This window comes from Hirundo rustica, chromosome 3 (assembly GCF_015227805.2).
Source record: "Hirundo rustica isolate bHirRus1 chromosome 3, bHirRus1.pri.v3, whole genome shotgun sequence".
In the NCBI taxonomy this organism is placed as follows: Eukaryota; Metazoa; Chordata; class Aves; order Passeriformes; family Hirundinidae; genus Hirundo; species Hirundo rustica.
Window position 1 is genome coordinate 96,630,012 of NC_053452.1, and position 72,089 is coordinate 96,702,100.

At 39.2% G+C, this 72,089-nt stretch overlaps 1 protein-coding gene and 1 long non-coding RNA gene across 7 annotated transcripts; one reads left to right on the plus strand and one right to left on the minus strand.

Annotated features, from left to right (window-relative positions):
* Nucleotides 1-3,095: 3,095 nt before the first annotated feature.
* Nucleotides 3,096-34,429, minus strand: FBXO25 (F-box protein 25). Of its 5 annotated transcripts, none has more exons than XM_040059643.1 (11): nucleotides 34,339-34,429; nucleotides 31,303-31,446; nucleotides 25,110-25,219; nucleotides 23,789-23,838; nucleotides 20,156-20,248; nucleotides 16,484-16,577; nucleotides 15,585-15,769; nucleotides 13,527-13,709; nucleotides 11,630-11,773; nucleotides 6,898-6,924; nucleotides 3,096-4,341 (listed from the first exon to the last, which is right to left on the minus strand). In XM_040059643.1, exons 2-11 carry the CDS (start codon nucleotides 31,437-31,439, stop codon nucleotides 4,252-4,254), a joined length of 1,113 nt encoding a protein of 370 aa, XP_039915577.1. In that variant the 5' UTR covers nucleotides 31,440-31,446; nucleotides 34,339-34,429; the 3' UTR covers nucleotides 3,096-4,251. The 5 variants fall into 5 exon arrangements, with proteins under 5 accessions (XP_039915577.1, XP_039915575.1, XP_039915578.1 ...); XM_040059641.2 differs by lacking the exon at nucleotides 34,339-34,429 and adding an exon at nucleotides 33,932-34,132; XM_040059644.1 differs by lacking the exon at nucleotides 6,898-6,924.
* A 7,577-nt stretch (nucleotides 34,430-42,006) lies between these two features.
* Nucleotides 42,007-46,210, plus strand: LOC120751248 (uncharacterized). Of its 2 annotated transcripts, none has more exons than XR_005700336.2 (3): nucleotides 42,007-42,927; nucleotides 43,283-43,368; nucleotides 43,969-46,210. It is a non-coding gene; the product is annotated as an uncharacterized LOC120751248 (long non-coding RNA). The 2 variants fall into 2 exon arrangements; XR_005700335.2 differs by having other exon boundaries at nucleotides 42,007-43,198; nucleotides 43,969-46,163.
* Nucleotides 46,211-72,089: the final 25,879 nt, after the last annotated feature.

Here is a 72,089-nt window from a genome sequence, read left to right on the forward strand (position 1 = left end):
TGTAAATATGCTAATTTGTGCACCATGAAATCCAAAATGTTGTGCTACTGTTCCCCATTCCACCCTCTCCTTCCTGCTAGCCCTCATTGCTTCGGCCTTCTGGACTGCAAAAAGGCCACTGTCTTTTCATGCTAGTCTTAGTGGAGAACTCATGGTTTGAGCTTGGTGTTTTCTTGAAGTTCAGCTTCTTCCTTCTCCTAAAGCAACAGGGATTGGGGATCCCATCTCAGGGGTGGGGAATGGGGGGAAAGAAAGAGCAAGGTCCCACTCCTCTGTTTTTTGCAGATAAGAGCCTCAGTCCTGCTGGACATCCAAGGAGAAAGGCTCACACAGTGCTCTTGGAGAAGGACCATGGCAGAGTGTCTTTTCCCAGAAATAGGTGAACAAAATTGTTGGGAGAGAATGTAATAAAAAAGGCCATGAGTCTATCAGAGGCAGGTTTGGGAGGCAATGACTGGGGAGTGAGAAGGGAGACCTTGTTTTTCAAAACTGTGATTTCAAGCTCCTTGTAGACTATGGCAGAGAATGTCCGGATTGCCTTTGAACTGCTAGTCTCACGACTACCATTCACTAGAAGCCAAATCACCCAGGATTGGGAAGTGACCATGCAGGGGCCACAGTTAAAACATGATTTCCTGCCTTTGCCACTGCAGAATCTGTCTGTAAGGAGATCCAGGTTTGGGGACAAAAGCTGTGGAGCAAAAGAAACTGCTGCTGTAGAGATTTAGCACACATTTTAAGGCACCCCTTCTGCTGAAGGGGAGAGCACCTGCCTTTCCTCCTGGGACAGCAGTACACAGGAGGCCAAAGAGCAGAGGTTTCATGTTAAGGCACAACCCTTCTCATCCTTACAGTGTTTTAGGTTACAGGAAAATGCTGGAGTAAAAGAAAAGGAGATGAATTCAGGCTGCCAAAATATGTTCTGTGCTTCAGATGAGGTATGAACAAGATTGTTATCCTAAAGATAAAATCCTTTCCCTGCTCTTTATGTGATTTAAATTAAACTCAACAGACCAACACAAAAACCCCAACACCACCAGCACTATTACCAAAATCACAGCCTTAGCTTTTTTGCTTAAGTAAAACAATTGAAAGTTATTTTCTTATGCAGCTGATGACTTTACAACCCATAGTCACTCTTAACTTCTTACTTGCCTGGTCTAAGTAATGCCTTCACTAAATATTTGAGTTTGTGGAACTGTTCCCAAAGGTCAGTTTTGCCAGTGTTAAAAGCTTGCAACACTGCTTATGACAATGTGATTCCGCACTCAAGAGTTTTAGATTTTTTTTAAAAAGAGTCCTGAACTGAAATGCTTCTGAGTGCAGCTGTGCACATCCCTTCTCCTGCCTCTTTTTTTTTTTTTTTAATCCAGAAGAAATGTTCAAAAAGCCCCCGTACTGCCTTTGGGGCCTGGGAGGCCAAGTTGAACATGAGCCAAGCAATATGCCCTTGACACAAATAAGGTTAGCGGGGACCTACTGCAGGGAGTCAAGTGAAGGGTCATAAAGAGGATAAAGGTGTAAAGAAAAGAAGATGACTGGAGCATCTGTACTGTGAAAAAAGCTGAACTGGAACTGTTCAACCTGGAGAAGGTAAGGCTCAGGGGGATCTCATCATCTAGCAATACCTGAAGGGAGGGTGGAAGGAGGAGCAAGCCAGGCTCTTGTCCATGGGCACTGAAAGGACCAGAGGCAAGAGGCACAAATTTGAACAGAGGAGGTGTTATCTGAACAACAGGAAATGCTGTTAATGTGAGGGTAACCAAACATCAGCAGAGGTTGCCCAGAGAGGCTGTAGAGTCTTTGTCCTTGGAGACAGTCAAACGCCATTTGGACACAGTTTTGGACAAAGTCCTAGACAACCAGCTATAGCTAACTGTGCTTCAGCTGGGTCCCTTCCACCCTCAACCAACCTGTGAGAGTAGAATGAAGTCTCTTCAATACACGGCAGAGTCCTGCTTTTGTCACCTTAGCTCCTGCTCCACCCTGGTAATCCTAAATGGATATCCACATATCTCTAAACTTAACCTTCAGCCTGTCAAAGGCTTTTTTGCTACTGAAGAAAGAGCAAGACAAGAAAGGGAAAAGGAGAGTAAGCCTGACTGCTGTCACCTGACATTTCTAAGAACATCCTATTAGTTATTACAGATACTGGTTTTTTTCCAAACCTGTCTTAAAATGGCTCATAAGACCTTAAAGTAATTTCCTCCCTCAATTCAGTGGCTAGGAGAGAGGTTTCCTCTCAGATCTCTTAACACTTTTCCCCAGCTGTCACCTTGTTTGTCTTTTCAGCACTGGGCAGCTCTCAGGTCACAGTGTAAGAGCTTTGCCCTCTGTCTGCAGGAGAGATGGTTCTGCACAGTCCCTCAGCCGAGGCCTTCAGCACGAGGGGGAAGAGCTCACAGCAGCAGCATTAAACCAAATGCTGGCTTTAAAACCTTTCAAGCTGTCAGAGAAAGCATCCATATTTTTACAGGAACTTTTATGCAGGGTAGCAAAATTGTAACCATGGTAAAGGAGTGATTAGTGTACGTCAGCCATCACCAGCCACTCTCAGGGTTACTGAGGTCACAGAGACAGGAAAGCATCTGAGCTGTTACAGGAATTAAATAGATGGGCTGCTGGGTCCTTAACAAATTCAGTGGCTACAGCAGGGCTTGGCTGGGAAAGCATGGCTTGCAGCAATGCTCTGAATGAACAGGAATAAGAATGGAGGTCCTTGGATCCACACCTGACCGTTACTATTGCCACAGCCAACATCTGAATTGAAAGAAAGGAAAAAAAAAAAAAAAAATCCACAAAACCCTCTATTGAAAAATCCACAAAAGTCAGCAATTCAATTCAATCACCAAGATTTAAGTTAACATAAAACTATTTCCTAAGGACATAAATATTCTCCTCTTCTTGTGCAGCCTATTAACAGCCCAGCTCAGTTACTACAAAAAGGACTAATACAACAAAGTACTGTAAAGCAATAGCATTAGGACTGCTTGTATGCTTCTCATTCCATTACCAATTACTATAGACAACAGGTTACAGAAAGACCTTACAAAATCCAAATTGATGCATCTCTATGCACCAGAGGATTCTAGGAATAACAGATAAAAAACGTGATTTATTACACTGTACAAAACTGGATTCAGAACAGGCAAGTGCAGAATATGGAACATGATTTATTCTCTCTGTACATTACATATTGTTAAATTTAATTGAAAAATCCAAAACTTCCATAATTTTTCATTTACCTGCTTAAGCCAAGCAATTTATATTGTTCTACAGGATACAACAAAATAGCTTCCTGGAGAATATATCATCTGATTAACTTGGCAGAAGGTGCTCCAGCTCAGACTGATTTTCAGTGTTTTCCACAGTTTGTCAGGTTAGAACCTCAGTTGGTAGCATAGTGTTCTGCCGCTGTACCAGTCTAGAAACAAGAAACTCCGTCCTCATTAAATGTCAATAATGTCTTCTTCTTAGAAGATTAATTAATGCAGTTACACTTGTAGACATTCCAAACAGTATAAATGAAGGCTGTAGCTACCATCAGAAAGATTTCCAGTAGCCCCAGATTGGTCTCATGAGTTCTGCAAGATGTGCTAAGATAGGTTAAATGCTTAACAAAGTTCTTAGGAAAAATAAATATTTTTGCATAACGTATGTATAAAAATTGGTTGATTTCCTTCATTTGTATAGGTTCAACAGCAGATATAACCACAGTTATATTTTTCTCACTAGCTCATAGTAATTAATGCCACCTTCATAATGATGTACTAAGATTCTAAGAGAATACTGGCCTACTCTTTAAAATAGTACAAATTATATGGAAGTGTTTTGAAAACCATGGCTTATAGAAAGAAGGATTAACAAAGAAAAAAACCCTCCTTTGGTCCCTGCAAGAGTATTTAATTCTTCCATGAAATTTTCAAAACTCCCCTACATAATTTTAACCAACTATTAAGGCGTCAAAAGCATGGATTTAAAGTTGAGATTAAACTGGTCTTTCTTGGACTTGAAAAAAAAGTCCACTGGAGATTTCCTGACAACGAAATTTTCTTAATGTTTCTCCTTTCCTCCTCTCTATTCTGCACAAAAGCAATATGCCAAATGATCCTCTCTGATAATCCCCCCCATATATTTTTTTAAACTACAATAAAACATTACATTTAAATATATTGCACAAAAAGCGTAACATATCCTGCCTGACTCTTCACAAAAATGGCCACAAACACAGGAGAACAACTAATGAACATCTCAAAATTTGAAGAGATCAATGAAATGCTGAGGAGATACTGGCATGAGACAGGTGTTTGGATCACTGGCTGTGCAGGGGTGTCCTGTATCCTGAAAAATGAAGGAGAAAAATAAGTAAGTTCTCTTTCCATATTCAGTCTCCCTTCACCCCCAGTTTAGGGGAAAAACAACAACAACAACAACAAACCAACCAAACAACAACAACCAAAAAACCTAACAAGAAAAAAAAAATAAAAAACCCCACCAAACCAAAGAACAATTCTCTCCCTTCTACCAAAACCAGAACCTGAGTTGGAGTGCTTGAAAAAGTATCATCGTCCTTATTTTTTGATAAGCATGACAAAAAGACACCTGCTTTGTTTAACCTAAATTTTAATCGAAACCTGAAGTAATTTACTGCTTTGGGGAAAAGGAGTCCCTTGCTTTGAAAATGATGGGCAGAGATACTTCCTCAAAAAACCTGAACAGTGTGTATGAATTCCCAGTCTTAAAAGCTTTTCCACCCTCCTACATTTTCCCCCAATCTTTTTTTGTCTTTCACTCCCTACCTTTTCCCCAAGTGAAATGAAAGCACTGCCTTAAAACAAAAGTTGGCACCTAGGCAAGGTAGGGATAGAGAAGTTAGACAGGGTGGAAAGGCTCTGTCATTACAAATTCACTAAGCCTGAAGTGGTTTCTTTCCTCTTACAGAAATTTGACCTCAGGAGAACTGTCTGTCTATTTAAGATTCAAATTCTTCTTTAAAAAAAAATTCTGTTTTGCATCTTATTTAAACCCCATAAATGAGGGAAATGCAGAGGTGTAATGAGAAGTTTCCAGACAGTTCAATAGAGAAGTTATACAACTCATCAGTGTTGTTGTAAGGCTCACAAGTGTCCTCACAAGGCTTTAAGGAGTTTCTGTCCCTTTTCCACCAATGTTGGTGAATGCACCATGTGAGGCAAGAAAACTAGAGAAGTACGTGACAAATACATCACAGACTACTATGGACTTCATTGCTTTTGTTTCCATAGGAAATGAAATTACATACAATTCAGTTAATAGAAGGAAAGAGTCTCTAAGTTACTTTTTTCTCACTGCCACATTCTCACCCAAAGTCTTTGCAGCACCAAAGTGCACCAGGTGAAACACATTCTAAATACTGCTTAGCTTTTCCAGTGAAAATTGTTACTCAACAGATTTATTATTTCTGTTTTTCCACTAAGTCTATGGAGGACTACAAGAATACACCAGGTGGTATCTCCTCCTCCCACTCTTTTTGACAATTTCTTTAACATCACATGAAAAACAGCGGTTAGATTCATGACACAGAGGGAAAGACAAACACACATTAAAAAAAAAAAAAAGAGAGAGAATCAGGTAGAACTGCCTATTGGTGGAATCTGCAGATGAGAAAGAACAGATGACCAAGACCAAAATCAGAAGTGTTAACACCTTCATCTTGAGACATCTGCAAGGAAGAGCTGCACCACACCAAAAAACACTCTTAAAGGTAGTTGCTAACAGACTATTATCTTCTCTACCCATTGCCATGTCAATGTCATGTCATTACTTTCCTAGTTTCCAGGAAAAAAACACCACCAGAATTATAATTCTGGGAAACAAGGTAGGGTTTATCCTCTTTTAGTACTTATTTGCACTCCTGAATATTTTAGACTGAGTTTGCAACATGCTGCTTTCTCTGCACATCATTATAAAACCACTTTTGAAAGTTCTACCCAGTCGGGAATTACAGGTGCAATAAAAATCTCAGATCAGTTAATGGTGTTTTTAGTTATTGAAATCAACATAAATTTTGCAGAGAAAAAAGTGAAGAAAAATGACTGAAAAGAATCCCAACTTTCCTGTAATTATGAGCATTCCTCATTTTGAGAGAAATACATTTTCATTGGAATTACATTTAATAAAGTGTTAAAATAATTTAATTTCAATGTTTCAGAGCTAAAACCAGACTTCTTTCAAAGTAAGAAGAGAATTCCCCAGGAAGAGTGTTTACTGGCAAATGTAGCTGTTTTCCTCAAAATTTAGCATAACTAGACACTAAGAAGCTCTGTGTAAGTATTTTCACCATTTCTTCATCCAGAAGGCAATAATATAATTGCTTCCCTTGACTATCCCAAATCACATGAAGCCTGTTTTGGGGAATTTCTTTTCAGAGAAATTCTCCATAAAAGTAAACACAACTACAGCATTCCAAGTGCAATAAAATCAATTTTGGTACCTTTGTATGAAAGTTATCTGAGGTACATGTTACTGCTCTTCAGATTTAAGTACTGAATTAGATACATCAGGGAATGCAGAAGAAAGTTTATAATAACACTGAGTGCAGAGAAACCTATTTCTTAGCAAAATCTTTCTGATCTCACTGATACCTATGCTCATTAGAAAATGAATTATGGTGTCTAGTTTAAATGGCATTAAGGAGAATATGGCAATAACAAAAGACAAAATGATGAAAAGCTGAGATGGGAGGTCATCACTATCTTTATCCAAAAGGGAATAAAAAACAAACTATTCCTGCTGCTAAACTGATGTGCAGAAACAAAAATCAAAACCAAGAGCATCAAACCATTAGAAAGGAACACATTTTTCATTTTGATATTACAGAACAGTCAGCAATGAAAACAGATGAGACACAGGAAATACCTGGAGTAACAAAGCAAGGTGGTAGTCCTTTGAGATCGTGAAGAAGGAAGCAGGAAGGAGAGCCATAAGGTAAAAGAAGCAGAGTTAAGGTTTATTTAAGCAAAGGTTCATAAGCCATTTAGAAGAAGTCTTTTATTCCTGTGGCAAATCAGAAGCAGCTTTGTGAGAACCAAAATCAGCAGAAGTTGCAAGAAGACTAAAACCAAGTGTTATGCAAAGTGATTACACTGTTTTCATAAAGTCCTGGAAACTGAAAGAAGAAAAGGTATTTCAGGTGCTGTGGCCATGTCTGAGATAACTGAAAAATGCTGCTAAGCAAGCTTAGGAAAATAAAAGAACCTGCCACAATTGCAATGGTGCCTAGTGGAACAGAAGAATGAGTATACACAAAAGGACTCACAAAGGCATCACATAATAATTAGTCGTTACTTTTGCACTACTGAAATTATGTGGTTTTTCCAGTTTCATCATGGACGAATCCTGTAGCAAGAAGTAATTTTGAAAACAGACATTCAATATGAAAATTTTCTTATGACTCCCTCCTAACACAGAAGAGTACAAAAGTCACTGTCCTTCCAACAAAGAACTTAGGAGACTCCTAGACTCCTACATATAAATTTACTTTGGTTACAGATTTTAGACAAGTACAGGAATACAAATGCCTCTTCCTGAAAAGCTCTTAAAGACTTCTTAAAAACCCACTATGATTATTATAGCATACTGAAAAGGTGGAAAGTCATTTCTGTGCTTCAACAGTTCAATAGGTAATTCAATTCAGCGGCCATCAGTCCCTTCTTTGAAAAGAACACAAAACAGCTCCAAGAATTCCCTGTGTAGCCCTCTCACACTGTCAGCAATTATATTATATTATCGGTTTTCATAATTGATTATCACAATATCATATATTGCTGAAAATGCTTCTCATCACTAGCTAGGCCTGTGCTTTTGGGCTATTTCAGACCCTTGTGCCTTTGGTTCTTAGAAACTCCTAACTCTCAGCACACTTACTCAAAACTACAATTTACTTGTATCAAGGATGTCCCTTAGTGTAAATAACTTCCCTAAGTAGTCTCATGATTACGCACCACTTCTGTGTCTCCAAAAACATTTTATGGAGAGCAGTCACGCTACGTCTTAGCTTTAACACAGGTGAGTTAAGAGAAATTAATCATTCCCAGTCTTCTTCATGATCTGATCACTTCAGGACTTTTCTTCTCTGCACCTATTCCAATGTTTTGCTTTGATCTTTAATGAAGGAAGAAAAATAAAAATAGATGCCTGATGAAAAAGTGTTTGGTTCTGCCTGAAGTTCTTCTAAATGACTTTGTAAACAAAAGTTGCCTGACTTCTGAATTATACCATTAAAAGAAGAAACAAAATTTTTACATATTATCAGCTATCTGAAGAATACAGTGCTTTCATTTGTTTCAAGATTCAAACACTTGCTACTTTTCCTCTGTAAAGTAACTGATTTCTCTTTTAAAATTTGGATTTGGTGGTAGTGTTTTTGTTGGCTTTTTTGCTTTATTTTGGGTTTGTCTTGCTATGCATTACAGATATAATTATATGTCAAGCACTCATATACATATTTAATTTAACAACTTTTCTAGTCAAGTATGATACTGAAGCTTGAATAAATTGTCAAAGCCTGAAAAAAGTTTTTATTAAGGAATATTTTCACCTAGCAGAAGTTTTATCTAGAATTAATAAAGTATACCTCCTGCCCCTTTGCCCCTGCTTTACTTCTCACCTCTCTTTAGCAAGCTTGGGAAAGGATATAGACACAAGAATCTGAAAATAAGGTACCACTTTTTTCCCCATATAACTGAGTAACCAGCACTACTTGACCCACACTGCACTGTAAAAAGAGGGATAGTATTTCAGATGAACTTGTCCCGGCCAATAAGAGTGCCAATTATGCACAAATCAATTCATTTAATAATCTATTTCAGCCTCATCATCCATTTATTTTCAGACAGAGACAAGGCTTAGATGCCAAGACTAGAGAAGGAATAGTACAATGCAGGCTCACAGAACGATCAGGCCGGGAGGCACCTCCGGAGGTCTCTAGCCCAGCCTCCTGCCCCAAGCAGGCTAAGCTGTGAGATCAGAACAGGTTGCTCTGAGCTTTATTCAGTCAGCTCCTGATCATATCCAAAGATGGAAACTGCACCAGCTCTATGGTCAAACTGTTCCCTCGCTTGGCTGTCCTCATGGCAGGCTCTTATGTCCCCCTGAGGCAGCCATCCCCAGCCTCCCTGATTATGACCCTCACCTGAACTTCTCATCAGTATCTTCCTTGTGCTGGGTAACCCAGATGGTCTAATGAGTGCTGCACTGGGATGATAATGGCTTTCCTCAGCCTGCTGACTGTGCTCTTGTTAAAACAGCCAATCCCAAACATCTGCTCCAGTATTTTTGTGCAGAAGCATGCTAGAGTATGAATCCCACTGGGTGAAATCTACACAGGCCTAGGAGTGCTTAGGAAAGTGAGGATTGAATTAGAACCTTCAGAGAAACTAAAATACATAAATGCACACAGACATGAGGTAGAAATGCAAGTTTGGTTTTAAATAAATAGAGGATTCTTAGTAAATAAGAGACTGAATCTGTAAGTAAGAAAAAGACTTAGTTTCAAGTTCAGTAATATTGTCTTTTGCAAAGTTAAATTCTAGTCATAACAAAAATAATGTAGTCTTGCTAAAAATTCCTAGATAGAACAGATAGAGCTTTATGTGTAGAATTGGTGTAAGAGTTCACAAATATTGTCACACATTAATTTTAACTTAAAATTGGTCCAGCAAGACTGTAGAAAATTTGTGTAAGTACCTGATTGGCTAAAAATAGAATAAAAATGCACTAAGAATGATACACAGAGAGGCTCACAAAACATCACTAATGCCACTGTTGTTGTTGCTTCTGCAGCTGCTACTGATAAAGCGCTTATGGGGCCCAGATTAGGAGTGCTGTCGCTGCTGCTGCTTCTGCTTGGGACTTAGAAACTTTGTTAGAAAGCTTCTGCATACTGCTGCAGACTCTAATAACTTTGCTTTCATGGGACTGATTTAGCCTTTCGGTAATGGACTTTGCTTTTACAACTACCCAGCTTCTAGTCTTCAATGAAGATGTGCCAAAATCTTGACAGAAGCACACAACCAATCTATAACTGCACTGTCACTTTAAGACCTGCCCAAACCTGTAGGATGAGGCAGTCAGCACTGGAATGGTGATCTAGGAGGTACTGCTCATCCATCCAAAGCACCTTTAGAACTTCCTGTGCTATTTCAAAGAATTTAACAGTCCAAAACGAGCCAGCAGTCGATTGGAACAGGTGTCTTGTCACTTCGACAACTATAATCTACTACTGGAATACTACTGCAACCTGCACAGGTTCATTGCCTCTTACTGTCACACCATCTCCAATGCTGAACGTTTAATTCCAAACACATTTAAAGCAATTCATAATATCAGAGACTTGTACTTTCAATTATACTAAGATCAAAATGAGAGAAATTTAGTCTAGAAAGCATTAACTCTACACAGTGAAGGCAGACAACCCAGAGAAATCTGACACCACAAATCCCCATCTAAATGTACTTGTGTATTTACCTTTGAAATTCCCCCTTTCAAAGAGAGGCTTTACCCTACATATTGAGCTGGATGCTAAAGACTCACTCCACTGTAATGAAAGCTCTTAGTCATTCTTGACACAGATCCTTCAGTAAATGCCCAGGCTTTTCAAAGTAGAAGCCAATTCTGGTTCCCTGCTTTCCTACTATTAATTTTGCAAAACATTACTACCTGGAAGGGCTCCTGTGATATGAGAAATTCTCAACTTCAAGATAACATCATTAATGAACACACTATTTCTCGCAGCATTTAGCTTATCCTGCTAAATGGTCTAGGTTTTGTGAAGGAAAATTAAAAAGCCTCACACCAACATACAATTTCTCCTAAAAACCATAGAAAGGTGACACAAGAGCAACTAATTTATGTTAATTAGAATATGAGCAACATGAGTATTTTGCAAGATTTCTCAAACATTTCTTGCTCTTTGCTGTCCACATAACACTACCCATATCTGCTCTTTCAGCTGTAAAATTAAAGAAGTCTCACTAACTAGAAGGCTCTGTTACAGGGCAACACTGAGTAAAAGCAGGATTATGTAATCACACACATTAAAGAAGAGAATGCCCTACTCAAATGAAAATCATCCTGTAACACAATGTATGCCTCAAAATCAGGATAAAACACACTGTGGATGAAGTTTTAAACATTCCTTCAAGCTTCATATGGGACAGAAGCAAAAATATAAAAATACAGAGCTCTACACCTATGCGGTAGGAAAAATGTAGTAATGATTTCTCATTAGACATGTATTCATTATTATGGCATCCTTAAAAACACTAACTTCAGACTAGTCCCTCACAACTTTCCATAAGGTCAAATTAAGAAAAGTAGACAGAGTACCTCTTTCTACATGGCACCTTTCATTGCAATTCTAAGTATTAAGGTTATCAGATATCAAGAAATAAGAAGGCAAGAATAAGAACAACTTTAGAATTTAACACAGATTTTATACGGAAGTTTTATATATTATTTTAAAGTTAGGTATTAGTTATCCAATCACCTTTCACATGAGAAAGCTGATAAGATGACCTTACTATTTTTCCTTGCAGATGATCACCAGTTGTTTGAACTTACTTCTGATTATTTGTTTCAAAGCTCTTACCTTCCAAAACAGAATACTACAGTGTCGACAGAAATGCAAGGTGTCCCCGTACTGCTCCTTTATTGGGTAATATTTCTGAAGTGCAAAGTACATCAGCTTCCAGTCAATGTGACCTTTCTCCGATGGAATCAAATGCCTACAAAACTAGACATAAAATTAGTACCTTCCTTTAAAATTGTTGTCTTCAGTTCAGGCAAAGGACAGGGGAAGGAGGAGGGAAGGTAGTTAAACTGAAGTTTTGTAACTAAAATTCTTTGAAGTCAGTATTATGACATCATACATCTCTGCAAAGCAGATCTGGCCACAAAAAAGATGGAAGGGAAAGACTAAAAATAGGAGACAGAATATTCACCAAAAAAAACTAGGCCATACACAGCTGATCTTATTCGACTGTCTCAAAATTATTCTAATTATAGTCAAGAAGCTTTTAACAAAACAGTATTTAGAGCTGTAAGCAATTAATTTTATCCTTTAAAAAACCTAAACCACTCAGGAATGAGATTTAAAAACATGATTGTGCATTACAGATAGTGTTTTTCTGTTAAAGCATTATGAATTTCAATAACACTTTTTCTTTAATTTTAAAAGCATTTACATGTTTTACATTTGGTTGTGAAGTTTCTAGAAGGATAGCAATAATTAGTGATTGATGTACTTCTTGAGGACCTTATCTGCATGTGAAGATTAGCTGCTGCACAACAGCTATTCCTCCCCAGCTTGAGAGACAGACAAGGTTTATTAAGTATGTATAATAAAAGATTTCTGTTCCACTCAATGTGGATTAATGCTAATACATTGAGGGCTTTCTTCATTCAGAAGACAATTCCTGAATGGGGGGAGAATAGCACTGCCTTTCTGATTTCAGCTACACTTCACTTTGTTTCATAATGGCTCTCATTTTTTCCAAATTGCTCTACAGATATCAATTATGTTTTCACGGTTGTTTCAATGGCTCAACAAACACACTGCAGAGGACAGAAAAAAACAACCTAACATGATTCTGTGGCTTATTAAGGCAATATGCTTTTAAAGAGAAGAAGCAGAATTTGATATGGGAATATCATTAGATAATAACTTAGTGAGAAATGGAATGTGAACATTCAGGAACACATTGGAAACACTGTCTACAACAGTACTTTATGGGGCACAGCGACAGCTAATTTCTCTAAACCCTTAAGGATCTTTTTCCCTGCATTATCCTAGTATAAGAAGTTCTTCTCTAACCAGTTTTGTCACTGTTCAATAGAGCTTACCTCATCTACCCTCAAAATCCACTCAACTGCTTTGTTATCCTTGTAACTTCACCTTGAATTCTTCTGGGCTGCTTCTGAAGATGGGTTTTCAGTTTGCTTTTGTCTGTCTAGTTTTTCCACAGTTAATTCTAAAACCTTTCATCTCACAAAAACAAAAAAAATCTTATTTGGGTCAATGGTGCATGAGTTAATTGAGCTTCATTTCTGTCTTTCCCATTACAATAATATGTAATCTGGTGGTCACCAAGCAACTTCAACCTGCCAGATGTAAGAATGAGTACTTTGGCTTCCTCCAGTACAGAATGTACTAGGTTTCAAAAGTTCTTCCTCCAGCTCTGATTACGTACCGTCTACTTTCTTAGGTTTATTTTCACCTAGCCTGATTTTTTCCCAGCATTTAATAATGTCATAAAATCAAGACAGTTCTTGCATTCACCTTTAAATAATGCAAGGAAACAGCCCTGTAGTTATCCTAAACTCACAGACATGCTGAATGCAATATTTAGGAGGAATCAAGCCCCAAATACAGAGAATACTCACAATTACTGCACAATGATACATTTCTTATCAGGGCAAACTCATGCTCTATTCTTAGTACATGATATCAGAAAGGCTACATTTATACAAATAACAGAGTTTATTACCTGCTTTTCTGCAAAGTGGTACTGGCAGAGTTTTTTCCACAACTGTCTGTCTTCACTAAGCATGTACAAAGTTGGGGTCACTTGACCCAGAGTAATAATGTCCCAGCCATCAGAGAACCTGTATAAGATGTTATTCAGCATATGGAGAGGGAGATCGCTAAGCGTAAGTCCATTGTTGACTTGCTGGAAATAAGAGTTGAAGACTTTTAGCTACAGAAACATGACAGTGTAAAGTACAAATAAGATTCTTTACTTTGGAGGCACCTTAGGTCTTAGATTAATTTTTTTCAAATCACTGAGTAAAATCTATGGTTAATGCTTGCCTACAGTTATTCTCTAACTGCTGTTGAATAATGACTAATGGTACAGAAGAAGCAACAAACTGTAAGTTTTATAACTCATAGCCTTCCTACTTTTTTTTTTTAAAAAACATATCCTGAATTCATTATTTAAATTTGAAATAATTTTTAAACACTTCTGTTCTCTCAAAATAGTATTATGCAGTCTTGAAAACTGAATATTCCATCTCTAGTGTGATAAAGCCTTAACTATAAGAAAGGCATGAACCAATTATTTCTAACTTGCTGGATCACTAGTTTCTCAATTTTTATTAACAAATAAAACACATGTTGACTTGACTTAAGACAACTAGAGTACAGAAAAGAATACATAATACAGGACTGAAGACCAGAGGTACAAAATGAAAGCATTTTGGAAGACAGAGGCAGAAAAGAGTGGGATAATTTCTGAAGTCTAGAGAAAGTTTCCACTCATTTATAAGTGACAGGATCTGCAGCGGTGACAGATGAGAGCACCGAGAAAGTTTTCATTAAGACTATACACCTCTGTGAACTGTAGTGGGGTAAGCTACAGCACAGCTCCTACACGACTACAGCTGGAGCCCACAGTGCCACGTGGCAGAGGCCCAGCAGGCTGGAGACAGTGTCCAGTGGCAGGGAGGGAGCATGGGCAGCTGCCAGCCCCAGGGAGCAGAGCTGCCCTGTCACAGGGTGGTGCCAGCACAGCAGCCCTGCACCCACGGGCTCACACTTCTGTCTGCTTCCTTCCCAGACAGTCACCTTGCTGAGAGACCAGACTTCCCACAGAGTCATCTGGTACAAACACTGCTGGGGCTGTCCTCTGCTGAGGAATGAGTATGTGAGCACTGCAGATGCAAAATTTCTCAGGGGCTACTTCAGGCAGTATAAAACAGCTCCAAAGGAAGAGACACGCTGGAGGAAACGAGCGCAGCAGTAACTGCACTGTCTCAGAAGTGTCTGTGCTGTGGTTGCCTGGCACACGAAAACTGCTGAGACCAGGTTTCTCATTTCTCCTTTCTATTGCAAAAGTAGCTGGTTTATTCAGATTATCAGCTCACACAGATAGGACAATTTCAAAGTTTCATAGCTGAAAGTCAATAGATAAAAACTCTTGTATGGCTTTACAGTGAGCAGTATCTTATAACATTTCTTCCAGGAGCAACCCAGTCAGATTAAAAAAAAAAAAAAAGTCTGCTTATCATCAGAAGTTTCCACTATAAAACCCTGAAAGAGTGCATATCACATGCTTTGAACAGTCACATGAGGAGAATCCAGATACTGAAGTCATTATCTTTTTTTAACAAAAGCAACTGTGCTAATGCATAAATCTGTAAAACTGCTATTTGAGTATTTTCTCTCTTTCTTTCTTATTTTTATTTCTTCAGTTGTAGAAAATTCATTTTGGAACTAAAAACTGCGCTTTTTCTTCATGTCTATCTGACAAACTAGAGATAATATTTTTTTAGCTTATATGAGCAGGAAAACCAATCCTATCTATACATCTCTACTACAAAGCAGCGGTACAGACACTGCAGCCATTTTCAATAGAGAAAAGCTATTAAAACATTAGAAAATTAAGTTGATGACAATGCATTAATTTCCATTACTTCTTTGTAAAACAAAACAAGTAAAACTGTTTAAAATATAGTTGAAACTTAGTTCACTTACAAATCCTCATACAATATTCAACATAACACCCCACCCCCCAAATATTAATTAATACAGTTTAATAATATACCTTGTTCATCTGAAGGTTTTTTAATTGTTGTTGCCACAGAAGGATAGTTTCTAATCGGCAAATCCAAATATTGATGTTGCCTACCAGCACAGATTTTCCTACTCCCCTAATGAGTATACAGAGAGTAGAACTCAGATCCTGTAGAAGATCTTTGATCAATCGTGGATTATACTGGTCTTCCATAACTGGAAAACAAAACAAACCAAATACAATTTTGGTTGTCAGAGTTAACCAAGCCAACAGCTCAAGCTAATCAACATTTTTTTTAGATTAATTACTTATGAGTCAATCGTTTGTGTACAAATAACTCTCCTAATTCCCACCATGACATTTATTGGTGCTGTTCCTTACATGCAAGATCAATAATAAGCTATTTCACAGGCAAATTTGATGCATTTAATAAACTTAATGCTCAAGAGGTAGTTATAAATCAAATTTCTTCCATTCAAAGCAGACAGTGTAACATCTCCATTTAGTGTGGTTACCAGAAAAAAATAAAAATCAATACAATGTAATGGCTTTTTCTTAAAATAATCAAAACCTACTTTTTTTGAGTCTCAGTACATCATGCAAACTTAAACCCAAATATTTTATTAACCTAAAAGTTTTCACATTTTGTGAAGAATATATTTTAGCAGTAACCAGCAGTTTTTTAATAGAACCTAAATGTCACTTAATTTCACCAACCTGTTTCAACAGACTCTAATCAATAACCAAGAGAAAATAACTCACTACAATTATGGGATGGCAAGTATGAAACCTGGCACTAGTTAAGTATGCTATTGCTATGTCTTACAGTATAAAAATGGTAACAAAACTAATAAAAACAAAAATCAGTTTATAGCTTAGTTACAGCAATTAAATCTGAACAGTCAAGATTACAAATTCTTAGGTCTTACCCTTCTGCACAATTTTGTCCAAAATGTTAAAGTAGTTCTTCTGTGCTGCACCACTCAGTGAAGTTAACTGGGATTTTGCAATTAACTGCAAAAGCTATGACAAAAAATTAAAAGTCAGAAGAATTACAAAAGTAAAGGATGGTTTTAAATGCATACTTAGTGCATACAATCACCTACAACAGCCTGCATTGGCATTTTGTGAAAATATAACTACAGAGTTCAAAGGACAAAGTAAGACATGTGGAAAGCTTTAAGTATTCCCACAGCATCCCATAAGCAATTTCTGAAGGATGTACATTTTCAAAATACTGTACAAATATTTATCTTTGTTGCTTATCTCTGACAAAGCACATGACATACAGACTTTATGAGCAGTAGTGTAGCAACAGAGAGAGTCTCTTTTGGGGGCTCACAAATAAAAACATGAACTTGGACTGGGTCCTGAAATCCCTGACAGATCTGGTGGCCAGGAACATCACTGTGAACTGATACCAGCTACCAGAATTACAGCTTCTGAGTGAAAGTATCATGCTGGTCAAACTTAAGTGTGATGGATTCAGTGCACTACTTTCTATTCATGGAAAGGAAACACCCTATTTTGCCTAAACTAGGGAAAAAACAATTTCTGTATTAGACCTACATTCAGGTGCCTGGTAGAATAGAACACAGTGATCTAATAATGAGCAGTGTACAAACCATATAAGTAACTTTCCCTTAACTGTTATAGTAAGAATCTCCCAGCCACTCCTCTGTCTCTGAAACCATTGTGAGGAAAAAAGTGACAAGAATGGTGGCAATGGTTTAGGGCAAAATAATCAAAACAGCTAAAATTCTTGCCACACATGAATGCCAAGCTATAGCTACTACAGGCAGCCCTTGCTCTATTCTGGCACATTTGCTTTTACATTTCAGATTAAGTTTCGTAGCTGATAAGAACCATTAGCTCTCCAAGAAAAAACAGTCTCTCTTATTATGAGAGACTTTGATGTTGTGACATCATTGCAATGTTCAGAGGTGTGGCACTGAGCTCTGCAATTGCACTTTATAACAATGAGTTCAGAACAAGGGTTCTCAACACACTGGAAAGGGAAAGCACAAAGCAGAAAACAGTGCTCCCTACAGAGTGCTCTGGTGTAGGGTAGCATCAAGCATTGGCACAGAGGATGAAAAAGACTAAGCTTGGCAAAAATTATATTTTATCTTCATTTATAAAACACCAATTTGACACTTCACTCAACATTAATTTTCCTTGGGAGGAAGAAAGAATACACCTATTCTGTCCCTGATTTAATAATGCTACTTCTGGTTTCTCTGCACGATCTCTGACAAAACATTATGTACTACGAAAGAAAGAAATAACTGTCCTCATGTATTTAAATACAAGTAATCTAGTCTCAAAAATTGTATAAATAGATATCAGGATCTCTTTGTTGGATTTTTCAAAGCCTATTAGCTTGATTAATAATTTAGAACACACCTAGAGGTCTCTGGCAGTCTGCCAGTGCAAGCAAGTAGGTACATTTCTCTTGATTAATTTAAAAAAAAAAAAAAAATCAGTTATGTTGCTCAGTCTAAAGATCAAATCAAAGAAAAAAATTCCACCTGACTGGTTTTAATGAAGACTCCAATTTCAGTGAAAGTTAATATGCAAGGATTAAGACAATTCTAGCAAAAGCAAGGTAGCAGGGAGTACAAGGATCTCACACACTGATACATGTAGAGCCATGGCTTATGTTGTCTACTTGAGATTGGAACTTTGAATGGATCACCTGTTTACTTGGAAACATTTGGACAAAACCCACCCATATCAAATTCAATGTATCAAAATTTAACAGCTATGAAGTTATCAACACACTACAGAACCAACAAATAAAAAAATAAAAAAACCCCTGATTCTACCTTCTCCCTGTCACTGCCCATCCTAAAAGGGTCCTGGACAGACATCAATATTAACTTTTAATAATGAATGGCGTATTTTTAGTCAGTTGGAGAATCATCTTGATGGTTTGGGACCAAAGAAGAGCTAGAGTAAAGTTTGGTTTTTTAAAATAGTATTCTTGATTTAAACCTTGCTATCAACAAACAGCCACCACCTTGGGGAAACTGATGCAAAGACATGATTAAAGTCTTGTATTTGTAAAACAATTCCAAATTTTAAAAATTCCAAACAAACTCTAAAACATTTAAAGGATTTCCAAAGTCTATCTACTAATTTAAATTCACCCAGATTTCTTAGGGACTGCTATCAGCAGAATAATGGTTTGGACTGCAAAGCCAAATTTCTGAATTTTAAAGTACTGCTCCTTCTTCAACGATCTGAAACCTGGCTGACTAAACCAGATTTTATATTTCTTGGTAACCAGAAGAAAAACTCATCAATGTACTTATGCTGGATTTTGCACTTTGACTCAATCAAAGCAACCCAGTTTAGGCACTGCAGCATCTAAAACAAATGCAAAATTCTAGATCGGCATTCCTTTTACCTGCTTGCTGTTCAAGTGAGGCAACCAAGGCTGACACCATTTATACCAAATCACCTTTTATAAGTGCTTTTGTTTTTCTTCCTACTGTTCAAGGCTGAAAAGTATTGGGAAGGATCAAGGCTCTTGATTCTGCTCCCAAAACAGCATTAAAAAGACATATTCCAAACCACAACACATACATACACCAAAAAAACTCCAAACCCTTCAAGGGGAACAAAACAGGTACCCTAACCACTAGCCTGGAAGCAAATCCTTTTTGCTTTGTTTCACCTCTTGTTTTTCTGAAAGTAAAGCTTTCAGAAGTAAAGTAATTGCCTAAGCTTCACAGGGATGGAGATAGAATGTGTTTTCTCTCCAAACAGTCCACAGCCTAGTGGTAAGGGTGTTTTCCTGGACCGTTTATTTAATTTTTATTTGTGTCTTTTCAAGTTCTGGGTGCATTCCAAGAAATACAATACTTTTGAACAGCCTCACCACTGAACAGAACTCTAGTCCTGATATGATTCGCATTTTGAGCTTCTCTAGAAGTTGGGACAAGCACTCTACTGCCTCAGGTTAGATAATAAAATAAACCTGGGGCTAGAAAGAGATCAGTAACTGCAAAACAGGAATTTCCAAGCAGGCAGCTGGTGAGGCATTGAGGCAATTAAGGCTGGAGTCTCAAGTTCTAAGGAATGTTAAATTAATGCATAGATATCTTGTCCTTAATTAAAAAAAACAAACCTGTGCAGTGAATCATAGGAAGAGTAAGATGTTGCAGAATATGCAGAAACAGCAGAATATTTACACATCAAGTACTCTTCTGGAAATTGTTATTTGAAATATATTTGAGATGCAGCAAAGTATATTTAAGATTAGTAACACTTTGCTGGTTTTGGTTGTATAGAAATTATTTTACCTTTAAAGAGCGTTCATTACCCAAACTGATGAACAACAACTGAAGCTACCCTCTGAATAACACAGCACACTGGCCATCACCATCCTCCTCAAGCTCTAGGCTTTCAGACAGCCATATAATGAGTTTTTACCAAAGAAAATTTACTCAAAGCTGCTACTTGCATTATAAATTACGTATGATCAGGATATTTTTACAAATCATCATCTGTTCAGTGCAAAAATAATCCTTTTTTAGACACAGGCACATCTGCAAATGAATTTTTATAATATGCATGTAAAATAAAGAGCTCACTTTGACCACGTAATTGAACCTCCGGATGTCCTGAATCGCACTTGAAAAGTCTAAGCGGTTAAAGGCTTCTCCCAAGGTGCAATAGCCATGTCTCTGAGAAGGGGAAAAAATACACTTTAATTAGAAGGACACAGAGACAAAATTGAGTGAAACACTCAGAAAGGCACTCTGACATGCAGCTGATGCTAATGGATACCATGCTCCCTGGAAATATAGTGCCTCTGGACTGAAGAGTTATTTGTTCCACAAGAAATTAAATGAAACCAGATACATTATTTATAACTATCAGGTATGTAGGCAAAGCCTTTCAATTCATACTAAATGTGTAATCTGGCATCACAGGTATTCGATTTCCCTGGGAACCTACTCCACTCTTGCATGGCCACAATGCTGGCACTCCCTCATGGCTATCACAGTCCGCATTTGCCATGCACAAGGGAGAACTTGCTTGTACAGCTGTCTGAGCCTATGAGAATTATCTGACTCACACTCGAGGCTGAGAACATAGCTAGTTGCTCCTGGGATCAGAGGAACAAATGGTCTGAACATCTAGAATTTATTTGCTAGGTGCTAGAAGATTAGGCACTTTTTTTTTAATGCACCAAGAGCAACTGCACTTTCTTTTGGTACTTCTCCATATACTAACGTGAAAATGGAAGTTTCAGAGGCTGTTGAGAATAACTTACGGTGGTAGAAGCCCAAAATGATGTGGAATTATGTAAACTCAGTACATTTACAGCCACAAAGCCACACTGGAGCCCAGGATCAAATGGACTGAGGCTAGAATGTACTTTAACTAGTAAAAGAGAGTTTTGCAGAGCAGTGTGCTACTACGGTTTTATTAGCCCAGGAAGAAGGGGATAAATAATTATTTAAAGCTCATTCCTAGACAGACATCCTCAGTAAATTATGGGATGCTGACCAGTTTTGAAGTACAAATAATGCTCCTTTTTGCAACCCAGTGAACGCTTAGCCTGCATGTACCCCAGTGGGAAGGGACAATTAAGAATTCAGTGCAGAGTGGTGATAATTACTGCCTGTTGGTTAACGACCAAATTCAGGATTGTACTGCTTGCTCATTCAGCTGATACACCCAAACCCACTTCACAACATGCACATCTTGCTTAGATAAAAGAAGTGAATTAACACCTACAGTCAACAAAACATTGAAATTTAAATATTTGTGGCTGTTCTCTGGCTTATCATTAGGTCATGCTTAAAACATAAGAGACATTTCCCTAAACAGATTTCTATGAAACTACAGCTCTACCTTTCCTAGTGCACCATCATGACAAAATTATTCAAAAAACATCTCCAATTCCATTTCAGCCACACACATGCACTTGCTTTGTTTTTTTTCAATTTCAATTCTCTTCCATAGCACTTTTCACATGTTTCTTATCAAGACTTTCATATCTTGTCATTCTGCCCTAAAAAACAGTATGCACTTTGGGAAAAAAAGTTTCCTAGTTGTGAGACCAGTATTTCAAAATCAAGAAAGACTAGAACCTGTCAGAAAAACTAAAGCCTCTAAATTATGTTTTAGATTAGCTTAAATTGTTGCTCTGAATTTTTTGGTTCATGTATTCTTATTTCTTGCTACTTTTTCAAACTTCTACTGTAAGCTTTTAAATTTATACAAAGAATTGAAAGACTGGTGTTTAATTCTAACCATTCCTGGTTTGTTTTTTATACTAAAAAAACCCAAATAAACCTGAAAGATGAATGGTCATATGTTAGAAGGTAAACAAAATATTTTGTCCACTCTCTGAATGGACAAGGAACAAAATCAAATACTCACACATCACTAGTACACCAACTTCTGCACAAGTAGGGAAAAAAAACCTAACCCCTATATATATGGGTTATGAAGGACACCAGTGCATGATTTTAGGCTGTTTGTATTTTGGCCTCAATGTACTTTGAAACTTCAGCTTAACCTTATCATTCAAAGCACCACAATGACTGGTGACAGTCTGTTGTCCCCCTGCTCCTTCTCACCCTAATTTGAGACAGCACAAAGTGAAAAAGCATGCCTGAGACTTTTGCAGAGCTCTCTAAGTAACCTCATCTAGAAGATAAAGCAGGAAGAGGACTGAATCTAGTGAAAGGCTTCAGAGTACCCTTCGGATGCAGAGGGGCAGTCTCTGGGTCACAGGTCTATGAGGTCTGAAAAGTCTTGCAGTATGTCCTTTTATGTAAGCTCTCCTCAATAGCATGCCCTTCCTGAGTAAAAAGCTCTGTATTGTCCCAGCTCTAAAATGCAAGGCTACCTCTGCCTGCGTGAGTACAGTCATTAGTCTCACCACCTTCCCTCTCTCCTGGCCAGCATTATTATGTGGATGTAAAACCTCCTTACTGGTGTTCAAGTTCCACACTGTTGGAGTCCAGGGCATTCCTTTGGTTGCCCTGGAGGGTCAGGGACCTGGGCAGGGGGGTCTGGGACCCCAGCCCAGAGCCCAGGGCACAGAGAAACACTGGCTTTGATTTCAGTCCATGGGAGAGGCTTCTTGCACTGCAGGAAGCATTGCAGGCCACAAGAGTGTGAAAAATAGTAGTTTAGTATATCACAGGGTGAAAAAACAGTGACTTTGGGATTTTTGGCATTGAAGTGAACGGGGCAAGATGGAGAATTTAGGGCGTTGTCTCTTTCTTCTTCCTTCTTGTTCCCTCACTCCATTTCTGCAGTGACGTTGGCACAAAGTAGTTAGTGAGGATTGGGTCAGAGTAAAAATGACCTTTTTAGTAATAGTGATAGACATTGGTAAGAAATAGTAAATAAAGAATACGTAGCAATTAGTATAAAAGATAAGGACAGCCCAGAGACAGGAGGAGTCACCAGATGTCCGAGCCGCGGCAAACATCTTTTGGACACTGAGAAAATTGTAAGATAAGAACTAATAAAGGAAGCATGTAACCTTGAAGACTCCGCCTTTTCCTGCGTTTGGCACAGAGCTTTGCAGAGGGCCAGAACTCTAAAACCACCTGAATGCCGGGGAATTTAAGCTCCTGAAAAGGAGCCCCCGGCACCACACATCCCAGATAGCCATGGCAATCAGCACAGGGGTGAAACTCATACTTCAGGACAGTTTAATCTCCATGTACAATGGACATAGTTTAACTCTTGACTTTCCAAGAGGTCACTCAAAGAGCTTTCATATTCTCTTTCTAATTACATGATAGAGTTTATATCCCAAACTGAAAGCATGTGAACTTTGTTGAAAATAAAGTTTGTAAAGTTTGAAACTGATGTTTTACTTACTTCAATTCAAATTCACACCAAGATGCCAAAATATCAGGTGGCTGCCTGCAAGCAACTTCTTTGGAGATAAATCTCTGGTTTTACAAATACTTTTCATCTTAGTTCAAAGAGACAGTAGAAAGATAGACGGGCTTGGATAAGTAGCAGAGAACTGTTAAGTTTATCCTTGCAAGTTCCCACACCTCTGCCACAAAGGCCTACCTAGAAGTCACTCTGCCAGTTGCCTTTGCCTCAGCACGTGAAGATGTCCCATGTTGCCAATGAAGACAGTTAAGTATAGCCCCCTAAGACCACATGGCAAAAATAATTTTTTTAATATACTGTCTGTCAATTAAGAACCACAAAGATTGTAGGAATTGACCCATACTTACTTCCTTGGTGCTTTCTTTATGAACGTAAATCCACTTTTCACGATAAAAACCTAATATAAAATCAAAATACAACCATTTTAGGCTTCCACATTAGTTAATGTCTTCCAGAAAGAAACTCAGCTAAACATACAACTTTTATTAAAATGCTTCATAAGATAGCAGAACATTTTGAATGAAGGAAGTTTATAAAGGCTGGAAAAGATAACTAAAAATTTTCACAAGTCATAGACTTCATGAAAATAATAGAAAAGTTATAGATTTTTTTTTTTTTAAACTACAAGAGTTGGCACACAATTGGCAGATGAATAACAACTTTTGTCAGCTGAAACCAATCACTGGCATAACAGTGGTGCTACATAATTCCTGACTTTTTTTTTAATACAACAGGCTCCTTAGTACAGGAGATAGAGACAACGCTTTTGCTCCTGACCACTCCACATCTCTAATCCATTTTCTCCTGTACAGGTGCCTGTTCTACATTGACTTGGTTCAACAAACTGCAAAGGACTGCAGGGAAGTCAAGCATACAAGACTAACAAAGGCAACCAGGCTAACTTTCACAAGTCTCACATGCTGTCAAATGAGACATACAGCCCCTTGAATCTTCTGAAATACCTGAAACTCAGATAAGCCTGGAAAAGCTAGCAGCTTTCTGCAACACCATCTCTCTATCATTTCAAGATCAAAACATTAGCAATGCCAAGTAGTTGCTAACCAACTTACCTTTTTTTACCTACTCTACCAAATTCTCTGTTTCAATAAGTTACTTGCTGTCATATACATTTGCAGACCAAAGACCTTTTACAAATGAGAACTGATAAAATGGCTTTCGTATTTTAATTTTTTAAAAGGGACTTCTCGCCAAGAAATTCAGTACTGATAAAATCTTTATCAAGAGATACGATTATTATGGCAAAACATATTTATTTATGAACTGATTCTGGAGTTGTATGACTAATTAGAACTTAAATTAAACAAAAATAAACTATCTGCTTTGGGAAGCAGAAGCTCCCACAAGCATCCAGAAGAATTTAATCTAAAACTAGTCCATAAAACATAACAGTGGTTAGTATCACCTAATCCTCAGAATTACTATTCTTAAATTAATTACCTTTGAGTCTTTGAAAAAACATCCAACACAATAAACGACTGATAACACAGTTTCAATTAGACACATCAGTTTTGACACCAGAATTTGTTGCCAATACAGAAAGACATAATTTGGAAGGCTACTCGATAGGTGAATATAACATGGCTATTATAACATCTGAACCTACAGGAGTCTTCTAAAATAAATGAAAAAAAACCAAAACAGGCTTACATTGTGAATCTGTGTTATTCCTAAAATGATCTTTTTTCCTTTTCTTGGCTGCAAACTCACAGTCTTCAGTATTGTACACTTCTTCATTCTCATCATCCCCAGTTATGATACTGAAATAAAAACATCTAATTAGAATAGCAGTAATTAAATATTTAAGATGCATACATTTTACAATTTTCTGCATTTAAGTCTACCAGCTGAAAAAAGAAAGCAATCATTCTTAATTAAGATACTCTACCTCATTGTCTATAGCAACATGTATCTAGAGAGAAGTTGTCTTCTTCCCAGAGGGGTTGAATTTTGTGCCAAAGTGATTAAATATGCAAAAGTATCTTCCTAAGAGGTATCTTGTAAGTCATTACTGACAATCAGGAAGGACTACCAAGGAGACAGAACTTGTGGGACAACTGTAAAACTCTGCAAAGTTCGGATGTACAAAAATCCATTATTTGAAGTGGACCAAGCCTTAACTGCACACAGGTAAAAAGTCTGTGAAGAATTATTGCACATCCTTGCACAGGCAGAAAGCCAGCAAAGAATGATATCTCTCTTACTACTGTCACCTTTGAGGCAAAGAAAATCCTTCTTTTAAGAAACTTGATTCACAACTCCGCACATACTACAGGCGTTGTAGCACTGCTTTACCAATGATTTGTAGAGCATCAAGAGCCAAGGGTCCGCCTCTGCCAGACAGACTCAACCCTACCTATGTCACTTCTGACAGTTAACTATGTAACCCAACACTGAGGATTACACCAAACGCTTAGGCATGTTGAACATACAGTGTGAATATTAAAAAAAAAAAAAAACATATACGAATTATTGAAAATCTTTTTCAATAAGCTAATCTTTCTAAAATGTACATGCATTTAAGAACTGTCTATGCTACAGGAAATCTACATAGCTTCATAAAAAAAAAATTCTTTCCATTTTTGCAGATAACCATAAGGGCCAGCAACAAAGATAAGAATGGGTGTTCTCTTTTCTAGCACTGAGAAGGAAGACACTTCATATGAAGGCCACGGTCTTGCACAGATAAGAAGAATAATGAAGGATGCATGGTAATGAAGTTTAACTGGGGGACTTTTTTTATTTCAACATTACTGCTCTTTGGCAACAAAGCTGTATATGAAACTCCTCACATTCGTTACTATTTTTAATCTAAATTGCTTTTGATCACTGTCAGTTTGGACTTCGGATTTAAACAACTGAATGCTGTAAACAGAAGGACAGAAGTTTTTTCAAAAATAATCTGTATCTGGGCATTAAGTGACAAAAATCAAATTATTTTAGTCTATTGCTACTAGCTTACAGAGTTAAAATTTTCAGGTTTGAATCATCTGTTAAACAACATTGTAAAAAATGTTTGGCTTCCGCATTGTTCTAATCAGTACACACTAGCTCAGCTTAAAGATACACAGGTCAAGAAGATTTAGAAAAAGAAAGCTAGTTTCATCTTAGCTTTGTTTTTTCAGGATTTATACCTAACATACCTCTGCATTCAGACAGTGCTCAATCCAAGGTGATGGCCATAGTTCAGTCCTTAATATTTTTAAAGCAGAGGATAAAGACTCAACACTTTAAATATTCTATGCAGCAGTGCCAAATATCACATCTGGTCAAACAGCAGAAGAGTTCAGAAGGAAGAAATCAGCAAGAGACAAAAGCAAAGCAACTGACAAAAGCAAAACATCAATACAAGTTATTTGATTATGTAACATTCTAATCCATCAGTATGGGTTGTTCCTTTATTTTTTCCCCCCCCAAAGCTATCATATAGCTCACTAAACTCACTAAAAATAATTTAATTGGGATTTAACATATTGGCTGCATCACCACATTATATGAGAAGCTATGGCAGAATCTGAAGAGTTGCTACAGAACCAGAAACTGAGCCAAAGCTCCCAGAGCTTTATCATCCTAACAACAGATACAGGGAGATAGGTCTGATACTCTGCAACATAATCCAAGCAGCACAGAAACTCATTCCCCTTGACAAGGGCAAGCCATGGGGAGAGGATGAGAGGCCAAATTCCTGAAGGTCTGCTTAGAAGAAGAAGGTTAATATGTAATGATTCCTTCTTTTGTTCCTGGAGGAAGTGTCCCTAGAAAGTAATTTAGATCAGTAATATACCTGAACTGATTTGAAGCCCACTCCTGACACCCCATAATATACACTTGCTCATGCATCATATAAATAACTAAGGTGGCTTAAGTAGTCATTAAACATAAGGAATTGTGAAGATGGAGATGGTTATTTCAAACACCTTTGTTTAGCATTCAAATTTGTCTGTGACATTCCTGGAATTCCTCAAGTCTCTTTAGAGACAAGACAAATTGGACTGTTACCTCTATTTCCTCATGTTCTGTCCCACTTCACATAGAGAGTCTTTCCCTATTCATCTGTAAACAACACCACTCTTCTTGACAAACCTTTAGTCTGAAAGCAATGACTGAAAGTAAGGGTTCCACAGACATCAGAAGAATGGGATAGAAACACAGAGTTACTCAGTGACTACTAGCACTCCTTCCAGAAATCTGCAGAGCTGCTTGACAAGTAATGAAGCTGCTCTACTGTTCCAAAAGCAACCCCTGCCCCCTCAAACACCAAGCTAAGATACAAGAAACCAAAGCAAGTGCTGCACGTGCCATATGGCGCAACAGAAGCCTTCATTTAATGCTTTTATTATAATACTGCACGTGACATTTGAGTGCACCTGGCAGGATTTAAATACATACATAATACTGCCAATTTACAGCTATTCTTACTCTCTTCTTGATGACGCACTTCATAAAAAAATTATTCTAAAGCTTTTAAAAGCAAAGTACCTGGTGTCCTTAGAACTGTATCTTGGATAAATCATGTAACAATTTCAGTTTTTCCAAAAAAAGTAATTTCACAGCAGTATTTAAATAACCTCTTGGGTATGACACTTAAAATGATGGAAAATGTGACAGGGCTATCTGAGCTCCAACTATTTTCACTCATCCCCTTGCTTCTTTTCACATGGCCCTCAAGTCATGCAGTTATATACAGAGACGCACTGAGTATTTTAGAAGTGACTCTCACAGCTTGACCCTGGAAAATCCTGATCTAAGTGCATGCACCAAATGATTTTTGTCATTTGAAAAGTATATCATAATGTTATTTATTAACAGATTCAAATCAAAGGACTTCTATCCAGTGCCAAAATCAGTCTTGTGAAGACTGTATCTCACACAATTAGATAACAGACACCACAGACTGAAATGACTACCCTGTCAGCCCAAATAGTTCACAAATGAACCTAACACACAAAAAAATAAATATCACCATCATGAAAATCTTAATAGTCTAATTCTCTTTCTTTTACCTCCAAAGGAATGCATAAGACAGCTTTACTCCTAAATTGCAGGCTACTGAAAGGCAGTTCCATCCCCACCAAACTTCAAGGACACAGTGCAATAGCACTGGAAGTGTCTATCTTTGCTTGAATTTACAGGCAGTCATGGCCATCACTCACACCACCGAGCTTGAATGCACACAGCCCAGGCAACATTTCCAGCCACTATATACCCTGAACACAAGGCACTCATGCAAATAACTAAGACCTACAGAAGTGATGGTCTCTTTTTTCCCTACCTTAGTTTCTATAAAAAGATCTAAAGTGGAACTATTCAAGCATTATGCCAAATAATTAAAACTGCTCCTGCACAAGTGATTATATTTGTTCAAGCATGGTTACCATTAGGTCCACCAATTTTACTAATTCAGCAGCTGGATTCACCAAGGCATTGGATGATTAATCAAGCAAAGTTAGAAGTTCTACATTAATAAGAACACATTCTTCAATTGAAGTAACTTATGTGTCTTTAAGGTTTATTTCTGAATCTATTTGTGATTAGATCTTTGTAATTTCTGGAGAAAAAGTATTTGGAATGAGTAAAGGACAAAGTTTGGCAAGCAACTCTGTCTACACTTTCTCTTGCAGAAGAGAATAGAAGCAAAACTAGAAAGGGTTTCATTAAACTATGCAGCTTGAATTTAGTATTGCATGTAAGGGAGCAGTTATAGCAGTTTTTCTCTATAAAGAAATAAAGTACTAACTTCAGAAGAGATTCCTACAGAACATTTTAGTGAAAAAGATCATTCCTTACAATGGAATTGTAATTGTCAATTAACAAAACCTAGAACTACCAGACTGACATACACCACCACCCCTATTCAAAGGGCAGCTTAAAGAGAAACAAATAGGATTTTTGTACTGTTTACCTTAAGTTTCTTCTACAAGGAAGCACTTTATCAGGTTTCATTCTTTTTTTAGTGCTACATCATGTTAACAAATCTCCTAAGCTGTGTTATCTTCAATATAATTATAATTAATAATTATTTCCAAATAGCATAAGATGGTACAGAGAACCAGCCAGCAACACATTTTACACTGCTGTACCACAGTATGAAGCCCTGCCCATTACATAGAAGAACCCCAAGTCCGGGTATATGCTGGCCCTGCAGAACCTCAGCTGGCCTTGCTTTGAGTATGTGTTTCAACCAGATGACACCCAGAGGTCATTTTCACCCTAAATTGTTCCATAATGTTGTGCAAATAGACATCAATTGCAGTTAAACGGCAGAATTTAACTGGCATATAAAGAGTTCAAGTTACAATCATAGATCCAAAGTTAAAAGTGTAGTGAAATTACTCCAAAGTAGTGCTACTATGTCAAGACATAGCAACTTGAATTCTCTAGTCTGAGTTTGAACAACATACATTTTTAATTGAATAGACAGAAGCAAAATAAAGAATCAAAAATTAAAGGCACAGTTTTTGGCTCCAGATGAATTCAATCCTAAGAGTCTTCCAAGATTAAGGAGAACAACAACAAGGAAAAAGAAAAAAAACCAATCTAGTATTTTTGCTCCAAGAAGCAATAAAATACCCCACCTTGCTCTTTGGGGAAAAGATACATATATACATTTATATACACATACAATTATGAGCAGAAGTCTTAATGGTATTCATAAAGACTGATAATTCCTTTAATACTTACCAAACACTATTAATTAAGCAACCTACATGATACTTATTTTTGAAGCAATTTGCGCAGTTGCTAAGTACTTCTTAGATTTCCCTTAACTTGCCGAGAATACTATTAAAGATATGAAAGAGAGAAGATTTTGTCAAAGGTTTTTAAGGCAACTTTTATGTTGGAGGCTTACATTCTTCAAGACAAAGTTTTGTATCCACAGTGGCCAGACTGTGAGGATAAAGAAGCCAAATAAGATCAGCGACAGATGAACACAAAAGCAAAAAAGGCATGAAGAAGACAGCAGAATAAGCTTAATAATAATGCTTCACTGCTTGATAACTCCCTTGAGGATTGTTTCACAAATTTAGAAAACACAGGTGTGTGACCACATCAAGTCTGAGCTTCCCAGTAAATTCCCTCTCTAAACCAGATGAGTTATCATTTACTGGACTAACAACAAAACACTGAATGTTCCCTTTCCTCATTATGAGCACATTATGCTGGAATTTATGACGAAGAATGCTGTCCCTGAGAATTACTTCTTTGTGGAGAAATTTGTCTTGACAAAGTGATTTATACCACACCAGTCTGTGGGCATTTGCCACAAGTATTACTTTATTTATCTAATCTCTTTCTCACCTGTCCTGCAGGAGCACATACATTCATATATTGTGTTAGAGAATGAGCATTAAGCTACCACTGATTGTATATTTGGAGCAAAGGCATTTTATGGCTACCACAAACTAATCCAATACCCACTCAGGAGAAAGCCTTCATTCAAAGCCTTCATTCACTTCCAGGTAACAGTTCAATATGCCTGTTGCACTTGCAATTTACAAGTTCACTTTTACCTTTCAACAGTACTCAACAGGCTTGGGGGGGCAGGTTTTCTCTTTTATTTGTTTTGGGGTTTTTTAAAGTATTTATTTTTTTAGTATTTTGAAAGACATGTAGCCTAAGAAGGGATCTGGCTGCTTCAAATAAGCAACTCACAAAGCAGTGACAAAAGACAGACAATTTCCACAGGGGTCTCCTGTCTGCCTAACTAACAAAACACATGACTGCATTTGTATACAGATGACATCAGCTACCACAAACAGTTGCAATCTGAATGGAAATTAAGTCAATTTTGCCTTACCACCTGCTATTAATTCATGCAGAATCTCTTTTTTTTTAAACTTACACAGTGTGGCTGATATCATTCAGCTGATTATTCCCATCCTCAAGTGCAGGACTAAAGGGTTCACATCTTTTCCATCCATCTTCTGTTTTAACCCATCTCCATCCAGGGGATCTCCAGTCTTGGCCCAAAAACGGCATAGTTTCTCTATAAGCAGCAAGAAGAGATTATTTGTCTATTATTTACGAAAAAAAAAGTTTCAAAACTTCCAGTCATTATTTCAGTTTTCTCCTTAGCCTTAAAAAAAAATACTTTGAGAAAAGTTCTCTGTAGAGCATCCTTTTAAGAAACAGATTCAGTGGTTTAAGTAGATTTTTTATTCTCTAACCATGTTCTTCTTGTCTTTTAGCATTTATTAGATCAAGGTAGATTTCCTTGTTCTTTAGAGAACAAGGAAAAAGAATGCTGTCAGTCCGAGAACGGAACGATACCAAAAAAAGCAAAATTATATCAATTATATCACGTGTAATCTGCCCTGCCATGATCAAACAGATCACTGATTTTTATATGTGACTAACAAATGGATTTAAAGAGATTGACAGCTCATAAAATCAATGTTGCTCCTTTTGTTTTTTCTAATCCTTACAAATACTGAGTTTACGGTACAATGTGTAGTGATGTTTCAGTAAAGGAATTTTAACATTCCCAAAAATCTTTTTAGGTTGTTGTTGTGGGTCACTTCCCATGCCAGCCTATTAAGCAGATACCAGGACAAAAGGAGTCTGCAACAAAGTCCATTGTGACATGTCTCCAGAAATTCCTACAAACTGATGCAGGTCATCACAGCTATATCACTCAAACAGTGTTCTGCTACCATTTTTCAAAAGTGAGATTCACTTCTGACACATGAAGAACTTGAACAAGGCAGCTCCCTACACTTTGAAGACAATAACCTTGCCAGCTTTTGCTCTTCTTCCCATTCATCACACAAACCTATTGCTCCTTAGTTTAAAAAGAGATTTCACATGCAAGCTGCAGAGGGAAGAAAGCATTATCTTATTCAAAACATATGTTAATATATAACAGCAACAGCTTTAGTCCTAACAAATATGCATTTTCTAATATTTTTTCAACTTGAAAAAACTATTAATCCCCATCAGTAAACACTACTATGAATTTATTTAAACATGTGCACTCTTGACCAGCATTTGCCCAATCTATTTGTTAGAACAGGATAAAAAGCCAGAAGAAATACAGGTTGAGTGAGCCAGTTTTTCTTTATTTAAAAATCTGCACAGCATGCAAAACAAAGTGCATTGACTAGGCCTCAGGATTGACTAGTCACCCCTATTAATATCTTAGCTTTCCTCTCCTCCTAACAAGAACTTTTTCCAAAATTTACAACAACCGTTCCCCCAGTCGCAACAAACTTTATTCATGCTTATCTGCTTTTTCAATCCTTTTACTGCTTCAGAGGAGTAATATGAACCAGAACAAGTTGTTTAGTATTCCCCTCATATGGGTGTTTTTATCACAGAATGGTTTGGGTTGGAAGGGACCTAAAAGGTCACCCAGTTCCAATCAGGGCAACACCTTCCATGAAAAAGGTTGCTCAGAGCCCCATCCAATCTGGCCTTGAATGCTAAAAAGGGTGGGATACCCACCACACCTCTGGGCAACCTGTGCCAGCACTTCATCACTCTCACAGTAAAGAACTTTTGACTAAGACCTAACCTAAATCTACTGTCTTTCAGTTTGATGCCATTTTGCCTTGTTCTGTCACTACATGCCCTTGTAAAAAGTCCTTCTCCAGCTCTCTTGTAAGCCCCCTTTAAAGTACTGGAAGACTGCTCTGATGGTCTTCCCAAAGCCTTCTCTTCACCTGGCTAAACAACCCCAGTTCTCTCAGCCTGTGTTCATAGGACAGGTACTCCAGACCTCCTCTGGACTCTCTACAACATGTTCACAGCCTTCCTATGTGGGGATCCCAGAGCTGGATGCAACACTGTAGGTGGTATATGAGGAGAGCAGAGTAGAGGGGCAGAATCACCTCCCCTGACGCACTGGCCACACTCCTTTTGGTGCAGCCCAGAACACCTTTGGCTTTCTGGGCTGCAAGTGCACATTGCTGACTCATGTTGAGCTCCTTGTTGACCAATAGCCCTGAGTCCTTCTCCTCAAAGCTGTTCTCAATCCATTCCCCACCCATCCTGAATTTGTGCTTGGGATTGCCACGAACCCAGCTGCAGCACGTAGCACTTGGCCTTGTTGAATTTCACGAGGCTTGTAGACACTCATTTCTCTCCTGTCAAGGTCCCTCTGGATGGCATCCCTTCTTTCCAGCTTGTTGACTGCAACACACGATTTGGTGCCATCCAAAAACATGCAGAGGATATACTCAATCCCACTGTCCACGTCCCCAGCAAAGATGTTAAACAGGCTCAGTCCCAATCCTGACTCCTCAACAATGTCACTTGTCACTCGTCTCCACTTAGACACAGAACTGTTGACTGCAACACTTTGAGGATGACCATCCAGCCAGTTCTTTATCTACCCAGCAGTCCATCTGTGAAATCCACGTCTCTCCAGTTTAGAGACAAGGAAACTGCATGGGACAGTGTCAAATGCTTTTCATAAGTTCAGGCAAATTACATCAGTCACGGTGTGACCTCGTATGACCTCATCCACCAACCTCGAAATCCCACTGCAGAAGGCCACCAGATGAGTGAGGCAGGATTTGACTCCAGCGAAACCATGCCGGCTCCCATCCTCACACAGTCGAATGAGATCCCAACACCACATTCGTCCAGACAGGCTCCAGATGCCTCCCTCCAGACCCCTCAGTGCTGCCCGTCATGCGTCGCCCCAGGCCCCTCCACAGACCTATCTGCCCACCCTGACTTCTAACACCTTGTCCCACACTCCTTCAGCTCCACACGCCCTTAAGAACCAACCCCAAACCCCTCAAGCCACTGCTGCCCACACTCAGCCCCAACCCCCCGGGCCGACGGGGCTCACACACACGGCCCCGCAGGTGTACTCCTGACCCCGCTGCCGGCCGGGCCGGGCCGGGCCGGGCCGGGCCAGAGCCGCGCTCACCTCACAGCGCCGATCCCGCCGTCCCCGCCGCTCCCCGCCCGGCGCTCGGCCCGGTGGTGTTGCCGGAAGTACCATGGGCCGCGCTGGCCACGCCCCCAGCGCGCTGATTGGCCCCAACCCGCCGCGCTTGTTGCTACCCGGCAGCGCGCGCCGCCATTGGCGCAGCGGGGCGGGGCCGTCTCCGCCCGGCGCGGGCCGCCCGCGTCACGTGACAGGCGCCCGCGGGGCGCACGTGCCAATGTTTTGGTCGGCGGGGGCGGGGCGTGTGGCGCGCGTGGGGCCCCCCGCGTGTGGGAGCCCCCCGGTGTGACCTCCCCCCGGTGTGACCTCCTGGGGAAACCGCCCCACTCCGGTATGAACCCCTCCGGTATGACCCCCCCTCGGTGTGACCCCCTGGGGAACCCCCCACTCCGGTATGAACCCCTCCGGTATGACCCCCCCTCGGTGTGACCCCCTGGGGAACCCCCCACCCCGGTATGAACCCCTCCGGTATGACCCCCCCCTCGGTGTGACCCCCTGGGGAACCCCCCGCCCCGGTATGAACCCCTCCGGTATGACCCCCCCCTCGGTGTGAACCCCTGGGGAACCCCCCGCCCCGGTGTGACCTCCCCCCGGTGTGACCCCCTGGGGCACCCCCCACTCCGGTATGAACCCCCCCCGGTGTGACACCCTGGGGACCCCTCCCCCCCCCCCCCGGTATGAAACCCCCCCCGGTGTGACCCCCCCCTCCTATGACCAGTGTGACTCCCCGGCATGACCGGTGTGTGTGATTTGACTCCCCCTGCTCCGGTGCTGGCCCCCTGCTGTGACCTTGTGTCCCCGGTGTGCCCAGGTGTGCCTTGAGTACCCTGGTGTGGCCTCCCGGTGCGCCCCCGCGGTGTACCCCATGATCCGTGGTGTGACACCCCCTCCGTGTGACACCGCCCCCTCTATGGGACCTGCCCAGTGTGACCCGGTGTGCCCCTGAATCCTCCGTGTGCCCCAGTGTGACTCTCCCTGTGTGCCCCACTGTGTTCCTCTGTGCCCCAGCTGTGCCACTGGGCCTGAAAAACCAAGTTTGCGGAGTGCCTTGTTTCTTAAAACTTTAAATCATTAATATATCACTGTATAAACATTTTGGATCTCACTTAAAATCAATTTTTTTCACCTGTTTGAATGGGGAGAAAACTAGACAAAAAGAAGTCAAGGCATTAATAATAAAATTAAAGTAGTGTTTTCAAACTATTTCCGCTATTGTAATTGGTCTTAAATATTATGCTGTAGAAAAAAACTTTATTATTATAATTATTTGAATGCTTGGGATTGACAATACTACAATTACTACAACTTGTCCCTACCTGGAAGCAATCCTTAATCTTTTTGCTTGTCTTTCCCATAAGAAAATGGAGTTTATGAGCCTATAAAATAATTTCACTGTCATAACAGCACAGAATTCAGCAAAGAATCAGACTGGAAAGGCTTCTTTTCTGTCTTTGGTCTTGAAAAACTTACACGAGTAGTTATTTTTTGACCGGGATTCATTGTGTTCTCAATATGTTACTTTTAAAATTAAACTAGAGATAGGATTCCTTTCTTTTCTCGAAGACATAAAAAATAAAGTTGAATACCCAAATCTTTTTCAAGACCCCATTATCCTGACACAAATACAGCCATGGCAAAGGTGCTGCCTTTGCACAGCCAGAGGCTGTGGGCCACTCTCTCTGCCGTTGCCTGATTAAAGTTTCCCAGCCCCTTACTGGAAAATGATGGGAGTAATTTTAAATGACTCATGATATTAAAAATTCTACTCTGTAGTCTCTCTGTCCTGTGTACCCCACCACTAGGAAAATGTCAGTCCCCTTGTCAAGCCCATGGAAGGGTGTCGTGTGTTTGTTTGGGTGGTGGGGGTTTTTTTTGTTTGGTTTGGGTTGGGTCTTTTTGTTTTATTTTGGTTTTTGTTTTGTTTTGTTTGTTTGTTTTCCTCTTTGGCCTCTGGATCTACAAAATTACTTCATTATGTGGCAAAAATCCTTTTGTCTCTAGGATCCTTCTATATTTTCTGTCTCTGAGGTATCCTGTGGTGTGTGGACATACAATGAGCACTCAGTTAATTTATTGCCCTGGTGGGGTTGTTCCTTTAGGGCAGGCTGGATTTTACTAGCTGAGCTTCATTAGTGAAACATCTAATCCAAAAGTGATGCAGTAGAAAATATGCTGTAGTTCTCTTGTGTTTACCTGAGGGGTAAGCAGCATTAAAACCCTGAAGAACAGTTAATAGGAAATTACTTCTTGAAAAAGTGCAGCATTTTGGGAAGAACTCACATTGGAGCAGTTTGTGGAGGACTCTGTCCAGTGAGAGGAATTCTGTGCTGGAGCAGGGAAGCAGCATGAGAAAGAAGGAGTGGCACAGACCAAGCATTATGAATGTACCCCAACCCCAGTTTCCCATCTCCCTGTGACACTTGTGGAGGAGAGGAGGTGGCAGAAAAGTCAAGAACAAAGAGTGGAGTTGAGTCTGGAATAAAAGGGAGTTAACAAAAAAGTGCTTTTATTTTTTGTTTCTTTTTCTCACAGTGCTATTTTTAAAACACCCAATGTTTAATTCACAGCAAATTAAATTAATCTTCCCCAAGTTGATTCTGGTTTACTTATGATGGTAATTGGTGGATAATCTCTCTGTTCTTATCTGGACCTGTGAGCTTTTTCATTTTTTTTTCCCCTGTCCTGCTGAAGAGGGGGAATGAGAGAGCAGGGGGTGGGTACCACACTTCCTAGTATAGAATGATTTGGGTTGGAAAGGATCTTTAGAGATCTATTTCCAATCCCCCTGCCATGGGCAGAGACACTTTCCACTAGACCAGGTTGCTAAAAACTCCATCCAGCCCGGCCTTGAATGCTTCCAGGGATGGAGAATCCATAGCTTCTCTGGGCAGACTCACTGGGAGGAATGGCTTCCTAGTATCTAATCTAATCTAAACCTACTCTCTCTCTGTTTAAAGCCATTCCACCTCTTCCTATCAGTACATGCCGTCGTAAAAAGCCTCTCTGTGGGTTTTTTGGGGGTTTTTTTGTAGGCTCTTTTCATTTACTCGAAGTTGTAGAAGGTCTCCCTGGGGCTTTCTCTCAGCTGAACAGCCCCAGTTCTCCCAGACAATCTTTGTGGGAGAGGTGCTTTATCCCTCTGAGCATCTCCATGGCCCTTCTCTCTCCCCAGAGCTGGACGCAGCCCTCCTGGAGGGGCTTCATGAGAGCAGAGTAGTGGGGCAGAATCACCTCCTCAACATGCTGGTCATGCTTGCTGGCATCAAGCCCAGGTGGGGGATGTTACCTTGGGTGAATGTTTCACACTTTAGGGAAGATACAATAGGGAAGGAAGAAACAGAGGAGGTCATATATGCTTCTGGCCTTTTTCTCTTTTTATGGTATAGGTCCTAGAAGGACAAAGACAAGTGAGTCTTCCCAGCTTAGGCAGTCACACTCTTTGACTTGTGCTTCAAATTTAATAAAGTTATTAATAGCTGAGGTACATAAGTAGTTGGGTTTTCCATGACTGCTCTCTTTCCTGTATATTTGCTGCTAGTCATGCCCAACTATATAATATTGCACTTGTTGAGTTCAGCATATTTATATTAATTATACAATAGAGGGAGCTGGAAGAATGTGATTTTTAATTTATTGTTTTTTTAGTAAAGAGACACTTATTACAAGACTTTATGTATATGTGGTTTCATTCCAAGTGTCTAAAAATCTTGTGATTTTTCAACAAGCACTTGCAAAGTGGTTAATGTTCAGAGTTACTACTGAGCCATCCTCTCTTGCAAGTGTAATTTTCTCACTCCGTACTTCAAAACCAAGGTCAATTTTCTGGATAATGTTTGTGAAGCAATTCTACTGTTTAATGTTTATGATAATTTTCCATCTGCCTTTTTTTGTAACAAAATATGATAAATTTTCAAATGAAGAAATTTAGAGATATTTCCCATGTTAAGAATTGTTGCTAGCTTGAGATTCCATGCTCTGACCTATAAAAAATTCATCACAGACTGAGAAATGTATTTTAAAGTATTTTTTTTATGTTTAGTGCATGTCTGTGTCAAAAGTATACAAAAGAAAGCACTTTGTTGTTGTTCACTTTGGGGGGGTTTAGAGATGTAAAATAACTTAATGGAATGTAGAAGCCTTTAAGACTATTCTGATCAACATGGAGCAGCTCAAGGAGTTCTTGAATAATTTGATAATGATTCACAATATTCCATTTCAGACATTCTTTATAAAGTTCTATGGTAATTTTCTTATTCTGGTGTCACAGCCTTCTGTTATGTTTTATTTAATACTAAAGCAGTTTAAACCTTCACAGTGGAAATTGAACAAACTGATCTGCAGTGTGGCTGTTAGTGCTTTTGATTGTTTCAGAGAGATTTTAAAGTGAAAATTTCATTAAATCCAGATGGGTTTTGCAATTGGGATAGTTACCATTACTGGCAATTGCAGGTCCATGTAGATGAGACACTAGATAATTGTCACATTAACATGATATTAGGAGACCTCAATAAAATGGTGAATTCCATCTTTTCCATTTTTTTGTTATTAAATTACTTAAATTATGATTTCTTTCTAATAATCCACGGCAAAGGTGAATTCTTTAAATGAGCTTACACTGAAGAAAAGCCAAGCTATTTTACTTTAAATTTATAATTGCTTGTAAGATCTGAGATGCATTATGGCTTAGGATAACCTCATGGAGGATGTAAAGCATCTTTTCATTAAGATTCAGATTTCCTTAACTACTTGGTCTGGAAATATGCATTGTAGGAACGTTTATATGTGTTTATGTTTATATATAATATGTTTATAGGAATCGCTTCCAATTTTTTCTAAGAAATAATCTGAAAATTAAGGTTGTGGTAGATGCAAATGGCCTTCTTTCCTTTGGGAGAGTAGTTTTCATTTTGCTGAGTAATCCCTATACATTTTTCAAAAAATAGAATAGTTCTGCCAAATGATACTGCAGCCTGATTCAGTTACTTAGCAACATTTAATGCTAACAAAAAGAAACAGGAAAGTGATGCAGGAGGAATAAAATCATTAGAAAGCAGAAGGAAACTCACGACAATAATGAAGACAAAACTCATAAGCAAAACAAAAATGGAAAAGAACACATAATCCAAGCAGTTGGCCTTTTTCCAAGGAATCAGTTGCTTATATTTTCATCTTTTAGGAAGAACTACCAACCTGTTAAAAAAAAAAAAAAAATCAAAACTTGGAGAAAAGCCTCGTTATCCCAGATATTACTCGATGCGTGTTTTTCAGACGCATTTACAGTTCTTCAGAAATGTCTTTTGTGGCTGGCATAATTTTTTCTTAAATACTTACTTGGATACTGCCAAAACAAGAGGTAATGCTACCGCTCTTCCTCATTAGCTTTATTACTCTCCTCAGTGTGAGAGGATAAATAATTAAATGTATCGGGGAAACTGTAGATGCATAAGACAACATCTCCCTTTCAGTAGGCTTGGCTGCTGAGGACCAGGTCCAGCTCAGCAGTGGTGCAGTCCAGGGCACCCCTTTCCTCCTGGGAAAGTTGGAGAGAGGCTGCTGACAGTGCCAGGGGAACCAGACTGACCTGTCTGTATAGACTGCTGAGCTGGGTTCCTACCTAGACCTGCAGATTGGTTTCCCAGTTTGACCTTGGAGCTGCCTGAACCTGCCTTACCCTTTGATCTGGACTCTTGGTTTAACTTGGCCACCATCTGCTTGCCTTATGCAGAGAGGCTCTGACTGGCAAGGCCCCTGCCTTGTCACCCCAGTACCCCTCTCAACTCCCCAATCCACAGGGATGTGATTGCATCAGACATCTTACAAGAGCATTGTGGGGAAAAAAGGGATTCACACATATACAGTAGGTTATTAATGATTGCACTCGGAAAAGTAATTTCTTCAGCAGATTCGCAAATTAATGTTGGTTGCAGAATTTTAATATGGAAGATGTATTTTATAATAATTCACTGTTGAATATAAAAACAGATTTACTTTGGTTGGAACAAACACTATATAGCAGAGGGAAAAGAATTGTGAAAACCAATAATTACTCTGTGGAAAAAATCGGTAACACTTTGCTGGAAAATAACATCAGGGAGAAACAGAAGAACTTTCAGTGTGGCAGTAAAAAACATGATTTTAGATACTCCAGAGAAACAATCTGAAAAAGAGCATGTACCATATCTTGAGACAAATCTTTAATTGAAAGCCCTGGGACATGAACAGAAATTACACCATTTGATCAATGGCAGGTTAGATACTGCAACTAACTCATTTGTGATGGGGGAAGTGTGAGGTCAAAAACTAAGGTTTTGGAAAAGAAACATTCATTTATCAAGAAATATGTGCTTTGCCTATTTTAGAGAAAGATAACTAAGAAAAAAATTAATTAGTTTAGGAATTTGCAGTGTGGGGTAGAATTTCATGGCAGTCCAAGCTATAGAGATTGATAAGAAACTTTGATACTCATCAAAATAAGGTTCATTGCTTTTATGGTAAAGAAGGATGGTGAGAGGTTTCTCACCTTCTTGAAACCTTTGATCAGAAAACCCACCAATTTTTAGAAGCAGACTTTCTATATTGGTAGGTTACCATCTGTTTTCACTGTATTTGTATGCATGCATAGAACCTGTAAATTGGTTTGGATTAGTGGTTTCAGATATGTTCCTAAGAGAAAGTGATTTCTGCAGCAAAAGTTGGGGGCATAGAACTCAAGGAAAAATGGATCAAAACTGAAAACAATGTTGTAATAATGAAGATAGATATACAATTAATGTGTAAATGAGAAGATACCTAACTGTTGAAGGAGAGAGGTTCTTTTTCTCTTTTGTTTCTGTTGGCTTTTCTCATAGGAAGAATTGGAACAAAGAAATCTAATTTTACAGAGAAGTTTCATCAGTATCGGAAGGGAAGATTAATCAGTATATATGATACAGGGATGCAGGGAACTGAATGCAAGCTAGTAGATGTACCTAGAAGTGTAAGAAAATAAGTAAACTATTAGTCAGCTATTCTACAAAATTATATGCACCGGTGCTTGCTAAAATGCTCAGCTAAAGGAGGTGGCTAACAGAACTGCTAGTTGAAAAGGCTAAGTTTTCAAAGACAAAGACAGAGAAAAATAGGCTTGAAAGAGAAAGACAGCTAGAATGTTTAGAGAAATTAGATGTTTATTAGTTTGGCTGAACCTTGGCTGGAGAAATTGAGTTACATAGCCAGTAAGCAATCCTAAAGATACAAGCATTTATATAGAAAACATGTAGAGGAGAAGTGTGACAGAACTGCAAAAGAGCAAATACTGTGTCTATTCTTAAAAAAAAATGAAAAATAAAACCTATCAATTATAATTTGTAAATTTAACTTCTGGTGGAAAAATCCAATACTAATATGACCTCTGAGCTGGAATACAGAATTAAGTGTATGCATGTTAAATTGATAGATGGTAGGAAATTGGCAAGACCTCTAAGAATGTGGAAAGATATGCTAAGAATTAAAATTGATGAGAAGTGCTCTGAAACAGAATGAAATTCTCTATAGACCTTCTTTTGTATATCTACTCATAATTAAAACATCTATCCATAGGGTGCTTGGCTCCCATTTAGCTATGCCTATGATATATACATGGTTTAATGGAATAGCACAAACCCAAACATAATTACTAGTGCTATCAGTAACTGTATTTATCTCAGCAGCAGAAGTTGTATCTGATATAACAGCAATGTTATTGTGATAAAGCTGACCAGTGAGGAAATAAAAAAGAAAGCATGTTGAAATTTAAAAAACCCCCAACCCTGAAGTTTACTTAGGTTTTGCTTATACCAAAGGAAACATCTATAAGTAATATTTGTGTTACTCAGTTTATGTTGTGGTTTATGGAAGTGGGAGAACAGAATTAGGCTTTCTGATTTATTAAAATTTGAATGGAAGCTAACAAACACATTTTAATCTTGTCCATGTTTCAGCTAGGGAGGGAAGTGGGGTTGAGTAAGCGGCTGCATGGTGTTTCATCTCCAGGTGGGCTCGAAACCATGACATGGGATGCAGAATCTTAACTTTAGGAATTCAAGTTACACTCAGCTACTGCACTTTATCTCAGTGCTATCAAAGAACTGTGTTTCTGGCTTATAAAATGTCCTGTTTGAGGTTTGTCTTTGAAGTGAACTGCAAATGCATATTAAGGAAAAAATAAAAGTCTTGTACAATAAAAATTGTGATTAAAGTCCCTTAAAGTCAAAGTGTCTTTCCACTGGCATAGCAGACTCCACAGAAATTTCTAAAACCAGCTAACGAATTTCTTACTTCAACTATTTTTATACTATACCTATACCATGTTATTTTTCAGAACTGGAAAATCCACTCTTACTGGATATCTGTGGGAGAACAGACAGAGACAGTGCTGAAGGCACTCTTGCCTCTGCTTTATTGCAGCTGTGTTAATTACCAGAGTGGGAACAGCCTTGCCCTCACAGCTATGGGTGATAAAAGAGTGAGTTAGGGGGTGGAGTGGTCACTCAGTTGGAGCCTGCTGGCTGTGCTGTGAAGGGACAGGAGATCGTGTGAGGGGCAGAAAGGGTAAGACATCGTACAAGGGACCGACAGGGTTAGGTGGCCATGCTCGGGACAGGAATCAGTGAGCTGCCAATGCAGAAGGAAGGTAGAAGGAGAGAAAGAGCCAGAGCTGTGTGGAGCGACTTATGGGACTGCAACATAGAAAAGCTGTGAAAGACCTTTTAGATAACGTGGGACTGATACTTGGAGCCCTCTGGAGTTTTTAACGGAGCACTCTTGAGTGCTGTGGCCATCTTGATGATGATTACAACAGATATCTCTCTCTGATAGATTTGTGCGTAATGAACTGAACATTTAATTTATTGAAGTTTTAGTAAGTTTCAGTTCCCAAGTCTAATGTTTGAGTAATTTTCAACAGTAGAAAGGTGGGGAAAAGGCTAGAATGAGACAGTGGCACAAGGAGGAAGAGGACATGCTGAAATAAAAACAATTACTTCTGTAAAGGTAGGTAGTAGAATAAAGACCTTGGGATAATCACATGATGAACTCTGCAGCATTGTTAATTCTGCTGGCATGTGTGTTTACTTCTCTGGGATGCTGGTTTTACTCTCATGCTCATCTTTTATGACAAATGTGTTATGTTTATTACATCATGGTGCAACTTTATGGCAAGAAGTGATGTTTTAGCAGCTTTGGAGCATTGAGCCTTTGTAGACATTTGCAGATTAAGTTGATCTTTAATGGCTATTTTCTTTGAGGCATGTTATGTCTGTCATCAGTAGTGACAGACAGATGGCTGCATGCGCTGTATGTTTTCATCCCTCACAGTTGTCCTGTAGGGACTTTGAAACCTCACATTTCTACTGCCCTTTCTCAGGAGGTTCTGAATTAACATGGTTTTCTCTTCAAAGCCCTTGGACATCCAACATGAGCTCAGGCTGTCCAGTGTAGGCCAGAGGGACTTACTATTTAAAATGCACCATCTCCAGAAACTGCAAATTAGTGTTTTTATCGAGTCTTTGTGTAAGTGTAAGCTTGCATATTAGACATTTTTGAGAAATAAATTTTGGTTATAAATAACATAATACTCTTTGCTTTCAATAGAGTAATTTACAGTACTGCTGAATGAAAGTGGCATCAATGGACTATCAATCTGACCCAGAGATGAAACAGCAGGCAAGCTGTCAAGACCTATAATTGGCAAGGTATTGGAGTGATGGTTTCAGAATAATTTTTTTCTTATCTTGGAAAAATGCAAATATAGGTGATTCTAATGAACAAAACAAAAACCTGATGGTTAACTGTTACAGAGGTTACTATATAGTGTATGCTCCATATATTGTATATTTACAACTAATTTAACTACTCAAAAGTCTAACAGAGATTAGTACATGGTCAGTAATTCTACACCTCATCATTAGTAGTCATCATGATTTTTAATCCACTGTGATCTATGGTTGTAAAGAGTTCCCTCTGGAAGCACTAAACAGAGGAAGCCTTAGAAAGCAGTATATTTTGTGAAATAGGAGCACAATATACTTTTATGATTATTATTCATAGCCTTGCTCACCATGTAATTATAATCCCTAAATTCACACTTCCTACAAAATAATCCACTGGGGGAAGTGGGGAGAGTGCTGGTGACCTTGTCCAGCAAACTTTATGGGTTGAAATTCCTGTATTTGATCTCTGCTTACTGTATTAATATGAGCACTGCTTTGTATGACAACCTGAAGTGCCACCCAAGTCCCAAGGGGGTCAAGGAGGATTTTGACCTTTATTTCACAGGAAATGAATCAGGCTTGTTTATATGGAAGAAAAACAACTGCATATTATACAACTACAATTCTAAACTTTATAGTTGAATTTGGTGCCAGTTCAGTACAAAAAACAGTCACAAGAAAAGCTGAGCAAATTTCAGGTTTGTTTTCTTGGTGTTTTGTTTATTCCCTGATAAGGAAGAAACAAAAGCAGCATTTTATTCACTCAGATTTCTGCATAGTTCTTGGGACCATTCTATTACACAGAGAAGAACTCCATGGCAGTTCATCTAACCGGTTCTCAGAGTGGTTTAGAACTATTAATTCTTGTTATGAAGAAATCAAGGGCAAGGAGACCTGCTCCTTTTTAATGCCTTTATTAGAGAAATCAGCTCTGGGTGGGGGCTTGAGGGGCCGTGCACGCCACTTGCCGCTCCCTTCGGCAACGCAGAGGAGGAGGTGCAGACAGCTTTGCTTCACAGCAAGGCTGGGGCTTCCATCCTCATGGGCATACCTGGGAAATCCATTTGGGCTCATTGTTCAGGGGTGTCCTGCCGATCGGGAACGGTTCAGGTCACAGCGACCAAATGAAGCTGCTTTGGTGGATAGTCTTACCTCTGCACCAGTTCAGAGGTACTACTTTCAGTTCTGGGTTCTACTCTGGTTTTCTGCTTTAAGAGTCCTTTGTTCTTGAGTTGATCCCAGAATTCCACTATCTACTTCATTTGCATATCAGATGCCATTTTGAGGAGCAGCAGGGGTGGTACCTGACGAATGGAACAAGGATATACAGGTGAGGAGTAAATAGGTGAAAAACAATTAACAGGGTGAACTTTTAATTAACAAACAGGAGTGAATAAGATGACTAGGCAATTAATAATCAATATTAAAACAGGAATAGGGCAAACTCTTTAAACTCAGCAAACCAGAACAAACACCAACAATCTTAATGTGTGATATGTAATATAAAGTTAATTTGTGTTTGGTCTTGTGATATGTAATATAAAGTTAATTCACGTTCGGTCTGAATTAAACTTTGTAAAATATAAAATGTACTTGGGGTTTGAAAGTGGAATGTGAGAGGGGGGCAGGAGGGTTGAGAAAGAGGGAGGGTCTCTGCCAGGAAGCCATCAGAACACTCGTTCACTCAGTGAATGGAAGAGATGACCAGGTAAGACGTGTCGTCCTACCCCTCCCTGGAGATGGACCTGCTAACGACACAGCGATCAACACCAGATGGGTATCTTATCTGCTCCAGCCGAGTTTTACATCTCTAAACGCCACTCTGGAGTAAGCAATCAAGACATTGTTCTACCACGGGAACTTATTCAACTGACCGGAGACATGGACATGAATACCCGATGAAGCAAGAAAGGGACACGAGTAACAGGTAGCTCTCCACTCTCAGCAAAAGACTGTATAAAAGCCAGAAGTTCGGGACACACTTTGTGAACAGGGGAGATTCGGAGCCATCAGAGTCCGTTTCTGCGTTCACCCAGTGCTGAAACCTGAGGTTCGACACTGTTAATTGTGGCTGTTAGAGACTGAATTTAAGTCTCGAAATAAAATTCTATATTTTGATTCATGAAATTGGGCTTGATCATTTATTACAATGGGATCTTAACAATTAAGTAACTAAGACTTAAATCACTTAGAACTTGTTTATAACAATTCTGAGTGTACATTTCTTCATATACTGTTTGGAAATTTTTATTATGATTTTATCGATGTTGTCATGGATTGCCACAGTTTGGTTTTTTAGTTAATGGAGGAATTGCTTTATAAAGGACAGGGACCTCTCAGAAGGCTAGTTTGGGATATTGGCATCTGTTCTGACCAGTGAGAATGTCAACTGTGACTTTGGGAAGTACCCACATAAAACCCCCTGATTTCCTGCAGATCAGCCCTTTTCCCTTTGGCCAGAGAGAGAGGTAACATCCTACGGCAGCCGGGGGTCGGCCGGGGCCGGGCTGAGCCGGGCCCAGAGGAGCGGCCCTGGCCGGGCTGTGCCTCCGGGCCCAGCTGCTGCCAGCAGGGGGCGCTGGGCAGGCGCTGCCGCCGGGCCCTGATGGCAGCTACGGGCCTGGCTGGGCCGGGGCCCGCCCTGGTTTACACTGAGGGATGGGCAAAAAAGGCATTTATGATCCTGCCTGGAGTTTTTTGATTCTGGACTGTCCAGGTCTTCTGATCTTTCTGTGTGAGTTCTTCCCCTACCCCCACCCCCCAACACTGCCTTGAAAATCTAACACCATGAGCTGCAGCGAGAGAGACAAAGCCTCTGTGCAGATTTAACCCTTTCCTGGCAAAATGAAGCTTCTAAGGCTTAACAATTCCCTGAGAGAGAGAAGGGACAGAGTGAATGTAGAGAAGAAACAGCATGAAGCCAGTGGAGTGAGAGTGAAAGGACTATTGGGACAGGGGCTGAGGAGTTTGCTATTCCATTCTTATTGAGCCATGGAAATGAACTCTAGATTATCCCTTTAAATCATTGGAAAGATAAGCATTTGGGGAGGTGATTGTTTAAATTTGTGTGTGGATTTGAGCAAAGGTGTTTGTGATGGACTAAGTGATATCAATCTCATAAGATGCTTGAACAGAGATAGAGATGAGAAGCCCCCCGAGCCAGTGAAGAGTGAGAAGATATCTCTGTTCCTTGAGATGAAGAACCCTTTGCCTTTGGAGTTATTCATCTTCAAAAGGTGACACCTCAGTATGCAAAAGTCTAAGACCCATGACCTATAAGCAGCTTGGGAACCTGCTAATGGGAGGGTCACAAAAGCGGGTTTCCCGGGTGGCTGTTTTGGAGACAGTTAAAACCCACAAGAGAGCTGTTCTCAGTTGTCAGTGGGATCTGTTATAAATGAGAGGACCAAATTTGATAAATCAAAATTTGGAAATTTATTAAGAGACAAAATAACAGTCTCGGACAGCCACAATTAAAAGGACAGCATCGAGCCCAGGGTCAGCGCCGGGTGAACAACGATAACACACTCTGCCAGTCTGTTATCCCCCAAGTTCACATCTGGGGTTTGCAGCAGCCTCTTTTTATACACTGGATCGCGGAGAGAGGCCTGAGATGATGTAAGTCCTCCATCTGAAGCAGCTTCATTAAGTATGCAAGTTTCAGTTCTAAGAGTCTGAATGGATCAGCGGAGGAGGACAATGCTGTCGATGGTCGGTTCCAGGTGTGGTGTAGACATGCTGATTTTGGCCGGAGACCATCGAGATACAGATCTGAAACCATCATCGGGTTCTCTGGGCTATCATCTCTGTGTTCTGTTGCCCTTTGTTTCCTTTCAGCGATTCCTGGCAGTGACAGTCTTTTGTCCTCCTTTCTGGTAATTCCAATCAAGCTCTTTCCGTGTCCCTCCCAAACCTTTTCAGGCTAGGGATATTTTGTATTCTGTTGAATCCCCCTTCTTCCCAAGTTAACCCACAAAATGCTAAAACAAAGCCTAACTTCTAACATGCTACTTTATACAGGACTTATAATCATACATTCAGTATTACAATTTATATTCTATTAACATGAAGTAACTTCAGAGCAGATGTTACATTCCTTTTTAACGATCTGTAGCCAAAGCATGTTTGTGTCTCTCTCCTGGTAGTTAATGCATGTTTGTGTCTCCCTCCTGGTAATTCTTAATCATGTTATGTCTCGTGTTTCCCCCTCCCTTGTCCTTTCAAGCGAGAGGAATTCCTGCACCCTCTTCTGAGTTGCTTAACTCTGAGTTAATTCAGAGTTTGTTGGATTAAAATAAAACCTTACATTTATTTAGATGATATTAAATTTTATCTATCAACACGAATTAACTTTAGGACATATATCACAGGATCCATGACTCTAAGAGTGACTCCTCTCCTAAAGATTAGTGAAAGACTATTTCCAAATGGTGAAACTGACTGAAAATCACAGGTTTTGTCTCTTTATGTTGTTTTCTAGGAAAATTAACATTTTGTATGGGGAGGGAAGAGTGTTTTGGAGTTTCATTCTGGTTTTAGTTTTTCCCAACTTTTCTTTTCCATTTTTTTAGTGTGTTAATAAAACTATTTGTCTATTTTTAAGCTTGAGCCTGCTTTGCTTTTCTCCTAATCTTTCTCCCACAAAAAGAGAATAAACACTAGGACCACTGAACTAAATTTAGCAACCAGAATTTGGCAAATGTGAAACTACTAGAGATATCTTAAACATAAAATCTATGGATGTAGATAGGAACTCTTACAAAACAGTCAGAGGCCTTGTGGATAGGAATTTTTCTTTTCCTTGTGCATTTTATAGAAAAAGGAGGATTGCCATTCAACTAAACAGGCATTTTCAGAAGCTCATAGGCTTGGAAGACCCATAGATTTAATTCATATATTATTTGAACACAAGCAATACACAAAGAAATAAATAATTTTTGCAACCCAGTAAGATAAAACTGCCTCATTAACACATGTTTTAGACTAGAGAAACAGCAGGAAGTGATCAATGTGCCTTTCAAGCTGGAAACTTATGCTAGCAAATACCAATAAACAGTGTGAATAGTCTTGCTGATAGCGTTGGAAATGCTGTTTAGGTTGACATTACATTACTAGGTGTACAGTTATCCCATGAGCTAGATTCAAGAATCACTGAGATGTTTTTTTCATGCAAGGACCTGGTTAAATGAACATGACATTTATTGCACCAGTGATTGCCTGTCCATATCAAAAGGATGACTAAATGTCTTAAAAACCCTGAGACCAGAACAGCAACCACATTTCATTGTGTCTCTCCCTTTTCCCTTCCATTTCTTTTGCTTCTTTCTTTCTACTTTGATTTTGTAGGTGTCAGAGAGTGGAAGTCCCACTCTGCTCCTTGGCAAAAGCCAGAGGACTTGTGCTCCCACACAGAGAGCTGTGGGCTGGGGGTCCATCTCCTTCAGTTACTTTATGGCTTCTGTGGAGGCTTCTGTTCGTCACAGTTCTGACCCAATAGAAAGGGTGCCATGGACTAGTATTATCTCCTCACACCATGGCCATTCTCAGCTCATTTGATGGTGTTTAACATCTAGATCATCCTGTAGGCCCTTTGAGAAAACAAATTGGTACCTGATGAGTGCATCCACACTGCCATGAAATGGGGGAAGTTAGCAGTCACTCCTCATCACTAGGTCTTTGGGATAAACTGGAATTTAGACCACTCTGTTAAATACAGTAAAGCTGTAGCAAATCTCTTTAAAGATGCAGCTAATTTGTTTGAAGATGGCCCAGTCACTTCCTTTGTGTTCTATGATTTTTATAAATGTCCAGTTCAGTGATGTCACCAGTTATGAAAAGTGCTGATGCTGAAAGTTTTATCTAGATAATGGCAGCAGGATTGCATGCTGTAGAACTCTGTTCTGTGGCCATCTACTTCATTTGAATCAATATGCTTGAAAGAACATATTTATGATTGTACTAATAATTGCTGCTGTTAACCTCTACCCTTACATTAATTCTTCAACTTTGGGAGGACAGAGCAGCTGACTATAGATTATTAAAGTCAGGATGTAATTCTGATTTACCTGTCTGAAGGATATTACAATTTGTTGTTGCTAAATTAAAAACAGTTAATTGCTTTCCTGTGTTCATTTATATTGAGGAGATAATTTCCTGATTGAATTTGCTGACAGTTCTAAAACATAAATTCATGGCATGTATTATTTTTGTGTCTCTATTTTATAGCATATTTATATATGGTTAGATAATACATTTATAGCATGGTTATATAATACATTTTATTCATTTCATTAAATAAAAAAAATGAGAGTAATTTATACCTTCAATGCTGAATCTTTCAGCTGAAGAATTGGGATCTGTACAAAATGTTATTGGCATAGTAGAGATAAGAGGATCAAGGAAAAGTGGGTTTTTTAGCCCTTAAAGCTGGACTAGGTTGAGTTACTACAGTGACAGATAAAGCTTCATCTGGATGTAACTACCACTTTGAATCCTTCTTCCTTTGGTAGTCACTTCCATGGCTGTTGTGGAAGCTGCCTGGTTTAGGGAGTATTAATCCCATGGCAGTAATAAAGTGGCGCTGCAGAGGTTATGTCTATGAGGTGAACTGGGCTCAGTAACTTTAGCCAGAATTTGTCAGAGTGAAGACTGACCCTAAGATGCTGTTGTTTTTCAGGTAAATCTGTGCCAGTCTCAGGAACTAATTTTGTTTTAATATTAAAAAAAAAAAAAAAAAAAAAAAAAAAAAAAAAAAAAAAAAAAAAACAACAAAACAACAACAACACCAAACAACACTGAATTGAAACAAATTTGCAATTATTCAACCTTACTTGAGGACATGCATTTAATTTAATGCAGTGCCAACCACTGATCTAATTTATTTAATACAATTATTTACAATTTTATGTAGCATGTACATACTTTGAGCATAATGTCCATCAGGAGATAGAGAACAAAACCTTCACAGCTTCCAACACTACCAAGAAAGTAACTGACCCCACAAAGCTGCAGTCCTGCTGGTGGGAAGGGTAATCTGATGAATTCTAGTGGAAGCAGCATCAGTGGTTGTAAATCACTGAATTTAGAGGCTAAATATGCATTAGGCAAGTGCTGTATGCTTTCAGCAATCTATCACAGTGTGATCTATCATGCATCTCCTTTTCCTTGGATGACATCGCCTTCTAGCAACATCAGCACAAATATTTGGAAGAAGGTAGGGAAACATATGGTTTTCAGTACTTCACTGACAAATTGCTTCAGCAGAAAGCATGCTTTTTCATTTACCCTCCCAGCCAATGCTTAGAGTTAATCACAGCAACCGAGTGCCACTGCTGTGCCATATGGAAGCAGAGCTAACTGCGTTAACACAGATTTAAACACGTAGGGAGAGTCACGGGAATTATGAGTTCTGGGAGTGTACATTAAATAGTCAGACAGGAACACTTGACAGAAAAGAAAGGAAAAAGTTACACATTTCTTGAATCTTACTCTTTCCAAGACTCTCTTTTGACTTAAGCTTTCACCTCCTATGCTCCTTTACAAGTTGCCGTGCTCCATAGGTCTTAGCTACTTGATAGAGTCGGCAGCAGCAATGCTGAGAATGCAGTCCTCATCTCAATGAAATCAGTGGCAAGACTCCAGTGGACTAGGACAAGCCAAAATTTCTCTTTTAATGTAGGTTCAATTCTATTAAAACTGTTGCCTTAAAACAAAACTAAAACAAACAAACAAATCCTGCTGTCTTTCTGAATTTTACAGGAAAATACCACAACTGGATTCTCATTCTTCAGTTACTTGCTATTATGATGAATTACTGGGTTGGACTGTGCTTTGTGTTTCCAGATATAAAGAGATTGTCTTGGCAGCTTTGCTGTATCTTCACTTTAATCAATTATGTAATCAAATTGCCCTTCTTTCTCCAGTGTTCTGTTGACCTCTCTTGAAATGATTAGAAAAGATTTAAAGGATACTAGCTGCCATCAGTGACAGCAAGCACATAACTTGAAAATCTTATTACTGCTTGTGAGGAATATTCAAACATGGCTATTTAAAAGACAGGCTCAAGTCCAAATTTCGACAGTTAGTAGATTCTTTCCAGACCTTATGAGAGTGAGATAAAGCAAGATTCATCTCCTTTGCCTTTAGCCATCTCTAGTTTAGATGTGTTCATCTGAGTTTGCTACCTGATGCTGGCTATATAGCTGGAGAGCACAGAGAAGTAGGCAGTTTTAAAGTACATCAGTTATTTGATCTGTTTTAATCTTCTTCTTCAGGATAAGATGAATTTCTCCCTGAAAGTACTAGTGTCTTTCCAATGACTGTGGAGGGAACTTTAAAGGTAAATGTATATATTGTAACTACGAGGTTCATTCCCTCTGGGATCACCTTTCATCCTCCTGCAGGGCATCCCATATTCCTTGCCGCTTTGGGGGAAGTATTTCAGTTCCCACCATAGTTCCCAAGTACTGTATCATGCTGAGGTGGCCCAACAGAATTGGAGTTAAAGCACAGATCCCTGCTAGCTGATCTTGGAAAAGATATGCAGTAGACATGGTAAGAGTTGAGTGGCCTTTATCATAAATGGTTGATAAGGAGAAAAGAAGAAAATAAGACAAATTTAAAGATTAGTAGAGATATACAACTATGTGCTTATTCTCCTATAAAGTGGGAAATAATAAATACACTGTTGGGTTTTTGACACTAGATGGCAACAGTATACATTAGAAATACTGGATTGTCAACCAATAAAATAAACTTTATTCAAGGAATTGAATGAAGGACAATCCCAGAAATTATTTTAGAATAGATTTTGAATGAAATTACAACAAAATAAAGCATGTTGAAAGTATCACGTTTCATCTATCAAGATACAAAACCTGGAGAAACTAATTTAAATCTACTGGAAAAGCTTGCATTTACTCTGTGTTAGAATCTGCCCTTCCATGAAAGAGTGTTTATTACAAGTTCATCAATCCAAACAAAGGTTATATGTTGTTTTTACTTGTTGGATGGTTACAGGAAGTCTGATGGTCACAGGCCCCCTTCTTTGCCCCTCAACTTCCTCAACAGATTGTTGTATGCACAGTTTGAGAGCAGTTTTCTTTTACCAATGAAACACATTTGTAGGATATAAGAATCAAGTTCTCATTTGCAGCTCTTCTACTAAGTAGTAGTAACATTATGCTGCATGACTCATTTAATTTGAAAAAAATATACTGAAACACTGCAGCAAGATTAAATTGTGGTGTTAATCTGTGAGGAGAGACCACAGCTGCACTTCTCCTTTTATAGTGGTCTAAATTTTTTGGTTTGGTTGGTATCATTAGTCAGTGCAGAGGAAGAGAAGGATGTGATTTTCTGGCAATTCCTTTTTCTTTCCTGATATATTTGAATACCATGTTTGGGAGATAGCATGGATAGTCCTGTATAGGACTTTCCAGCTGCTCAGGGAGACATCCCCAGTCCTCACTGTTTGTTGGTTTAGCTATTTTTTCTTAATGTATCTTTCTCATTGCCAGGTTGCTAGAATATTAGTCTAGAGCTAATATTCTGTGGTACCATAACACAACTTCTACAGTAAATGAGAACACTAGACTTTCAAAGAATAGAATGGTCTATTTAGGGGTTAAAAAATACAGAGAGAAGTTCCTGGACTATTCATGAATAGATCCTTTTAATATTGCTACCATTTTGAAAGAAAAAAATCTTCCTTTTTTTTTTTTTTTTTTTTTTTTTTTTTTTTTTTTTTTTTTAGAATATTCTTCTGGGCTGTGGAGCTATCATTTAAATATTGCTACTATTTTGAAAAAAAAAAAAAAGAAAAACTTTATTTTGTACAATATTCTTCTAGGCTATAGATGTAAAGCAAATTGGACATTGAATTAGCATGCTGCAGTTTTCTGCAGGACTAAAGTCACAGTAGTACTCATGGCTTCACTCTTCATATTTCATTCTTCAATAAAGAATATAAAGAGATCCCTTCATGTATCAAAGTGGAAATTGCCTTTTTTTTTTTTTTTTTTTTTTAATAAAATAAAATAAAATAAAATAATAGGGTAGATATTTGGAACACAGGCAACAAAGTTATCTTCCCAACTACAAGAGCTCCATCTGTACTGTATTTTAAGTGGACTCTTCCACCTTCAAGCAGAAGCTCACTAAGCATCCACATTATCTATACAGGCCTGTGCTATGGTCAGGTAGCCTGTGTATCCAGGATTCAGGTTCTGAGTTTGCCAGTATTTTTCTTGGAGAGAAATTATGTGGAGAGAGATCATGTGGCATTAAGCACAGACAAACTTTCTAACCCAGTCTCAAAGGTTCAAGATCCACAGGATAGCTTTCAGTCCTCATGTGACTTTGAGGTGAGGTATGGCCTAAGGAAAATATTTTTGGAGAAGAGAAACAATGACTTTTCTTTGCTGTTAAGTGAATATGGTAACTACATATTTCAGAGATGTGGAGTATGAGGCAGAAAGATTAAGTGAACAGCTCAAGGCTATAAAGAAAATTTTGTATCAGAGCCCAGATCAGAAGGGAGGAACTGCTGACTCCCAATGCTATGCTAAGATACCTCTCTCTGTTAAAATTGGCCTATGAATCATCTTAAAAGCCAACAGTAATGCTTTATGACTCTCAGCACTGCAGATGCTATTAGTCCTGTTGAGGAAGAAGGGACTTCTTTATCAATGTGCAGCAATAATCATTCCTCACTTTACAAGCATTTATAAATATTCAAACTATTCATAGTCTAAATCCAGCAACCTTACCTTTCCAGGGCTAAAATAATAATAATAATAATAATAATAATAATAATAATAATAATAATAATAATTATTATTATTATTATTATTATTATTATTATTATTATTATTATTACTGTTGTTGTTTTTCAAAATGTAGTTTCCAAAGCCTGTAAAAATGACTTTGCAATCATATCCACTTCCTGATAATACCTTTATTTTCCTTCCTTAAAAGGTATTTATAAGGTATTTTAAGCTCCTTGGTGGCAGCAGTGCACAGAGAGAAAAATCCAATTGTGAGCCTTTGTATTTCAGGACATACCTTCATTTGATTCTGAGTGATAGTACCTGATTATTTTCTGCCCTGTTTCAGATATGAGCAATTTTATTGTCCCTATCTTGTGAATAGCATCTGAATACGGAGATTTTGTGCTACAGCTTGCAGAGAATATTCCAGTTGCCAAACCTTGCAGTTAGGATTTGGAATCCTAACAGAACAGCTAGAGTTAGAAGGGACCTTTGGAGATCATCCAGTCCAACCCCCCTGCCAAAGCAGGGTCACCTAGACCAGGATACACAGGAACACGTCCATGTGAGTTTTGAGTATCTCCAGAGAGGGAACTCCCTGAGCAGCAGTTCCAGTGCTCTGACATCCTCAGTGTAAAGAAGTTCTTCCTCATGTTGAGGTGAAATTTCTTGTGTTTTACTTTATGGCCATTGCTCCCCATCCTGTCGCTGGGAACCACTGTAAAGTCTGGCACCTCAGACTTTGGGGTGCCTTTGAGATATTTGTATGTATTGATGAGATTCCCTCACAGTCTTCTTCTCCAGACTGAGAAACGGGCAGCTCCTGCAGTGTGTCTTCTCATGGCAGAGATGCTCCAGACTCCTAGTCACCTTTGTGGTCTCCTCTTCAGTAGCCCCTTGTCTTTCTTGAACTGTGTAGACCAGAATTGAACACAGTGCTCCAGATGTAACCTCACTAGGGCCAACTAGAGGCTGAGGATCACCTCCCTCAGCTTGTGAAATTCCTTTTGCTTCAGTTGCTTTCTTATCAATTAAGATCAGCTGGATCACTTTGGCTGACAGTTCCTAAACAAGGTGAATTTGTGAAAAGCCACATCTCATTAGATTGCTTACTGGAGTAAATCAGGAGCAACTCCACTTAATGGTGCCACAATGGAGGGTGAGGAGGAAGCAGGACAGAAATGTCTTGAGGGAGGTTCCATAGGCAGTCAAAGTTATGTACCTGATTACTGAATTACTCTCCCTCTGAGCATAATAAGCTTCTTGGCAATTCTAGATTAGAAGGCAATTTTCCAATGTGTATGGGACATGATGGTAAACCCCAAATAATCCATACCTCCATAGCTGTCAAAGCAGACACTCAAAGGATGTGGAGGAATCTAAGTCTCTAGCCTAGCACAGAAAAGGCTCTGAGATTTCATATTCTCTCTGAGCCATGAAGAGAATTATTGCTATAAAGGTGCAAGGCCTGAAGATTTATAGGTGATGGCAGAGATTTTCATACTTGAGTTTGAAATGCAATAAATTGAGGAGAGAAACAATAGGATGTTGCACACAGCCTCACTCAAAAGCAAGCATTAAGCATAAAATGGATCTAAAAGAAGTCATCAGTAAGCTCTGAAATTACACTGTTAATTGTTGTGGTGTCTGGTGTCTCAAACATTCCACCATGTTCTCTCATCTGGAAACAAAAATGAGCTTTAGTGGGTTTTTGCTTGACTTGCAGACATGAGCTGATACAGATACTTAGCAAGAAAATCTTTACATACTTGTTTACATTCAAGTATCATAGCTCATTGACTTGATGTCCTCAGAAAATAGCTTTTAATTAATTATGGGGGGTTTTTTTAGTTCATAAATACAGTACTGGATTTATAACTAAAATTAAATGCTGCATTCAAGGTCTATTTTCACAACAGAGATATATGTAAAACTGTTTTACCTTAATCAATTAATAGTATTTAGCCACCTGTGTAACTAGCCACTTCAAAGCTATCACTATGTGCATTTATTATATATAAAACATCATATTTCCTTCTTCATTTAGCTATTATCTCACTAATTGTCCTTGGTTAAGTTACTTAAACTTCAGTGGGCCACCATTGCATGGCTTGATTTAGCATAGGTATTCTGTTTTAAAGCTGTTTTTTCTCTGAAATAACTTTCATCTGTCCATTCTCAGTAATGAATCCCATATGCATTATGAAATTTATCCACAACCAGGTTAGCATAAGGGCATTAAAGCATCAAGAATGTTATCTCCTTTAGGAATTGTCATTAAAAAGTTTAAATTCCAATTTAAAAAGGTTTCTTTAAAGTAATTTTAGTTCTTTTTTTCAGTAACTTTGTTTTGTAGCTGCTACAAGTCACTTCAGACTTGTTAACAACTTCCAGTAACCAAGTTGTTTACATCTAACCAGTACACTGTGAAGAAACCAGAGCACTGTAGAGAGTGCTGGTGATTGTGCAAGTCTGTTCCTGCTGCCATGCAGAAGGATCAGACAAGAGTACAACTCCAGCAGCCATTTGTTCAGATTTTAGGTGTGACTACTATCCAATCCAGAAGTGATTTTGTAGCCCAGAAATTCACAATGAATGAGAAACCCAAAATGAGCGGAAGGCTATTGTACCACTAAGGAGGCATGTCAGATACAAATGTGTGAAATAATCCATATCCTTTTCTGAAAGTGCAGAAATACTGTTTCATGACACTGCCTTGGAGCCTTGTTGTGAGGTAACCTCAATCAGCAGCTGAGCAACACATAGCCACTCACTGACACCCCCCCCCATCAGTGGGATGAGAGAGAGAATTGAAAGAATAAAAGCTAGAAAACTCATGGGTTGAGAAAAAGGCAGATTAATAGGTTAAAAATAAAAAAGCCACACATGCATACAAAGCAAAACAAGAAATTAATTCACCACTTCCCATGGGCAGGCAGGTGTTCAGCCATTCCCTGGAAAGCTGCATGTAATGGTGACATGGGAAGACCAATGTCATCACTCCAAACCTTTCGCTCTTCCTCCTTCTTCCCCCAGCCCTTTATGTACTGTGCATTTCACTATGTGGTCTGAGATATCCCTTTGGTCAGTTTGGGTCACCTGGACCTTCTGCATCTTCTCCCAACTTCCCACACACCAACAGCCCCCTGTAAGTGGTTTTATATTCACTAAATTTTGGTTGCTAAATTTAGTGCAGTGGTTTTAGTGTTTATTCTCTTTTTGTGAGAGAAAGATTAGGAGAAAAGTAAAGCAGGCTTTAAAATGCACAAATAGTTTTATTAACACACACTACAAGGATGGAAAAAAAGGAAGTTTGGAAAAAAACTAAAACAAAACAGAATGAAACTCCAAAACACTCTTTCCTCCCTCTGCAAAGTGTTAACTTTCTTACAAAACAACATAGAAAGACACAACATGTGATTTTAAGTCAGTTTCACCATTTAAACATAATTTTCCATCACTTTGGGAGAGGAGTCTCTTTAGAGTACCATGGAGACACTCGCCACAAGACTACAACAGTCTTGTGGCTCCCAGTGTCACAAATCTGCAACTACCTGGAGTTTTTGCAGATTGTGCTGTTCCACCCATGAGCAGCCTTTCCCCTGGCTACTCATGGGCCTCTCAGTGTATCTGGGGTACTGTTTAAGAATGCTTCTTACAAAACAAAGTACAAAACAAAGATTCTCTTCTTCTATCTCTACAATTGTCTCTATCTCAAAAGAAATAAAGACCTCCTTCTACCCCAGGAGCCGAGGGCTCCAAATCACTTTCTCTCTAAAATCATCTTTGTCTCAAAGGCTGAGACCTCCTTTTAACCCAGGAGCCAGGGCTTTGAGATTCTCACTTAAATCTCAATCATATCAGTCCCCAATTTTGATTAGAACCAGCATTCCCCCAAACAACATTAAGATATTACAAGGAATAGTCCATTTTCCCATAGTCTACACCAGAGAAGTCCCGTTAAAAATGTCCACTTCTTTGATCCCTCTGTCCAATAATATTATCAGTTCTTTCACTCTTGATCCACTGACTTCATGTGGTGTCTTTACGTACACTCTGTTTCTTTCTTCTCTTTCTCAGGGAAGGGTTAGTCCTTGGACGCTTCATGTTGCCAGGAAAGGGTTAAATGTGCCCAGGCCTGCAGTGGCCATGTGCTCTCTGCCCCGGGCTGCAGGGCTGTAGAGACGAAAAGCCATGCCAATGGGGGAGGCCGGTGGATGTCCTCTCCTCCACCCCTTAGTCTCATCCAGGGCAGCCCAGCTCAGAGCTGCCACAAAGCTGTAACGCTACCAGTGGCCACCAAGCTGGGCCATGGCCTGGCCCCCTCTGCCATGGCCCCGGGCATGTGGTCAGCACTGCTGGGGGGAAAGGGGGTTCAGCTGGGGGAAAGGGGGTTCAGCCGGGGGAAAGGGGGCTCATCCGGGGGAAAGGGGGCTCACAGCCAGGGGGAAAGGGGGTTCAGCCGGGGGAAAGGGGGCTCAGCCGGGGGAAAGGGGGTTCAGCCGGGGGAAAGGGGGCTCAGCTGGGAGAAAGGAGGCTCAGCCGGCCCGGGTCTCTCCCCGTGCGGACAGCGGCTCCCGGAGCCGTGGCCGGGCCCGGCCCGGGCGCCCAAGGGCAGCGGGGCCTGAGCCGGGCCCTCCTCTGCTGCCCACGATGTTACCTCATGGCTATCCTAGATGGAAGAGGCTGACCTGCCGGGGATGAGGGTTTTATATTGGTACTTCCCAAAGTCACATTCGACATTCTCAGTGGCTAAAATAGATGCTAATATCTCAACTAGCATTCTGATGGGTCCCTGTCCCCCCCTCTGCCCAAAGCAACTCTAAGGTCCTGGCAGGGAAAAACACATTTTCTCCCCAACTGAAAACAAAACCGTGCTAACCCGTGATACCCCCTCACCAGTGCGGCACTGTTGTAAATAAACCATACAGGAGATAGATCAGCTCCTTAAATGCCTTTATTGAAAATGGGGAAGGCTCAAGGGGGCGCCTATATCACTGCTGCTCCTTCCAAACACCACTGAGAAGGAGGTGCGAGTAGAATCTGCTGCTCACACTGCAGAGTCAGGATTCCCACCTCACGGGGGTTCCTAGGAACTCGCTTGGCTTGTTTTGATCCCGGGTAGTCTCCTTCTCTGGGTTCTTCCTAAGTTATGGTGAGAAATCAGGAAACTGTCCGCCATTACCTGAGGGCTCCTGAGTGCTTTGCCGATTCAGTTCTGTCTTCTATATATCTGTGTCCCGTACCAGTTTGTTTTAATTACGGATTTTTGATGTTAACCATACTTCCGGCTATATTAAGGCCTCATGGGAGTTTCAGCGATTTCCATAAGGGTGGAGGCAGCAGCTTGACAAGCAGGCGTGACATCCGCAGGAATTGGGAAGAGGAGCAGGCAGAGAGCAGGTGGGGGAGCAGTGGAGGTTTAACCTGAGGGAAGGTAAGGGATTTTAGGGTTTTGGGGGACAACAACATGTAACATACAACTCAGAAGGTGAAGAACTGGGGTTTGGGGTACAAATGGGGTACAAACTGTTTAGGACATTAACACCTTTAACACTTTTAACACAACTAATAGGGCACGACCATGGGTCCTTGTAACATTCAATAAGTAACCAGGAGTTTTTTTTAATTTTATTCACCTCAGCACCATGGAATGTAGGAAAGGTGCAAGTGCTGTGCAAGTGCTGCTCAGTAACAACAAAAATATCCCTATGTTATCAACACTGTTTCCAGCACAAATCTAGAAGGTAGGTCCATACCAGCCATTCTGAAGAAAATTAAATCTACCCCAGCCAAAACCATTACAAGTCTAATTCAGGTAATTTTATCCTGGATATGTAAACTGCCCTTTTTGAGTAGTATGATATTACTTCTTTCAGACTGACTTGAACTGTTACCACTTATTAAATGCCAGAGGCAATTCCAGAAAACCCTTATATCCGTAGTGAAGAATGATGAAGAGTTTGTAAAATGTTTAGGCATCCTTCACAGAGAAAAGCGCTGTTTAGGTGTGTGGTGTTTGCATCTTGGTAGGTTTTGTACTGTTTGTGTATTAGCAGCAACAATAACAACAACACAGAAATTACAATGCCTAAACAGTGTTAAATCTGCTTTGATGTTTGTAGCATGTTTAAACAGCAAAAGTTTCAGAAATATTTAATCAAGTATTTATACAAATACAGCTTTAATGTCATTTCATGGAATAAATTATTCTAATTATACTAGTATTAAACTATAAATGCAGAATCAATGTAAATTATGCACAGCACTTTATGTAACATTGTCATAGGAAGGCAGACTTCAACCTAGTTTACTTAAATGAATTAATGTATGTGTTTCCTTCATAAACAAGCAAACAAACACATAATGAAACTGAAATAATGAAAGACCTTATCGTAGGGTATTTCAATTAAAAGCTGTAAAACTCCGATGGCAACTTCATGAGGAGAGTATGAAAAAGCCACTTGAAAAAGACCTCAAAGAAGAAGTAGCTTAGGGAAGGACCATCAGTACTTGCTCATCTTAGTAGTTCAGTGTTACCACTTGTACCGGTCCAAGCTGAAACCTGGAGGCTGTGTTTACACCGTAAGGTTAAACAGTGTCAGAGCACTTGACTGGCTGTTCTAATTGTTAGCCTGGGTACTGGCATAGTTTGGTAAGCATAAACCAGGGAGACAGCCAGGCTCTGGCCCTTCTGTTTTGAGATGTAAGATAATTTAGTGGTATGTCTGTAAACTCTTGACTTCTCACGCTACAGAACTGTCTCTGCAGTGTCTGATTTACTAATATAGTTTTAGCCTAGGTGTTGAATTGCAGCCTCCTGATTTTTTACTAAGAACCAAGTGAAAGAAAAATAGTTGTTTTCTCAGGGCAGAACACACAGACAACCTGATGTCTTTCTGAAAAGGTATAAAGTTCTCATGCCTTTGAGGCAGATCTTGCAAACTGGTTGGCTTGGGATGGGACAAAGGGGCACTTAGCATTTTTGTCAAGCCTCCAGCACTTAAGAAAGAGAGAAAACAATAAGCTAGTGATAATCTGCAAAATACTTAGCTAAGAGGGAGGCTGGCACCACACAGAAAAAAAAAAACAAACTACCAAACAAACCAAACCAAACTAGAAAACTATTGTTGGGAGGCTGGAAGCAAAAAGGATAAGCAAAAGATTCAATTGTCTTAACCCTGAGATAAACTTTTTTTATTCCACTTATTCACTAGAGACTTTCTCATTCCCTCAGGAAATTAGACTACTACAGATAAGAGTCTCCTTCAGTATTCTGCCTAATTTGATTCTTAGACATTTTGGAAAGAACAGTATGTGGTATGTAATTAAACATTGTATAAAACAGACATAGAAGAGAGCTTAATGTTTTCCACATGATGTGGAAACAGATATGTCACTCTGATGGTACTGTTTTTCTTACTCTAGACAATATTTGCTATGACTAGCACTCTTTTCCATGAGAGTCCAAGCACTAAAATAATTTGATTATTGCCAGATTTTTATTGTACAGCTCTGATAAAGAGGATTCCTCTAGTGTTCAGTCTATGGTTTGATCTTTATCCATCCAAACTCTCCCATTTAAGAAAAATCTTAGATGTCGTTTAAAAGAACCTGTACTCTTTTTGTCGCCTCAGATATGTCACAAAAACATGGGGACATGTTGTTTACTTTGTGGTATTGTCAGTGCTGAACTATTGGTTACTGTAGCTGCCAGCATGTAGGAGAGTATTTTCAGTGCATTTTTCTAAATCCACCTGTGTTTTGATTCACACAGAGAAGCCAAAAAAGATTACACACATGGTGAGATTTCCCTTGGAGCAGATTGCAAACCCACCTGTTTGCTAAAGGCTTTTTATCTCTGCAAATAAATATGAAGAAAGCAAAAATCAGTATTTCTTAGAATAAGTGATAATTCAGGAGCCAAGTCTCTGGTGAGTTTGATTTATAGAAATCACAGTGAAAATCCATCAGCTTGTACCTTCCTTAAAAACAAATGTAGAAAAAGTAGGATAAGCAAAATAACATTGACTATAGTGTGTATCAATTACCAGTCTTCATTCCATTTTCTTGTATAAACCCAGAAGATTATTCTTGACTTTTAAATTAAATTTCAAATTAACATAAATCTTTGATACTGTTAGTATATCTGTGAGAGGCAATTTTTTTACCTGGTTCTGAGATGTCTGAACAAAGGATAGTGCAATTGTTCCATTATTAGTGACAATTTCCATATTTTGCTTGTTTGTTCAAGATTTTTTCATGTGAAAGTGATAGATGAAAATGATAAGTAAGTTCATACCATATGAAGGTTTTATCTAGTTGTAAAGCAGGTTATCAACCAAACTTTACACTATTACCCGTCAAACCATTAAACATCACTCATTTAGTTTCTGAAATTTTAAATTCTAAAATCATAAGTCCAAGAGAATGATTCCTTCTGAATATGCCAGTACAAAAATTCAGGAACTGAAAATCTGATTCTGGTCAATACCTTCTAACTTGTTTTCAAACAATTTTATAGAAAGAGGGAAAAGGGAAATGGGGATCCTTTCATCCATATAAATACCTCAAAGCTGGGTGTCAAGAGGATGGTGCCAGACTCTTTTCAGTGGTGCCCAGAGACAGAATGAAGAGCAATGGCCATAAAGTAAAACACAGGAAGTTTCACCTCAACATGAGGGTGGCAGAGCACTGAAACTGGCTGCCCCGGGAGGTCATGGAGTCTTCCTCTCTGGAGACATTCCAAACCCACCTGGACGTGTTCCTGTGTAAACTGCTGTGGGTGGCTGTGCTCAGCAGGGACATTGGACTGGATGATTTCCAGAGGTCCCATCCAGCCATAACAATTCTGTCATTCTATGAAGTAATATATCAATGCAGGACTTTCTACCTCTTGGTGGCCAGGTTAGAGTAGAGGAGAGGGGAAGATGCTATTTCTGGAATAAGAGTCATTCTTACAATGTACACAGCTTCATGTTATCATGTCTACTGAAGGCTGTGAAAGTAGGAAATCATTAGTTTCATCATCTTTCAGATGCTCTGATGAATGTTAAGAACTGCATTCATTAGAATAGTTCAGCCCTAGCAAAGGATAAAGGCATCTTTGCAACCTCTTTCACCTTCACCTTTATGCTCTGTATTTTCTGTTTCCAAAGGTAGCCACTGAGTTGTGACAGCTGATAAATGTCCCTTAGTGATGCAGCAATGGAGTTACCTTTTTCAGATTCTGGTTGGTGGCTGTATATGTCATCTACCTGGGCTGCAACTTGTTCTGTTACAGCCTTTGACAAGTAGAGCTCGGTTACACTTGACTCATGCTGAAGCTCAGACACCGGGGGAAACAAAACATCTCTCAACTGCCTGCCAGTTGTCAAGTTAACTCAGGCAAATAAATTCCATGTCAGGTCAGTGCTTCCTGCAAGTTCAGTGTGGAGAAGAGTTAATGCTTTCCTCAGAGGTGGGACAGAACATCACTAAACCAGTTTTCCCTTTGATCATATCAGTCACTTTTTCTTGGCCAAGCTGCTGTGAAATATTGAATGTGTGAATGCAGAGACAGAACATGGAATTTAGGCTGTTCTTCTAAGTCTTTGGTTCCTAGGTCATTATCTCAATTGACAAGTATTCTGTTGCTGACAACTGAGCTATTAAACATTAGTCAAAAGAAGAAAAATAATGCAAATTCTCTTTTAATTAATTGAACAATTTGTGTCATCAATCAATGTCATAGTTTTTTATTAACATGCATATCCTTATTAATATGCCTATAAAGTAAGGAAATACTATTATTTCTGTTCCACCAATTATCATGGGTTGGCACAATTTTGTTTTCTAGATATAGAGAAATGTAAAATGTTTTTCCCTGCCCTAACCGTAGTGTGGGTTGAGGGGGGGAGGACGAGGACCTATCAAAAAGCAGGCTGGGATAGTGGCAGCTAAGTTAACCAATGAGAACTGTCAGTGCAACTTTGGAAGGAACATTTAAAACTAATCTGCTGCTGACCACCCACTCTCTCGCTTTAGGATCAGCAATGAGGTAACATCGTGGGTGGCAGGCGGCCTCAGGTCAGGTTTTGCTGCCCTTTTGGAGGGCCGGGCTCAGCTGGGTGTCTGAGGGCCGCTGCCCGCACAGGGAGAGCCGGGGCCGGCTGAGCCCCTTTCCCCAGCTGCTGGCAGGGGAGAGGGGCAGCTGCAGCTCGGCAGTGCGGGGCCGTGTGCTCAGACCACGGCAGAAGGGGCCAAAACATGGCCCGGCTTAATCACCGCTGGCAGCGGAGAGAGCAAGCCTGCAGCTCCGTAACAACTTTGAGCTAGACCGCCCTAGATGAGACTGAGGGGTGGGAAAAAGGACCTTTACCAGCTTCCTCCATCAGCACGGCCTTGCATTTTTTCTTCAGCCCCGCAGCCCGGCGTGTGCACGTGGCCTTTGTAAGCCCGGGCAAATTTAACCCTTTACTAGCAACACAGAACTTTTAAAGCACAATTCTTCCTCGAGAGAAAGAAGAAAGAAAAAAACCAGAAGGTCCATGGAACAGACACTGCATGAAGTCAGTTAGATGAGAAGTGAAAGAACTAATAATATTGCAATAGGATTGAAGAAGTGGACATTTTTAACCGGACTTTTCTAAGGTAAATTATGAAGAAATTAACTGTTCTTTGCAGCATCTTAGTATTATTTGGGTAGAATACTATTCTAATCAAAATTAAGGACTGATATAATAGAGATTTATTTGGGAACTTTGAAACCCCCGCTCCTGGGTCAAAAAGGAGGTCTCAGCCTTTGAGACAAAGATAATTTTAGATCAGAAGAAGTATTCATAAATAATACCCCAGATACACTGAGAAGCTCTGCAGATAGAACATCACAGTCTGTGAAAACTCCGGGTGGCAGCAGAAGGTGTAACAATGAGAGCACTGGACTATTTTGTCTTGTAGCAAACGTCCTCATAAAAAGATCTTAGAAGGACTCTTCTCCTAGAGTAATGAGTAGTTATGTCTAAGTGGTGAAACTGACTGAAAATCATAAGTTGTGTCTTTCTATGTTGTTCAGTAAGAAAGTTAATAGTTTGTAAGAGGAAAGAAGCGTGTTTTAAGGTATCATTCTGTTTTAGTTTAAGTTTTTTTGTTTCTCGACATTTTTTTTCTTTTCTCAGTCTTTTAATATATAGTAATAAAACTATTTTTGTTCATTTTTAAGCTTAAGACTGCTTTGTTTATTTTTCTCCTAATCTCTCCCTCCCACAAAAATTTAACACTAAACCCCCTACATTAATTGGTGTTTCTGCCTGGTTTTATTAAATTAAAACCATTACACCAATAAAATGTAACTAGAAAACATAAAGTGACTTGCTTAAACCACATCAAGAGAGTAACAGAAGCAAGTTCAAAATTCGTAATTCTTGAGTCTTAATCCAGTTCCTTCACAATGAATATTCTTTCCTGTAAACAATTTTTTATTCCTCTAACCTGTACTCTTCTCTCACAACTTCTGTATTTTAGACAGTTACTGAAATTGTAACTGATACTTCTGGTTGTTATAATTACTTATTATAATATAAGCTTATAATTTAGTTCTTAATCATAAGATCTTTAAGAAGTTAAAATTAAACTGGAAAACAGTACTGTAATGGAAATGCTATTTTTAGCTGACATGAGATTTTTTTTTTAAAGCATGTTGAGGCAGACAGATGTATATCATATAATGCATTCCTGTTTAAATAATTTAAGAGAAACTGAATATTTTCTTATAGTTCTACAAAAAAGTATATTCAATATTGATATTTTAACACTGAGTGGCCGATGCACTATAATCAAGCGATCATCAAACTTCAGTATTCCAGGAAAAAAACATGTCAGTAGATCAGTGACAGAGATGCTGTTTGTGAAGGGCATTCAGAGGTTTCTTTCAAAGACACCTTTCACTCATGACATTCACGGAGTAGTTCCTTTTTCCTGCATAGCAGAATACAGGACTTTCCCCAATACTCAGCTGTAGGCAAGGACCACAGAAGAGTGGAAAGCTACCATGTTGCTATATGCATCATGACTCCAGCATGTGAAAGAGGTGTCCTCCACTTTTGATGAGCTGTCAATATAACATGGAAATCTCTTGGATTAACTTTAGGATGGTTTGTCTTGAGAAATATAGACTTGACCTGCATTAAATTAATGCATCTGAGTGAAACTAATGAAAAATATAAAATTTTCAATTTTTTGACCATGGAGAGTATCTTTCTTCCCAGAGCTGAAAATTTCTTTCTTAGCCATATAATCATGGACACATTCTTTATCCAGTGATTAAGGCACTGGGAATAAGTTAGTGTGAATCCTTCATGCCGGAGCTGGTTCCCTACTGCATGTAGGAACATTACTGAGTGAACTCTGCCTGCTCTCTTAAAAATTGGACTCCGAGGTGCTTTTTAGACCTTAGTACTTCAGTCAGTAAGTAGGCTGTAAACATTGCAAGAAATATTATGTATAGTATGCATTGTACATCTTCCTGCTAATGTCTCTGCCTAGTCATGTATATAAATATGAGTGAGCTGTGCTTCCAGTGTCTTGGTTTTTAATTTTGCAATTTCCTCAGAGTCCTCTTTGCTAAATAATGGATCAACTTCAACAGCAAATAGTAGGTAGTGCAGTCTCCTTCCTTCAGCACTCTCTCAGAGAAGAAATTAATTCAGGTTTCCTGCTTTCTGTACCATTCCTACTTTGACCTTGTTTGAAATAAAAAAAGTATTTGGAAAATAATTACGCTTGCGCTTAGGAGATAGTGTTTTTGATCTCTGGTACTACATCCTTGTGGCCCCCAATCAAGGACCCAGCTCCAGAAAAAAGGATGCTTTTGTTAAGATCTACCCTGATGGAGTCCTACTGATGAGCTATAGGAAAGTGTATTTAATTTTAAATACTCTTTATTAATGTTTCCCTCTCTACATAGAGATTATAAATTTAAAATGTAGATTCCCATTTTCAGAACTTGCTACCAAATGTTTAGATTCCAGCCTCCTTTAACAGGTCTAACCCATGGGCTTTAAACTAGGGTGTGAAAGTCTGTGAACTTTCCATGTATCATGTTTCGTTTTCTGCTCCCGAATTCCAAGGAGTCAGTAAAATTGGGAAGAATGTTTACATGAAGTATGACTCACTCTTTTAATTAAAAAATTGGCAAAAAATAATGGAGGGCATGCTTTTTTGTAGCATTCGTTTTGCAAATTTTATTCGGTTGCTGCCAAAATTTCTGTCATTACTGTCAGTTATTTAGTCCCATTAGCAAGATTTCTTTCAGTCTACCAGACAGTAAGGGTTTATGTTTCTAGTTACACAGGAATGATGTGTTCAGGTAACTCCTTTTGTTATGAACTGGAATAAAGGGCCTAAGCCAGGTGTGTGTTCCACCAGATTTCATTTGGAGTTGTAATGATTGTGTCCAGCAGATTGAGGGAGGTGATTCTACTCCTCTACTCTGCTTTCTGAGACCTTACCTGGAATGTTCCATCCCTCTCTGGAGGACCCAACAGAAGGCTATTGACCTGCTGGACCAAATCCAAAGGAGGACCACAAAGAGGATCAGAGTGCTGGAGCACCTCTCCTATAAAGACAGCCTGAGTGAGTCAGGGCTGTTCAGCCTGAAGAAGGGAAGGCTCCAGGGAGACCTTTAGAGTAGTCTTCCAATACTTAAAGGGCAGGCTACAAAGAAAGCTGGAGAGTAACATTTTACAAGGGTCTGTAGGGATAGGATAAGGGGAATGGCTTCAAACCTAGACCCTAGATTTAGATTTGATTTTAGTAAGAAATTCTTTGGTTTGAGGGTGGTGAGGCTGGAACAGGTTGCCCAGAGATGCTGTGGATGCCTTATCCCTGGAAGGTCAGGGATGGTCAAGGCCAGGCTGGATGGGACTTTGAGCCCACAGTTAAGTGGAATGTTGCTGCTCATGGCAGAGGCATTGAAACTAAACGAACTTTAAGATCCCTTCCAACCCAACCCAACCTGTGATTTTATGATTAGTACTTTCCCAGCAAAATTGCCTACAGGTAGTTCTCACATAGCCCAAAGGGAACAGCCACCTTTTAAACTGCAGTTCCATAAGCTTTTTAACCAAAAATTAAGTTACAGATGTGGGGTTTTTTAACACAGACCTCACTGTATTACCTCAATATTGGCTTTAAATAGCCTTTGACAATCACATCACTATTGAGTGTTACAATTTGTCTCACCTTTACTGGAATTTGTCCAGGGCTTTACTTTGTACTTTTCTTTCATAATTCAAATGATGGAATGCTAGAAAAACCTGAGGCTAAGAAAGATCTAATAAAAGAAAACCAACAGGACCAACTGATTATTCTGCTACTTCTTTTAGACACAGATGATACCCACATGCTTTATACACCTCATTTAGTTGAAGATGCCCAGATGAAGATAAATATAACTTGCAAGACATAAGAAGTAATCCTTAGTTTTTACACAGCATTAATGAAGTTTCCACAGAAGCAGAGGCTTCCAGTTCATGGGAGAAGAAAAGGAGAAATTCAGGCAGAGATCCACAAAAAAGACCAGAGGACTGGATAACATGACCTACAAGTAAAGGCTGAACAAACACGGGTTATTTAGATGAAATAAGAAAGGATTATCAGGAGAAAAAGAGAGGGAAAGAAGTGTCAACTTCAGATAAGTAAAGGTCTTCGGTGAAGATCAAGGAATTAATTTGTTCTCTTTATCTATGACATATGCATGCCATGGGATGCAAGGGCTTAAATTACATCATAAAATTCAGGTTAGACACCAAGGAAGTTTTCTAAGAGTTCAAGTAGTAAAGGGATCGAAAAACTGCCTAGGGAGGGTCATGGCATCTCTGTCTTTGAAGAACTTTGAAAACAGATTAGAAATATGTCTACCAGAAATAATCCAGGTGTAGATGTTCATGCTTTGTTGTACAGTGCTGAAACACAGGAAATTAAGATCATTTGTAGTTGCTGTGTCTCAGAGACTGGCAGGAATAACAATGCATTTGCTTCATTTTTGTAAACTTGTTCTTTCCAGACACTCCCTGGTGCTGAAAGCACAAGATTCTCCAGTGGGGTAAGCAGAGCTTTTTACAGTGCTGGCAAACCCTTGAATTTGATGTAGTCATTGCTAAAGAGCCAGGAGAGAAACTCAGAAGGCTGGGTGAGGTGGGCATTGAGGTAACACCATTTCTTTTGTAGGGAAAGAAAATGAAGAATAGTTCCAACCTTTGGCTGCAGGGGAAAGTGGCTGGACAGAGGAAAGGCAGCTATCCCCACGAAGCAGGGCAAGTACCCCTTTGAGGGGGGACTTGTTGAATTCAAGGAGGTTAGCATGAAGGATGAGTCATACACTGGCTGCTTGCCATTTGCTTAGGAAGCTCTTCCAAATAAATGTAGGAATCAGGATTCCAGCACACCGGTACCACAAAATGATAACAAGCTGCACTGAGGAAAAACAGTGGCCTGCAGGAAGTATGTGTGAGAAATTACTTTTTACAAGAGATGCTGATTTAAGTTGATAAGGAACTTAAAAATTAAAAGCTAACTTTTAATTGCATTGCTGCAAACTTTCTTTTAGTGAATGACTTTCCTGTTTATGGATTGAAAGCCCAGAAGGAAAAGCAGCAGCAGCAGCAGCAGTGTTCCCAGTGGAGAGAGGACTTCTGGCACAGTTTTAGCTGACTGCTGAGATCCATAGCGGAGTTGGAAAGTTATCAACACACTCCTGCTTGACATCAAAGCAAAATACCACAGACAGATGATGAATGGTCTTGTGCAGTTGTGACAGGCAGGCACTTGACCCAGTGGGACCTGAAGAAGCTCACCAGGATCACTGATGTGTGCTGTGAATACAAACCTCTCTGCACCTCGGATCAATGCTACATCTACCCTCAAGATGAAAAGTGGTCATATGCCATACAGCTCTGTGGGGCACTCACAACAACGACAACAACAGTAATCAGGAGAGTGGAGCTCTAAATAGCTAGGAAATGACACGCTAATTTTCCTGTTTGCAAAAAAAGAGATTACTTGCTTCAGTTTTTGAGCTTTGCTAAAAGAAAATTATACAAATCTATTCCTAAATTGTCAGCAATTCTTAGCTCATTGCCCATATGCTCACCCTTCCTGGTGATAACTTTAACTCACTGTGAGAAGCATTGCTTTATTTTCACAGCAAGAGTTGTGCGTAGACTCAAACGAACAAATCTTCATTTCTCAGGGCATCTGGGGAGGACACAACTATCACTGCTTTCACAATATATAGGAACCATTTCTAAAGATAGGGGTTTGGAGTTTCATGAAAATTCATACTATGCACAAAATTTTCAGGGATGTCAGTAAAATGTGAAGATGCTTTGCATGTTGTAAGATCATGTTTGGGTACAAGATTATTATGAAAATCTATAAGCAGTAGGAAGGGCAGAAGGAACTTCCTACCTCTAAGAATGGTGCTGCTAAGATATGTATTGGAGATACAGTAAGAATCACATTCCAGTCATTGCCAGAGCTGGTGCTCAGCATTTAATCTATTGGTATTAGATGTAGTGATTGATGGAGCATTTCCAGTTTCTGGAGAAGCTTATTTAATATTGTTGAAGTTATTCTAAAATAAGTTGTGAAATCTGTGACAGCTGGTCAAATTCACTTTACGTGAATGTCACTGAAATGAATCTGGCTCAGATAGTATTTTCAATTTCTCTTGAAGTGTGACCACAATGCACAAGGTGGAATGGAGAAAAAAAATCAAGATGTCAATCAGTTTCTAATAATATAGTGAATAGGTCTAAACTGTGAGATACCACTCTAAAAGTAGTAGGCATGATAGTAAGGAATTTAGGAACCTTGTCAAAATTGGATGTAATGGCTTGATTTATTAATAGGCAATAGGAAAGTTTATTTGATGGGATCACACTTCGATATTATTTTTTGTTGATAAAATATATTTCACCTTTTGCTGCATTGTGGGAAATGGTCTTCAGAGTCAGCAAGCTTTTTCTTCTTAACATAGTTTGATAATTACATCTTTAGACAAGATATGCCTTTAAACCCTGAATTTGGCAGAGTTCTGAGAGCACTAGTAGGCTTTAATGGCCCTGACCAGAATTACCTGGAGCCTCCACCCCCACTATTGTGCTGGGGGCTTCATTTCAGCTCAGGGCTGGGCATTAAGTCCTGGCCCCAGTTGTGCTGTGAAGGGGCCTGTGCCAATCCATGTTTCTGGTCC

Excerpts from the sequence above, each read along its gene's own strand:
- FBXO25 (XM_040059641.2), bottom strand. The coding sequence starts at position 34,041 with ATGTGGTGTTGGGATCTCATTCGACTGTGTGAGGATGGGAGCCGGCAT. Across the intron at positions 23,839-25,109 it reads GAATAACACAGATTCACAAT|GTTTTTATCGTGAAAAGTGG; the intron begins GTAAGCCTGTTT and ends ATTTTATATTAG. Across the intron at positions 20,249-23,788 it reads ATAAAGAAAGCACCAAGGAA|AGACATGGCTATTGCACCTT; the intron begins GTAAGTATGGGT and ends TCCCCTTCTCAG.